At 45.5% G+C, this 72089-nt stretch overlaps 1 protein-coding gene across 2 annotated transcripts; it reads right to left on the bottom strand.

Moving 5' to 3' along the window:
• Positions 1-42131: 42131 nt before the first annotated feature.
• On the bottom strand, positions 42132-71441 carry INCENP (inner centromere protein). 2 transcript variants are annotated; one of them, XM_077287968.1, is made up of 18 exons: positions 71260-71441; positions 67114-67258; positions 66110-66220; positions 65207-65979; positions 65078-65126; positions 63931-63955; positions 48895-49009; positions 48476-48509; positions 47575-47692; positions 46847-46993; positions 45536-45645; positions 45315-45435; positions 45027-45149; positions 44795-44928; positions 44599-44710; positions 44372-44521; positions 42617-42773; positions 42132-42529 (listed from the first exon to the last, which is right to left on the bottom strand). In XM_077287968.1, exons 2-18 carry the CDS (start codon positions 67248-67250, stop codon positions 42315-42317), a joined length of 2631 nt encoding a protein of 876 aa, XP_077144083.1. In that variant the 5' UTR covers positions 67251-67258; positions 71260-71441; the 3' UTR covers positions 42132-42314. The 2 variants fall into 2 exon arrangements, with proteins under 2 accessions (XP_077144083.1, XP_077144084.1); XM_077287969.1 differs by having other exon boundaries at positions 67114-67272; positions 71260-71429.
• Between the last annotated feature and the right edge of the window lie 648 nt (positions 71442-72089).

Here is a 72089-nt window from a genome sequence, read left to right as displayed (position 1 = left end):
TTATGGTGATAGTATTGTGTTTTTTTTTTGTTTTTTTTATTTCTGATCAGTATTGTAGTATTCAGTCACTATGTGGTGGTAATATGTGGTCTGGAAATGGTGTTGTGGTATTTGTCCCTTGTATGTGCTATTTGGTCACCAAGTGGTGGTAATATGTGGTGTTGACACGGTGCGGTGGTATTTGTCCCTTGTATGTAGTATTATTCGGTCACTATGTGGTCTGGTCATGGTGTGGTGGTATTTCTTCCTGTATGTGGTATTATTGGTCTTGGTATAGTGGATTGTGTTGTGTATGGCAGTCATTTGTTCTCTCTGATATTAATTAGGAGAAGATTCTTTATTTCCATTAGAGTTTTAATGCTTTGTACACAGCGGCGGAGATGCACTTACAGGGGTTTCTTGTTGAAGAAAGTAATCACCTCTCCACAGGATAAGTGATAACATATTGATTGGTGGGGGTCTGACTGCTTGGATCCACTCAGCAAAATGTGGAACTTTTCATCCCCATTAGACTGGAGTGGCATGTCCGACTAGATCACTGATCCATTCATTCCCTCAGTGGCTGCACTTGTTTTTTTCTGGAAGCCCCAAAGAGAATGAATGGAGCTGCGGTCAGAAATCCCACCTGCCGCTGCATTTTAAAATAGTGATAAAAGTGTCCTGTCAGGGATAAAACTTCCCCAGTTTCTAATGGTCGGATCTAAGCGATCACCTATCCTGTGGAGCCCATGGATCAGTGATAACTTGTTTTACCTAGAACCACATTAATGTAAACTACCGTAATTATACATCCCAGTTATTGGGGCACACGGTAGATGTGCAGCAGCCGCCGGTGTTTTACAGCCGATGCTCCACTATAATGACAGATATTTGCATATAGCTGTAGGGTGGACCCCTAGAGTCCATTCCTCTGGTGGGCCCCAGACACCCCAGTCCGACGCTGCCTGCACTGACTGTGTCAGCGCCGGCCGTAAAGCAGAGCACAGCGGTGACTGTACCGGGTGCTGCAGGGGGACTTCGGCATCGTTGAAGACAGTTTCAACGATGCCGAAGTCGTTCCCCTGATCGTTGGTCGCTGGAGAGAGCTGTCTGTGTGACAGCTCCCCAGCGACCTAAACAGCGACGCTGCAGCGATCGGCTCGTTGTCTATATCGCTGCAGCGTCACTGAGTGTGACAGTACCTTTACATAGTCACCTTTATAAAAAAAAAAAAAAGACTCCTGTTCACAGAATCAATTAATTTATGCAATGTGATTTTTCTGGATTTTGATTTTGATATGCTATCTGTCAATGTTGGAATTGGCCTGCCCTTGAAATTGTGGACTGTTTGTGTCTTTGTCAGTGGGCAGGCTTGCAGGGTCAGCAAGGGATCAAATAATTGTTTCCTTTACTGTAGGTATGAGATATTGCTGGCAATATTCATGGGATCTGATGTTTATCTGAACTTATTTTCCTATACAATTACAATTCTCATTTGGAATATGCCCATATCCACACTCTGACATGCCAGCCTTGGGTTGTCACTCTCCACAAGGATAAACGTTACTCTTAGACCCAAGTCCCAGCCTTTTACCTAGCCAAATCAGAACTCATACTTTCCACTGATGAGGGGCAGCACTCCGAAACATTGTATCTGCAAACTTAGATTCCGATTTGTTTTTTATCCTAAGTAAGTCATATGGTAAGGCTTGTTGAAGGGTCAATATTGACTTTTAAGATTGCCGATTCCTGTAGGTGGCACTAGAATTCTAGTCCTCTTCCTCTCTGAAGAGACAATTTGCATATTTAGTTTCTCAGAGAAGCATGCATGGCTTTTAAGTCTCCTCACTTTGACATGCCAGGCTTGACATGTCACTCTCCACAAGGAGAAACCTTAAAGGGAACATGTCATCCCCAAAATTGAAGGTGAGCTAAGCCCACCAGCATCAGGGGCTTATCTACAGCATTCTGTAATGCTGTAGATAAGCCCCCGATGTATCCTGAAAGATGAGAAAAAGAGGTTAGATTATACTCACCCAGGGGCGGTCCGATCCGATGGGTGTTGCGGTCCGGGGCCTCCCATCTTCATAGGATGACGTCCTCTTCTTGTCTTCACGCTGCGGCTCCGGCACAGGCGTACTTTGTCTGCCCTGGTGAGGGCAGAGCAAAGTACTGCAGTGTGCAGGCGCCGGGAAAGGTCAGAAAGGCCCAGCGCCTGCGCACTGCAGTACTTTGCCTGCGCCGGAGCTCCAGCGTGAAGCCAAGAGGACGTCATCGTAAGATGGGAGGCCCCGGACCCGACCGCGACGCCCATCGGACAGGACCGCAGCAAGACCGCCCCTGGGTGAGTATAATCTAACCTCTTTTTCTCATCTTTCAGGTTACATCAGGGGCTTATCTACAGTATTACAGAATGCTGTAGATAAGCCCATGATGTCGGTGGGCTTAGCTCACCTTCCATTTTGGGGGTGACAGGTTCCCTTTAACAGAGAAGAAACAAATCTCAGATTATCTTGCCAGCTACATCCTAGATTTCAGTTAGTCCCTGTAGAGGGTGCTATTAAGCTCTTGCACATGCATAATATTAAACAAGACCACCTTCGAGCATGCTGCAAAAAATGATCTTGATGTGCCCAATCTTCCCCCACGTCCTCATAGAAAGAAGAGTGTGCTATATGTGAACAGGATATTATCCCCTACGTGGGCTTTATGAAAAATGGCCTTCAAAATAAAGTGGCAGTCAAAAATTAAAGTTGTTCTGTGATTTGATTATTGACATGTTATGAAAATTATTAATATTATTATTATTTATTGTTATAGCGCCATTTATTCCATGGAGCTTTACATGTGAGGAGGGGTATACATAATAAAAACAAGTACAATAATCTAAAACAATACAAGTCATAACTGGTACAGGAGGAGAGAGGACCCTGCTCGCGAGGGCTCACAATCTACAAGGGATGGGTGAGAATACAGTAGGTGAGGATAGAGCTGGTCATGCAGCTGTTTGGCTGATCGGTGATTACTGCAGGTTGTAGGCTTGTCGGCCTAAAATCAGCCTAACTTGGCACATCCTGTTTTTACCCATCACATTGCCTCATTAGTGCCAATTACATACCTAATAATTTATCTCCACATTCACTTCTACCATACCTGGCAGCTTGAATGTTGGTGTTCCTCCGAAAATACAACTGCTGGGAAATGGAATTCTTTGAGTTTTTCCTCTCCTTTAAAATAGTTTCTGAGAAATATGTGTGATGACGAATTGGCTACTGTTGCATCAGCTTTCTCCAAAAATAGTGCAGATTTGTAATATGGGTATTATTAGCAATTATTAGGAAAAAATGGATGCAAATGTAAGCAGTTTTCATGGCCTACCTTGTCCTGCATTTTGGGTGAGAATCCAAATTTCCCTGACTCCTACTCCAACCTCACAGCACTGGTCACCACTGAGCATGTACGTAAAGTGCAGCACCGATTCCTCTCAACTACGACCGCACATCACTGGTCACTACTGAGCATGTATATAAAGTGCAGCACAGATTCATCTCCACTACAACTCCACAGCACTGGTCACTACTGAGCATGTACATAAAATGCAGCAAAGATTCATCTCCTCTACGACTCCACAGTACTGGTCACTGCTGAGCATGTACATAAAGTGCAGCACAGATTCATCTCATCTACAACTCCACAGCACTGGTCACTACTGAGCATGTACATAAAGTGCAGCACAGATTCATCTCATCTACAACTCCACAGCCCTGCCTCACTACTAAGCATGTACATAAAGTGCAGCACAGATTCATCTCATCTACGACTCCACAGCACTGGTCACTACTGAGCATGTATATAAAGTGCAGCACAGATTAATAATAATAACCTTTATTTTTATATAGCGCTAACATATTCCGCAGCGCTTTACAGTTTGCACACATTATCATCGCTGTCCCCGTTGGGGCTCACAATCTAAATTCCCTATCAGCATGTCTTTGGAATGTGGGAGGAAACCGGAGTACCCGGAGGAAACCCACACAAACACGGAGAGAACATACAAACTCTTTGCAGATGTTGTCCTTAGTGGGGCTTGAACCCAGGACTCCAGCGCTGCAAGGCTGCTGTGCTGTGCTGTGCTGTGCTGCTGCTGCACCACTCATCTCATCTACAACTCCACAGCCCTGGTCACTACTGAGCATGTATGTAAAGTGCAGCACAGATTCATCTCATCTACGACTCCACAGCACTGGTCACTACTGAGCATGTGCAGAAAGTGCAGCACAGATTCATCTCATCTACGACCCCACAGCACTGGTCACTACTGAGCATGTACATAGTGCAGCACAGATTCATCTCATCTACAACCCCACAGCACTGGTCACTACTGAACATGTACATAAAGTGCAGCACAGATTCATCTCATCTACGACCCCACAGCACTGGTCACTACTGAGCATGTACATAGTGCAGCACAGATTCATCTCATCTACGACCCCACAGCACTGGTCACTACTGAGCATGTATATAAAGGATAAAGTCAAATCAAACACAATAATCGAAAGGCACGCAATTGTACAACTAGCCAAGAGCATGTCCAGTAATTTTTGCTCTCCCAAAAATCAAAAACAGTATATAAACTTAAGTAGGTGCACTACTCCAAATAAAACATTTGAAAACCAGCAAAAAGGAATATAAACACCAAGATTATAATAAAATATAAACTTTTATTAAGATATAAAAACATTAAGCAAGATCACACATGACAGAAAAATAGATAAAAATCCAACATGCAAAAAAGAGGAAACAACCAACCGATACACTAAAGGTAGGACTCTGGTCCACAGTATGACCAGGGTGAGTACATCAAGATACTTAAGTTTTAATAATCACAAGCAAATGCTATCCATCTATTAAGCACTATTATCCCATGATGTACTCTAGTCTAGTACATCCAATGACTGCATATACAGGATAAAGTGTATGCTCACCCATAGTTGGTCCGGACTACTAAGTGACCTTCCCACGGCCCCTGAAGCGCGTTTCGCATAATCGCTTTCTCAAAGGGGAAGTGATAACGATGTCTCGTCCCTGCTGCACTATTTATAGAACACAGACACGCCAATGTGGTTGGCGCATGCGTCCGTGAAACCCCACACATGAAAAATGCGCAGTCTGTTGGCGTCATCATGCCGAGCGTATGTGGGCGGTATAACACCCAATGGTACCAATATCCACACGCGCTGCATGGTTAATAGACGCCAGCCGGAGATTGCGCAGTGTCGGGTACATCACAGTGCGCACACGCACCACCAGCGGCCATGTTTACGGAGATCAACCATAACGCCAGCCAGAGATTGCGCAGTGTCGGATAGATCACAGTGCGCACGCGCACCACAAGCGGCCATGTTTCCAGAGATCAACCATGTATATCCGGCACAGAACGCAACTCCAAGAAGTTATATATTTTTGAATCAACCATCTCCTATGGTAAGATTTATATAAATCCAATACAGACACACTATTAAGAACTAGGGTTGAGCGAAACGGGTCGTTCATTTTCAAAAGTCGCCGACTTTTGGCTAAGTCGGCGTCTCATGAAACCCGATCCGACCCCTGGGCTTGTCGGCCATGCGGTACGCGACTTTCGCGCCAAAGTCGCGTTTCAATGACGCGAAAAGCGCCATTTCTCAGCCAATGAAGGTGAACGCAGAGTGTGGGCAGCGTGATGACATAGGTCCTGGTCCCCACCATCTTAGAGAAGGGCATTGCAGTGATTGGCTTGCTGTCTGCGGCGTCACAGGGGCTATAAAGGGGCGTTCCCGCCGACCGCCATCTTACTGCTGCTGATCTGAGCTTAGGGAGAGGTTGCTGCCGCTTCGTCAGAAGCAGGGATAGCGTTAGGCAGGGTCCACTAACCACCAAACCGCTTGTGCTGCAGCGATTTCCACTGTCCAACACCACCTTCGGTGTGCAGGGACTGTGGAAGCTATTTTTTTTTTTTTTTCCCTCAGCGCTGTAGCTCATTGGGCTGCCCTAGAAGGCTCCGTGATAGCTGTATTGCTCTGTGTACGCCACTGTGGAAACCAACTGCTTTTTTCAAAGCACATATCCTCTTGTTCCTTCCTTTCTGCACAGCTATCTTTTTTGTTTGTCCACACTTTTTATTTAATTTGTGCATCAGTCCACTCCTATTGCTGCCTGCCATACCTGGCTTACATTACTGCAGGGAGATAGTAATTGTAGAACAGTCCCTGTTTTTTTTTTTTTGTTTTTTTTTGTGGAAGATTAAGATTGGCATTTCTGCTACAGTGCCATCCCTGTGTGTGCCATCTCTCACTGAGTGGGCCATAGAAAGCCTATTTATTTTTTTCCTTGATTTGTGTTCTAAAATCTACCTCAACACAAAAACACTACATCAATCAGTGGGAGAAAAATATTGGCCTCAGTCAGGGCTTGTGTGCCACTCCTGTGTGTGCCATCTCTCATTCAGTGGGCCATACAAAGCCTATTTATTTTTTTGTTTTTTTTTTATATTATTGGGTTTCTAAAGTCTCCGTGAAAAAAAAAAAAATACATAAAAAAACAGTGGGAGAGTAATATTGCCCTTTCAGCTTGTGTGCCAGTCTTGACTCCTGGGTGTGCCACCTCTCTCTCTCTAATTGTGGGCCATAGAAAGCCTATTTATTTTTTTGCTTTTTTTAATATTATTTGGTTTCTAAAGTCTCCCTGAAAAAAAAAAAAAATACATAAAAAAACAGTGGGAGAGTAATATTGCCCTTTCAGCTTGTGTGCCAGTCTTGACTCCTGGGTGTGCCACCTCTCTCTCTCTAATTGTGGGCCATAGAAAGCCTATTTATTTTTTTCCTAGATTTGTGTTCTAAAATCTACCTCAACACAAAAACACTACATCAATCAGTGGGAGAAAAATATTGGCCTCAGTCAGGGCTTGTGTGCCACTCCTGTGTGTGCCATCTCTCATTCAGTGGGCCATACAAAGCCTATTTATTTTTTTGTTTTTTTTAATATTATTGGGTTTCTAAAGTCTCCCTGAAAAAAAAAAAAAAAACATAAAAAAACAGTGGGAGAGTAATATTGCCCTTTCAGCTTGTTTGCCAGTCTTGACTCCTGGGTGTGCCACCTCTCTCTAATTGTGGGCCATAGAAAGCCTATTTATTTTTTTGCTTTTTTTAATATTATTGGGTTTCTAAAGTCTCCCTGAAAAAAAAAAAAAACATAAAAAAACAGTGGGAGAGTAATATTGCCCTTTCAGCTTGTGTGCCAGTCTTGACTCCTGGGTGTGCCACCTCTCTCTCTCTAATTGTGGGCCATAGAAAGCCTATTTATTTTTTTGCTTTTTTTAATATTATTGGGTTTCTAAAGTCTCCGTGAAAAAAAAAAAAATACATAAAAAAACAGTGGGAGAGTAATATTGCCCTTTCAGCTTGTGTGCCAGTCTTGACTCCTGGGTGTGCCACCTCTCTCTCTCTCTAATTGTGGGCCATAGAAAGCCTATTTATTTTTTTGTTTTTTTTAATATTATTGGGTTTCTAAAGTCTCCGTGAAAAAAAAAAAATACATAAAAAAATAGTGGGAGAGTAATATTGCCCTTTCAGCTTGTGTGCCAGTCTTGACTCCTGGGTGTGCCACCTCTCTCTCTCTAATTGTGGGCCATAGAAAGCCTATTTATTTTTTTCCTAGATTTGTGTTCTAAAATCTACCTCAATACAAAAACACTACATCAATCAGTGGGAGAAAAATATTGGCCTCAGTCAGGGCTTGTGTGCCACTCCTGTGTGTGCCATCTCTCATTCAGTGGCCCATACAAAGCCTATTTATTTTTTTGTTTTTTTTAATATTATTGGGTTTCTAAAGTCTCCCTGAAAAAAAAAAAAAAAACATAAAAAAACAGTGGGAGAGTAATATTGCCCTTTCAGCTTGTGTGCCAGTCTTGACTCCTGGGTGTGCCACCTCTCTCTCTCTAATTGTGGGCCATAGAAAGGCTATTTTTTTTTTATTTTATTTTTTTATTAGTATTTGGTTTCTAAATTGTCCCTGAAAAAAACATTTTATCTTATTTGGTTTCTAAAGTCTCCCTGAGAAAAAAAAAAAAAAATTAGGTGGGAGAATAATATTGACATTAGTGCTTGAGTGTGTCATCTCTGTGATTTTGTGCCACAGAAAACAGAGTGTGTAACATTGTGCCTGATTTTCCTTGTGGTCTCACCAACCTGTTAAGGGATATAGAAATCATACTGAAGTTATAGCTCACCGTGTAAGTTGTTTGACAGCAACAAATAAAGTTACTTTGGTTAATTTTTTAAAACAATGAGGAAGTCTGGTGCAAGAGGTCGTGGCCGTGGGCGTTCATTGTCAGCTGGTAATGATGGTAGTGGTAGTGGAGCATCAGGTGGTCGTGGGGATAAAAATATTCCACCTAAGTCTGGAGCTGTGGAGCCAGTTTCGTCGTCTGGCTACACAAGGCCTCGAACGCTCTCTTTTCTGGGAGTAGGAAAAACGCTTTTAAAGCCGGAGCAGCAACAGCAAGTTTTGGCTTACATTGCAGACTCAGCCTCTAGCTCTTTTGCCTCCTCTTCTGAAACTGGTAAATGTAAAAGCAGCGCGTCGCTTGTGGATGTTCACGGTCAGGGACAAGTCGCTTCCTTGTCCTCCTCAGCAAAAACTACAACAAGAGAGAAGGATGCAGCAGGCGACACAACGGGTCACTCCATGGAGCTCTTTACACATACCGTCCCTGGCTTAGAAAGTGAAACACTTAACAGGCCATGTCCATTACAAGTAGATTCTGACATGGAGTGCACTGATGCACAGCCACAGCCAGAGTACTATGCTGCTCCTTTGACTCAGACCACCACATTGCCCTCTCAGGGTACAGATCCACAATCAGACCCTGATGAGACTATGTTGCCCCGCCACGAACGCTATACCACAGACCGACACAGTGACACAGACGAAGTTGCACACGAGCTCGAAGAGGAGGTAATAGATGACCCGGTTTTCGACCCCGATTGGCAGCCATTGGGGGAACAGGGTGCAGGCAGCAGTAGTTCAGAAGCGGAGGTGGAGGAGGGGCCGCAGCAGGTATCAACATCGCAACAGGTTCCATCTGCCGGGCCCCTATCTGGCCCAAAACGCGTGTCAAAGCCAAAACCTGTTGGAGCACAGCGTTGCCATCCGGTTAAAGCTCAGTCTGCAATCCCTGAAAAGGGATCCGATGCTAGAAAGAGTGCAGTCTGGCATTTTTTTTAAACAACATCCAATTGATCAGCGCAAAGTCATCTGTCAAAAATGTTCTACTAGCTTAAGCAGAGGTCAGAATCTGAAAAGTCTCAATACTAGTTGCATGCATAGACACTTAACCACCATGCATTTTCAAGCCTGGACTAACTACCAAACGTCCCTTAAGGTTGTAGCACCCTCGGCCAATGAAGCTAGTCATCAACGCAACATCCCTTCCGTCACTGTAAGGCCACCATTTTCCGCACCACCGGCAGTATCTGTGCAGGTTTCTTTGCCAGCCAAAAGCAGTCAGGGTCAGGGAATCACCAGTTTTGTAGGCGGAAATATTGCATCTAGGGCACCGGCGGAAACAATACCGTCTCCAACCGTCTCTCAGTCTGCCATGTCCACCGGCACACCCGCAAGTTCCACGATCTCCATCTCTCCAGTTCAGCTCACACTACATGAGACTCTGGTTAGAAAAAGGAAGTACTTATCCTCGCATCCGCGTACACAGGGTTTTAACGCCCACATAGCTAGACTAATCTCGTTAGAGATGATGCCCTACCGGTTAGTTGAAAGCGAAGCTTTCAAAGCCCTGATGGAGTACGCTGAACCACGATACGAGCTACCCAGTCGACACTTTTTTTCCAGAAAAGCCATCCCAGCCCTGCACCAGCATGTTAAACAGCGCATCGTCCATGCACTCAGGCAATCTGTGAGTACAAAGGTGCACCTGACTACAGATGCATGGACCAGTAGGCATGGCCAGGGACGTTATGTGTCCATCACGGCACACTGGGTGAATGTGGTGGATGCAGGGTCCACAGGGGACATCAATTTAGGGACAGTTGTGCCTAGCCCACGGTCTAGGAAACAGTTGGCTGTAGGCATTCGCACCCCCTCCTCCTCCTCCTCCTCGTCCTCCTGCAGAAGCTACAGCTCTTCCACAGACCGCAGTCGGCCAACCACTCCATCGGCAGATGACACTGTTGCACACCAGTTGTCCCATTATGGGCCAGCTACTGGCAAGCGTCAGCAGGCTGTATTGGCTATGAAGTGTTTGGGCGACAACAGACACACCGCGGAAGTTCTGTCCGAGTTCTTGCAACAAGAAACGCAGTCGTGGCTGGGCACGGTAGATCTTGAGGCAGGCAAGGTAGTTAGTGATAACGGAAGGAATTTCATGGCTGCCATCTCCCTTTCCCAACTGAAACACATTCCTTGCCTGGCTCACACCTTAAACCTGGTGGTGCAGTGCTTATTGAAAACTTATCCTGGGTTCTCCGACCTGCTCCTCAAAGTGCGTGGACTTTGCTCACATATCCGACGTTCGCCTGTACACGCCAGCCGTATGCAGACCTATCAGCGGTCTTTGAACCTTCCCCAGCATCGCCTAATCATAGACGTTGCAACAAGGTGGAACTCAACACTGCACATGTTTCAGAGACTGTGCCAACAGAGGCGGGCTGTTATGTTTTTGTGGGAGGATACACATACACGGGCAGGCAGTAGGATGGCAGACATGGAGTTGTCAGGTGTGCAGTGGTCAAAGATACAAGACATGTATCAAGTCCTTCAGTGTTTTGAGGAATGCACACGGCTGGTTAGTGCAGACAACGCCGTAATAAGCATGAGCATCCCCCTAATGCGTCTGCTGATGCAAAGTTTGACGCACATAAAGGAGCAGGCGTCTGCACCAGAGGAAGAGGAAAGCCTTGATGACAGTCAGCCATTGTCTGGTCAGGGCAGTGTACAGGACGAGGTAGTGGGCGAAGAGGAGGTGGAGGACGAGGAGGATGATGGGGATGAGTATATTTTTAATGCGGAACCTTTCCCGGGGGCACTGGAAATTGGTTGCGTGTCAAGGCCGGGTTCTGGTTTTTTGAGGGACACAAGTGACGTAGATTTGCCTGCAACTGCCCCTCACCCAATCACAACCGGAGATTTGACAACTGGAACTTTGGCCCACATGGCGGATTATGCCTTACGTATCCTAAAAAGGGACACACGCATTACGAAAATGATGAACGATGACGATTACTGGTTGGCCTGCCTCCTTGATCCACGCTATAAAGGCAAATTGCAAAATATTATGCCACATGAGAACTTGGAACTAATATTAGCAACCAAACAATCAACTCTTGTTGACCGTTTGCTTCAGGCATTCCCAGCACACAGCGCACGTGATCGTTCTCACACGAGCTCAAGGGGGCAACAGACTAGGAGTGTTAGGGGTGCACACATCAGAAGTGGCGTTGGACAGAGGGGTTTTCTGACCAGGTTGTGGAGTGATTTTGCTATGACCGCAGACAGGACAGGTACTGCTGCATCAATTGAAAGTGACAGGAGACAACATTTGTCCAGTATGGTTACTAACTATTTTTCATCCCTTATCGATGTTCTCCCTCAACCGTCATTCCCATTTGATTACTGGGCATCAAAATTAGACACCTGGCCAGAATTGGCAGAATATGCATTGCAGGAGCTTGCTTGCCCGGCAGCAAGTGTCCTATCAGAAAGAGTATTCAGTGCTGCAGGTTCAATATTAACCGAAAAAAGGACTCGTCTGGCTACCCAAAATGTTGACGATCTAACATTCATTAAAATGAACCACAACTGGATTTCGAAATCTTTTGCCCCACCTTGCCCGGCCGACACCTAGCTTTCCTATGAAAAGCTCTTGCCTGTGGACTACTGTGAATTACTTTTCTAATGTCTAATTTGCTGCAGCTGATTGTCCAGCATACGACATGTTTACACCTCCCTAAATGGCCAAACTCCCCACACGGGGCCGTGGTATCGCGACTTGGCGCAAGCACCCGTGAGACTGCTGTTTGTCTGAAGAGGTGGGTGTACTCGCTTTTGGTCGACGGCATTGCTACTGGGTTCCTCATAGTACAATAAAGTGTCTCTGGCGGTGGTGGTGCGCACCCAACGTCAGACACACTGTTGTAACATGAGGGGCCTTGGGCCTGTAACGCCGGCCACAAGAGAGTTCACCCACCCCCAGGTCAAACATTGCTCTACCACTTCCACAGTTATCTCTCACACTTCCACCAATGTTAAGTCTATGCGCTGACATCCTTCCATACCTGCCACTGACAATACCATTGTGTTGACATGTATGATGGTACTTAACATAGTCAGGGGCAGTGTCCTCTATTTACCACAGTAAATACTTTGCGCAAAATTAGTAGGTCTGAAACAACGCAGAGGATCCCACCCCTGAACCTAATGATTGCACCCTTTAGTGTTTTTGTTTTGTTTTAATGCGAGACATTCACATTTAGTTGTTGTTTTGGACTACTAACTGGCAGACACTCATTACAATCGGCCTCCGTTGACCAGACCACTGCTGCCCGTGTACCCCTGTAACTAATAATAAAGTGCCTACAGCCAGCCCAATTTAATTATGTTAGGCCTTTGAAGCCTGTCTGCGGTCCCTCCTTCCACTAGGCCTCCACTGACCAGACCACTGCTGCCCGTGTACCCCTGTAACTAATAATAAAGTGCCTACAGCCAGCCCAATTTAATTATGTTAGGCCTTCGAAGCCTTTCTGCGCTCCCTCCTTCCACTAGGCCTCCACTGACCAGACCACTGCTGCCCGTGTACCCCTGTAACTAATAATAAAGTGCCTACAGCCAGCCCAATTTAATTATATTAGGCCTTCGAAGCCTGTCTGCGGTCCCTCCTTCCACTAGGCCTCCACTGACCAGACCACTGCTGCCCGTGTACCCCTGTAACTAATAATAAAGTGCCTACAGCCAGCCCAATTTAATTATATTAGGCCTTCGAAGCCTGTCTGCGGTCCCTCCTTCCACTAGGCCTCCACTGACCAGACCACTGCTGCCCGTGTACCCCTGTAACTAATAATAAAGTGCCTACAGCCAGCCCAATTTAATTATGTTAGGCCTTCGAAGCCTGTCTGCGGTCCCTCCTTCCACTAGGCCTCCACTGACCAGACCACTGCTGCCCGTGTACCCCTGTAACTAATAATAAAGTGCCTACAGCCAGCCCAATTTAATTATATTAGGCCTTCGAAGCCTGTCTGCGGTCCCTCCTTCCACTAGGCCTCCACTGACCAGACCACTGCTGCCCGTGTACCCCTGTAACTAATAATAAAGTGCCTACAGCCAGCCCAATTTAATTATGTTAGGCCTTCGAAGCCTGTCTGCGGTCCCTCCTTCCACTAGGCCTCCACTGACCAGACCACTGCTGCCCGTGTACCCCTGTAACTAATAATAAAGTGCCTACAGCCAGCCCAATTTAATTATATTAGGCCTTCGAAGCCTGTCTGCGGTCCCTCCTTCCACTAGGCCTCCACTGACCAGACCACTGCTGCCCGTGTACCCCTGTAACTAATAATAAAGTGCCTACAGCCAGCCCAATTTAATTATGTTAGGCCTTCGAAGCCTTTCTGCGCTCCCTCCTTCCACTAGGCCTCCACTGACCAGACCACTGCTGCCCGTGTACCCCTGTAACTAATAATAAAGTGCCTACAGCCAGCCCAATTTAATTATATTAGGCCTTCGAAGCCTGTCTGCGGTCCCTCCTTCCACTAGGCCTCCACTGACCAGACCACTGCTGCCCGTGTACCCCTGTAACTAATAATAAAGTGCCTACAGCCAGCCCAATTTAATTATATTAGGCCTTCGAAGCCTGTCTGCGGTCCCTCCTTCCACTAGGCCTCCACTGACCAGACCACTGCTGCCCGTGTACCCCTGTAACTAATAATAAAGTGCCTACAGCCAGCCCAATTTAATTATGTTAGGCCTTCGAAGCCTTTCTGCGCTCCCTCCTTCCACTAGGCCTCCACTGACCAGACCACTGCTGCCCGTGTACCCCTGGAACCAATTATAAAGTGCATAGAGCCTATTTTTTAATTTAATTTAATATTAATAAAGCCAGGATGAACTACGATATACCACGCTATGAGCTACCCAGTTGACAATTCTTTTGCGAGAAAAGCCATCCCACCCCTCCACCTGCATGTTAAAGACCGCATTGTCCTTGCATTCTGTCAATTTGTCAGTCCAAAGGTATACCTGACAACAGACACATGGACCTGTAGGCCTGGCCACGGAAGGTTACGTGTCCTTTGTGGCTCAATGGGTTAATGTATTGGATGCATGGTCCACACAGGGGACAGCCTGCAAAGTCTGTCTGCAGTCCCTAATTCAAGTTGGCCTCAACTGAATAAAGCTGAGCTTCTACCTTCTGGCTCTGATTAACTGCTGTTTTTAAAAAAATTGGCTTTTCCGTCCTTCTAAAGGTGTCTGCCCCTGCCTGGTGTTGTCCTCAACTGAATAAAGCTGAGCTTCAACCTTCAGTTCCAAACATACAACAAAAAACTGGTACAATACAAAAAGTGGCCTCCAGCTACAAAAACTTTCTCCTACAAGTAGTTAACTGACAGTTTTTTTTCCAGTGAAAACACAGATATGGCATCCAACGAGTGTTGTCCTGTCTCGTCTTCTTTATATTATTGCCAAGAAGCTGCAACTGAATAAAGCTGTGCTTCAACCTTCTGTTCCAAATTACCATTTTTAAAAATGCAATTGGCTGTTCCGGCCTACTAAAGGTGTCTGTCTGCCCCTGCCTGGTGTTGTCCTCAACTGAATAAAGCTGAGCTTCAACCTTCAGTTCCAAATTACCATTTTTAAAAATGCAATTGGCTGTTCCGGCCTACTAAAGGTGTCTGTCTGCCCCTGCCTGGTGTTGTCCTCAACTGAATAAAGCTGAGCTTCAACCTTCAGTTCCAAATTACCATTTTTAAAAATGCAATTGGCTGTTCCGGCCTACTAAAGGTGTCTGTCTGCCCCTGCCTGGTGTTGTCCTCAACTGAATAAAGCTGAGCTTCAACCTTCAGTTCCAAATTACCATTTTTAAAAATGCAATTGGCTGTTCCGGCCTACTAAAGATGTCTGTCTGCCCCTGCCTGGTGTTGTCCTCAACTGAATAAAGCTGAGCTTCAACCTTCAGTTCCAAACATACAACAAAAAACTGGTACAATACAAAAAGTGGCCTCCAGCTACAAAAACTTTCTCCTACAAGTAGTTAACTGACAGTTTTTTTTCCAGTGAAAACACAGATATGGCATCCAACGAGTGTTGTCCTGTCTCGTCTTCTTTATATTATTGCCAAGAAGCTGCAACTGAATAAAGCTGTGCTTCAACCTTCTGTTCCAAATTACCATTTTTAAAAATGCAATTGGCTGTTCCGGCCTACTAAAGGTGTCTGTCTGCCCCTGCCTGGTGTTGTCCTCAACTGAATAAAGCTGAGCTTCAACCTTCAGTTCCAAATTACCATTTTTAAAAATGCAATTGGCTGTTCCGGCTGTTGTGAATTTGCTTTTTGCTCCCTCTAGTGGTTACTAGTTTTTTGACTCTGGTTTTTCTGTCATTCCTTTTATCCGCACCTGGGTCGTTAGTTAGGGGTGTTGCTATATAAGCTCCCTGGACCTTCAGTTCAATGCCTGGCAACGTAGTTATCAGAGCTAGTCTGCTGTGCTCTTGTCTACTGATCCTGGTTCCAGTTATATCAGCTAAGTCTGCCTTTTGCTTTTTGCTATTTGTTTTGTTTTTGTATTTTTGTCCAGCTTGTTCCAAATCTATATCCTGACCTTTGCTGGAAGCTCAAGGGGGCTGGTGTTCTCCCCCCGGACCGTTAGACGGTTCGGGGGTTCTTGAATTTCCAGTGTGGATTTTGATAGGGTTTTTGTTGACCATATAAGTTACCTTTCTTTATTCTGCTATCAGTAAGCGGGCCTCTCTGTGCTAAACCTGGTTCATTTCTGTGTTTGTCATTTCCTCTTACCTAACCGTCATTATTTGTGGGGGGCTTCTATCCAGCTTTGGGGTCCCCTTCTCTGGAGGCAAGAAAGGTCTTTGTTTTCCTCTACTAGGGGTAGCTAGATTCTCCGGCTGGCGCGTGTCATCTAGAATCAACGTAGGAATGATCCCCGGCTACTTCTAGTGTTGGCGTTAGGAGTAGATATATGGTCAACCCAGTTACCACTGCCCTATGAGCTGGATTTTTGTATTCTGCAGACTTCCACGTTCCTCTGAGACCCTCGCCATTGGGGTCATAACAGTTTGCCAGGCCAGTATTAAATGTTTAATGCATTGCAGAAGAGGGATTATAAGAAAGAAGATTCTGAGTTTTTTTTTTTTTTTTTTTTTTTTTCTTCTTCCCCTTTACCTCAGAGTGGCTATGCTTGCTGCAGACATGAATGTCCAGACCTTGATTACAAGTGTGGACCAGCTGGCTACTCGTGTGCAGGGCATACAAGACTATGTTATCAGAAATCCTAGGTCAGAACCTAAAATACCGATTCCTGAACTGTTTTCCGGAGACAGGTTTAAGTTTAGGAATTTCGTGAATAATTGTAAATTGTTTTTGTCCCTGAGACCCTGTTCTTCTGGAGATTCTGCTCAGCAAGTCAAGATTGTTATTTCGTTCTTACGGGGCGACCCTCAGGATTGGGCTTTTTCGCTGGCGCCAGGAGATCCGGCATTGGCTGATCTTGATGCGTTTTTTCTGGCGCTCGGTTTACTTTATGAGGAACCCAATCTTGAGATTCAGGCAGAAAAGGCCTTGCTGGCTATGTCTCAGGGGCAGGACGAGGCTGAAGTGTATTGCCAAAAATTTCGGAAATGGTCCGTGCTGACACATTGGAACGAGTGTGCACTGGCCGCTAATTTTAGAAATGGCCTTTCTGAAGCCATTAAGAATGTTATGGTGGGTTTTCCCATTCCCACAGGTCTGAATGATACTATGGCACTGGCTATTCAAATTGACCGGCGGTTGCGGGAGCGCAAAACCGCAAATTCCCTCATGGTGTTGTCTGAACAGACACCTAATTCGGTGCAATGTGATAGAAAAACCGCAAATTCCCTCATGGTGTTGTCTGAACAGACACCTGATTTAATGCAATGTGATAGAATCCTGACTAGAAATGAGCGGAAAATTCATAGACGCCGGAATGGCTTGTGCTACTACTGTGGTGATTCTACACATGTTATCTCAGCATGCTCTAAACGTATAGCTAAGGTTGTTAGTCCTGTCACCGTTGGTAATTTGCAACCTAAATTTATTCTGTCTGTAACTTTGATTTGCTCACTGTCATCTTATCCTGTCATGGCGTTTGTAGATTCAGGTGCTGCCCTGAGTCTCATGGATCTCTCATTTGCTAAGCGCTGTGGTTTTACTCTTGAACCATTAGAAAATCCTATTCCTCTTAGGGGTATTGATGCTACACCATTGGCAGCAAATAAACCGCAGTATTGGACACAGGTTACCATGTGCATGACTCCTGAACACCGCGAGGTGATACGTTTCCTGGTTTTACATAAAATGCATGATTTGGTTGTTTTAGGGCTGCCATGGTTACAGACCCATAATCCAGTCCTGGACTGGAAGGCTATGTCAGTCTCAAGTTGGGGCTGTCGTGGTATTCATGGGGATTCCCTGCCTGTGTCTATTGCTTCTTCTACGCCTTCGGAAGTTCCGGAGTATTTGTCTGATTATCAGGATGTCTTCAGTGAGTCTGAGTCCAGTGCACTGCCTCCTCATAGGGACTGTGACTGTGCTATAGATTTGATCCCAGGCAGTAAATTTCCTAAGGGAAGACTGTTTAATCTGTCGGTACCTGAACATACCGCTATGCGTTCATATATCAAGGAGTCTCTGGAGAAAGGACATATTCGTCCGTCTTCTTCCCCTCTTGGTGCGGGATTCTTTTTTGTGGCAAAAAAGGACGGATCTTTGAGACCTTGTATTGATTATCGGCTTTTAAATAAGATCACTGTCAAATTTCAGTATCCTTTACCGCTGTTGTCTGACTTGTTTGCCCGGATTAAGGGTGCCAAGTGGTTCACCAAGATAGACCTTCGTGGTGCGTACAACCTTGTGCGCATTAAGCAAGGTGATGAATGGAAAACCGCATTCAATACGCCCGAAGGTCATTTTGAGTACTTGGTGATGCCTTTTGGGCTCTCCAATGCGCCTTCAGTTTTTCAGTCCTTTATGCATGACATTTTCCCGAAGTATCTGGATAAATTTTTGATTGTTTATCTGGATGATATTTTGGTTTTTTCTGATAATTGGGATTCGCATGTGGAGCAGGTCAGGTTGGTCTTTAAAATTTTGCGTGAAAATTCTTTGTTTGTCAAGGGCTCAAAGTGTCTCTTTGGTGTACAGAAGGTTCCCTTTTTGGGGTTCATTTTTTCCCCTTCTGCTGTGGAGATGGACCCAGTCAAGGTCCGAGCTATTCTTGATTGGACTCAGCCCTCGTCAGTTAAGAGTCTTCAGAAGTTCTTGGGTTTCGCTAACTTCTACCGTCGTTTTATCGCTAATTTTTCTAGCATTGTGAAACCTTTGACGGATATGACCAAGAAGGGCTCCGATGTAGCTAACTGGGCTCCTGCTGCCGTGGAGGCTTTCCAGGAGTTGAAACGCCGGTTTACTTCGGCGCCGGTTTTGTGCCAGCCTGACGTCTCACTTCCCTTTCAGGTTGAGGTGGATGCTTCGGAGATTGGGGCAGGGGCCGTTTTGTCGCAGAGAGGCCCTGGTTGCTCTGTTATGAAACCTTGTGCCTTTTTCTCTAGGAAGTTTTCGCCTGCCGAGCGAAATTATGATGTGGGCAATCGGGAGTTGTTGGCCATGAAATGGGCATTTGAGGAGTGGCGTCATTGGCTCGAGGGTGCTAAGCATCGTGTGGTGGTCTTGACTGATCACAAAAATCTGATGTATCTCGAGTCTGCTAAACGCCTTAATCCGAGACAGGCCCGCTGGTCATTGTTTTTCTCCCGCTTTGATTTTGTTGTCTCGTATTTACCAGGTTCAAAGAATGTGAAGGCCGATGCTCTTTCTAGGAGCTTTGTGCCTGATGCTCCTGGAGTCGCTGATCCTGTTGGTATTCTTAAAGATGGAGTTATCTTGTCAGCTATTTCTCCGGATCTGCGACGTGTGTTGCAGAGATTTCAGGCTGATAGGCCTGAGTCTTGTCCACCTGACAGACTGTTTGTCCCGGATAAGTGGACCAGCAGAGTCATTTCCGAGGTTCATTCCTCGGTGTTGGCAGGTCACCCGGGAATTTTTGGCACCAGAGATCTGGTGGCCAGGTCCTTTTGGTGGCCTTCCTTGTCAAGGGATGTGCGGTCATTTGTGCAGTCCTGTGGGACTTGTGCTCGAGCTAAGCCTTGCTGTTCTCGTGCCAGCGGTTTGCTCTTGCCCTTGCCTGTCCCGAAGAGACCTTGGACACATATCTCCATGGATTTCATTTCTGATCTTCCGCTATCTCAGGGCATGTCCGTTATCTGGGTGATATGTGATCGCTTCTCCAAGATGGTCCATTTGGTTCCTTTGCCTAAGCTGCCTTCCTCTTCCGATCTGGTTCCTGTGTTTTTCCAGAACGTGGTTCGTTTGCACGGCATCCCTGAGAATATTGTGTCAGACAGAGGATCCCAGTTCGTTTCCAGGTTCTGGCGATCCTTTTGTAGTAGGATGGGCATTGATTTGTCGTTTTCGTCTGCTTTCCATCCTCAGACTAATGGACAGACGGAGCGAACCAATCAGACTTTGGAGGCTTATTTGAGGTGTTTTGTCTCTGCTGATCAGGACGATTGGGTGACATTCTTGCCGTTGGCTGAGTTTGCCCTTAATAATCGGGCTAGTTCCGCCACCTTGGTTTCGCCTTTTTTCTGCAACTCTGGTTTCCATCCTCGCTTTTCTTCGGGTCATGTGGAGCCTTCTGACTGCCCTGGGGTGGATTCTGTGGTGGATAGGTTGCAGCAGATCTGGAATCATGTGGTGGACAACTTGAAGTTGTCACAGGAGAAGGCTCAGCGCTTTGCCAACCGCCGCCGCGGTGTGGGTCCCCGACTACGCGTTGGGGATTTGGTATGGCTTTCTTCCCGCTTTGTTCCTATGAAGGTCTCCTCTCCCAAATTTAAACCTCGTTTTATTGGGCCTTACAAGATATTGGAAATCCTTAATCCTGTATCTTTTCGTCCGGATCTTCCTGTGTCGTTTGCTATTCACAATGTATTTCATAGGTCCTTGTTGCGGCGGTACATTGTGCCTGTAGTTCCTTCTGCTGAGCCTCCTGCTCCGGTGTTGGTTGAGGGCGAGTTGGAGTACGTGGTGGAGAAGATCTTGGATTCTCGCCTCTCCAGGCGGAGGCTTCAGTACCTGGTCAAGTGGAAGGGCTATGGTCAGGAGGATAATTCCTGGGTGGTCGCCTCTGATGTTCATGCGGCCGATTTAGTTCGTGCCTTTCATGCCGCTCATCCTGATCGCCCTGGTGGTCGTGGTGAGGGTTCGGTGACCCCTCACTAAGGGGGGGGTACTGTTGTGAATTTGCTTTTTGCTCCCTCTAGTGGTTACTAGTTTTTTGACTCTGGTTTTTCTGTCATTCCTTTTATCCGCACCTGGGTCGTTAGTTAGGGGTGTTGCTATATAAGCTCCCTGGACCTTCAGTTCAATGCCTGGCAACGTAGTTATCAGAGCTAGTCTGCTGTGCTCTTGTCTACTGATCCTGGTTCCAGTTATATCAGCTAAGTCTGCCTTTTGCTTTTTGCTATTTGTTTTGTTTTTGTATTTTTGTCCAGCTTGTTCCAAATCTATATCCTGACCTTTGCTGGAAGCTCAAGGGGGCTGGTGTTCTCCCCCCGGACCGTTAGACGGTTCGGGGGTTCTTGAATTTCCAGTGTGGATTTTGATAGGGTTTTTGTTGACCATATAAGTTACCTTTCTTTATTCTGCTATCAGTAAGCGGGCCTCTCTGTGCTAAACCTGGTTCATTTCTGTGTTTGTCATTTCCTCTTACCTAACCGTCATTATTTGTGGGGGGCTTCTATCCAGCTTTGGGGTCCCCTTCTCTGGAGGCAAGAAAGGTCTTTGTTTTCCTCTACTAGGGGTAGCTAGATTCTCCGGCTGGCGCGTGTCATCTAGAATCAACGTAGGAATGATCCCCGGCTACTTCTAGTGTTGGCGTTAGGAGTAGATATATGGTCAACCCAGTTACCACTGCCCTATGAGCTGGATTTTTGTATTCTGCAGACTTCCACGTTCCTCTGAGACCCTCGCCATTGGGGTCATAACATCCGGCCTACTAAAGGTGTCTGTCTGCCCCTGCCTGGTGTTGTCCTCAACTGAATAAAGCTGAGCTTCAACCTTCAGTTCCAAATTACCATTTTTAAAAATGCAATTGGCTGTTCCGGCCTACTAAAGGTGTCTGTCTGCCCCTGCCTGGTGTTGTCCTCAACTGAATAAAGCTGAGCTTCAACCTTCAGTTCCAAATTACCATTTTTAAAAATGCAATTGGCTGTTCCGGCCTACTAAAGGGGTCTGCCCCTGCCTGGTGTTGTCCTCAACTGAATAAAGCTGAGCTTCAACCTTCAGTTCCAAACATACAACAAAAAACTGGTACAATACAAAAAGTGGCCTCCAGCTACAAAAACTTTCTCCTACAAGTAGTTAACTGACAGTTTTTTTTCCAGTGAAAACACAGATATGGCATCCAACGAGTGTTGTCCTGTCTCGTCTTCTTTATATTATTGCCAAGAAGCTGCAACTGAATAAAGCTGTGCTTCAACCTTCTGTTCCAAATTACCATTTTTAAAAATGCAATTGGCTGTTCCGGCCTACTAAAGGTGTCTGTCTGCCCCTGCCTGGTGTTGTCCTCAACTGAATAAAGCTGAGCTTCAACCTTCAGTTCCAAATTACCATTTTTAAAAATGCAATTGGCTGTTCCGGCCTACTAAAGGTGTCTGTCTGCCCCTGCCTGGTGTTGTCCTCAACTGAATAAAGCTGAGCTTCAACCTTCAGTTCCAAATTACCATTTTTAAAAATGCAATTGGCTGTTCCGGCCTACTAAAGGTGTCTGTCTGCCCCTGCCTGGTGTTGTCCTCAACTGAATAAAGCTGAGCTTCAACCTTCAGTTCCAAATTACCATTTTTAAAAATGCAATTGGCTGTTCCGGCCTACTAAAGGGGTCTGCCCCTGCCTGGTGTTGTCCTCAACTGAATAAAGCTGAGCTTCAACCTTCAGTTCCAAACATACAACAAAAAACTGGTACAATACAAAAAGTGGCCTCCAGCTACAAAAACTTTCTCCTACAAGTAGTTAACTGACAGTTTTTTTTCCAGTGAAAACACAGATATGGCATCCAACGAGTGTTGTCCTGTCTCGTCTTCTTTATATTATTGCCAAGAAGCTGCAACTGAATAAAGCTGTGCTTCAACCTTCTGTTCCAAATTACCATTTTTAAAAATGCAATTGGCTGTTCCGGCCTACTAAAGGTGTCTGTCTGCCCCTGCCTGGTGTTGTCCTCAACTGAATAAAGCTGAGCTTCAACCTTCAGTTCCAAATTACCATTTTTAAAAATGCAATTGGCTGTTCCGGCCTACTAAAGGTGTCTGTCTGCCCCTGCCTGGTGTTGTCCTCAACTGAATAAAGCTGAGCTTCAACCTTCAGTTCCAAATTACCATTTTTAAAAATGCAATTGGCTGTTCCGGCCTACTAAAGGTGTCTGTCTGCCCCTGCCTGGTGTTGTCCTCAACTGAATAAAGTTGAGCTTCAACCTTCAGTTCCAAATTACCATTTTTAAAAATGCAATTGGCTGTTCCGGCCTACTAAAGATGTCTGTCTGCCCCTGCCTGGTGTTGTCCTCAACTGAATAAAGCTGAGCTTCAACCTTCAGTTCCAAACATACAACAAAAAACTGGTACAATACAAAAAGTGGCCTCCAGCTACAAAAACTTTCTCCTACAAGTAGTTAACTGACAGTTTTTTTTCCAGTGAAAACACAGATATGGCATCCAACGAGTGTTGTCCTGTCTCGTCTTCTTTATATTATTGCCAAGAAGCTGCAACTGAATAAAGCTGTGCTTCAACCTTCTGTTCCAAATTACCATTTTTAAAAATGCAATTGGCTGTTCCGGCCTACTAAAGGTGTCTGTCTGCCCCTGCCTGGTGTTGTCCTCAACTGAATAAAGCTGAGCTTCAACCTTCAGTTCCAAATTACCATTTTTAAAAATGCAATTGGCTGTTCCGGCCTACTAAAGGGGTCTGCCCCTGCCTGGTGTTGTCCTCAACTGAATAAAGCTGAGCTTCTACCTTCTGCCTCTTATTAACTGCTGTTTTTTTAAAAAATTGGCTGTTCCGGCCTACTAAAGGTGTCTGTCTGCCCCTGCCTGGTGTTGTCCTCAACTGAACAAAGCTGAGCTTCCACATTCTGGCTTTCGCCCTATACTATCAGATATTAAACTGCATTTGGCCTACTAGTGTGGTTAGGCCCTTGAAACAGTGTCTGCTGCTCTTGGGTTTGCTACTCCACTGAACAAAGCAATGCCGCCTGTTTAGTCCTGTTACCAATTTTGAACTGCATTTAGCCTACTTTATTCTTTGGCCCTATATCTGTTTCCTCCTCATCCTGCCCATTGCCCAGCCACTGCTAGATGAGTCTGCTGGTACATTGACCTAGACCACTACATTCCCCTTATACTCTACACAGCCAGAATCTGACCCTGCTGAAAGTAAGGTTCCCCTTCCCGCATGTTATACCACCTTACACAGGGACAGAGAGGAAGGTGCAGATGAAAGTGCAGGTTCCTTCATCAGGTGGGGGGGCATACTCGTTGGCGACGTCACTGGCACAGGGCCCCTCAGAGTACGCAAAAGTGTCGCTGCTGGTGGGAGGCGCCCCCGCCATGCAAACACACCGCCGTACTTTGAGGGGCCCTGTGCCAGTGCCAATGCGAACGAGTGGGCCCCCCCTGCTTGCTCAGGATCACAGCACTTGCAACGTTGAAATACTTACCTTTCCCTGCAACACCGCCGTGACGTAGTCCGCATTTCCTGGGCCCACGAAAAACTTGAGCCAGCCCCACTCCCCCCACAACTTTTGCCAAATGACCCCCAATTCCCTATGCCCAACTATTATTATAAAGTTAATTAAGATTGACAAGCTTCAGAAACAAGAATGGATGTTTTTGGCATTAAAATGGGCACTGTAGGTGTTTTCCTGGCCTCCACTCACTGCCGACTATGCTTCCCCATTGACTTGCATTGGGTTTCGTGTTTCGGTCGATCCCCGACTTTTAGCGATAATCGGCCGACTGCACTCGACTCGACTCTGGACAAAATCGGGTTTCACAAAACCCGACTCGATCTTAAAAAAATGAAAGTCGCTCAACTCTATTAAGAACCAATCAATCCTGTATGTAGAGCAAAGAAGAAAGAAAAGGGGGAACAAGAGGAAAGGAAAAAGAAAATACAATACAAACACATATGACAAAGAAAAAAGTGAGTAGATAAAAACCGATAAAAAGAAGAAGAGTGACAAATAAATACAGGTATATAAAACCATACGTGATAAACAATACAAAATAAAGCAATTGAGAATATTATAATCCTCAAAAATGTGTTCCTTTATAGTGAGAAAACACAAACAGTATTCAGTGAATACAGTGCAATAATATAATAAATATGATAAAGTGTGTTCCTTAAAGAACATATGATATTCAATAAAGTGAACAGACCATTAATCATTCCTCCCTCCCTTCCCCATATTCAGTTCCGATATACAAGAGTCTGTGTCTTGATAGAAGAGTATCATGGTCCTCCAACATCATACACGGCCTTGGCGGCTGGGGTCCAAAATAGGCAGAATGGATTAATCAGCAAGTCGCATATAGCACATTATAGTACACTAATACTAAATATAAAAGACAAACATAATTAAAATTCAAGAAAAGCAAGGAATCCAGAGTATAACCAGTATTTACTATACAAAGTCAAAATGCACAGAAGAAGCTGTGGGGACATAGCACCCCCACCCAAGAGGGGCAAAAAATCTATATCATTAAATTGTAGGTGAAAAGGTCACAGGAAGAGTACGAAAGTTAATTTTTCATTCAAACCCTTGGGGGACGTGGTGTCAAGGGTGACAATCCACCTGCATTCCCATTGAGCAAGAATCTGTTTCAGGTTGCCACCCCTGACACCCCCATGGACACAATCAATGCCTCTCACCCTCAAGCTGCCAGGATCAGATCCGTGGTACTCTCTAAAGTGTCTTGGTAGGGTCTTCAGCATTGAGATATCCAATGCCTCTTTTGCAGCCCTAATATCACGGACATGTTCCCGAGTTCTAATTTTTAGTTCTCTTGATGTGAGACCAACATATATCAGGGAGCAGGGACAAGTGGCATAATATACTACATATGATGTATTACATGAGATGTACTCCCTAATTTTAAATTCCCTGCTCCCGTCAGATGATTTAAAAGTCTCACATCTCACTATATTGGGACATGCCACGACGCATGATCCACATGGAAAGCAGCCATGTTTGGGGCCACCCAGATTAAATATCCTCGACTATTTTGCCACATAGTGGCTGTTCACTAGGTGGTCCCTCAAATTTCTGCTTCTCCTCTGTGTCATATGTGGAAATTCTGGTAAATCGTCACAGCACTGGTCACTACTGAGCATGTACATAAAGCGCAGAGTACTGAAGACTAAAACACAGGACTTGTTCGAAACGCGTTCAGTCATCCATGGCTGCTCCTTAAATATTTTGCTGGTCATTTGTAAGCCCTTGTTCCAATTTTTAAATGTTTGAATAAAGTATTTTTTGATATTTTACATCCTGGAGCTGGATTCCTACATTTTTCTTCTCAAATTTTCCACGTCCTGGCAGAGATGTAATTTCTGTGCTCGGATGATACCACCACAGCGTTTTAACTTCTAATGGGTGAGCTGAATTAACCTTTTTTGTATTTATAAAGTGCAGCACAGATGCCTCTCAACTACGACCCTACAGCACTGGTCACTACTGAGCATGTGCATAAAGTGCAGCACAGATTCATCTCCACTACGATTCCACAGTGCTGGTCACTACTGAGCATGTACATACAGTGCAGCACAGATTCATCTCATCTACGACCCCACAGCACTGGTCACTACTGAGCATGTACATAAAGTCAAATCAATAGGCAACCATGGCACAACAATCTCACCAAAAAAGTTCGACAAGCATCCAGGGTCGCAGAGCGGCGCTGGAAGAAAACACACCTGCCAGATGACTTCACCGCTTTCAAACAAGCTACACTTGCCTTCAAATTAGCCCTCACATCTGCTAAACATACCCATTTCACAAACCTTGTATCTTCATTATCTTACAACCCAAAACAACTGTTCAGCACATTCAACTCTCTCCTCCGCCCACCACTGCTTCCAAATAAGGCAAACCTTTACTGCTCCACCACCCCATATACCAGACCTCTGCCCTTCCCTAATAACCTCCCTCTCCAACATCACTGAAGGAGAGCTTACCTCCTTTCCAAATCACACCTCACCACCTGTGCACTTGACCCCATCCCTTCCCACCTGTTCCCCAACCTCACTAATATGCTCATTCCAGCCCTAGCCCATCTCTTCAACCTATCGCTATCTTCTGGTATCTTCCCCCTGCCTTTAAACACGCCACCATCACACCCATCCTCAAAAAACTAACCTTGACCCTACTGCTATGCCCAGCTATCGCCCCATATCACTGCTCCCGTTTGCTTTTAAACTCCTTGAGCAGCATGTCCATTCTCAACTTTCCTTCGACCTCTCCTCTAACTCTCTCCTTGACAACCTCCAACCTGGCTTCTGCCCCCACCACTCCACAGAAACTGCCCTGACCAAAATTACTAATGACTTACTCACAGCCAAAGCCAACAGACAGTTCTCCATCCTCCTTCTTGACCTGTCTTCTGCCTTCGACACAGTCAACCACTACCTGCTGCTACAGATTCTTTCTTCCCTTGGCATCAAAGACCTTGCCCTATCCTGGATTGCCTCATACCTTTCCAACTGCACATTTAATGTTTCCCACTCCCACACTACCTCCTCATCCTGCCCTCCCTCTGTTGGAGTCCCTCAAGGCTCTGTCCTGGGGCCCTTACTCTTTTCCATCTATATCCTTGGCCTAGGACAACTCATAAAGTCCCATGGCTTCCAGTACCACCTGTATGCGGACGACACTCAGATCTACCTCTCTGGCCCAGATGTCACCTCTATGCTGTCCAGAATCCCGGAGTGTCTATCCGCATATCCTCCTTCTTCACCTCTCACTTCCTAAAACCCAATGTAGACAAAACCGAACTCATCATCTTTCCTCCATCTCGCGTATCTCCCCTACCCGACTTATTATGGTAAACGGCATCACACGCTCTCCAGCACCTGAAATCCACTGCCTCGGAGTAACTCTGTACTCTGCACTGTCCTACAAACCACATGTCCAAACTCTTGCCACCTCTTGTTGCCTCCAACTCAAAAATATTTCCAGAATCTGTCCCTTCCTCAGCTCTCAATCTTTTATGCATGTCCTAATCATCTCCTGCCTTGATTACTGCATCACCCCCTCCACTGTGGCCTCCCCGCTAACTCTCTTGCACCACTCCAGTCTGTCCTCAACTCTGCTGCCTGACTAATCCACCTCTCTCCTCCCATTTCTCCCTTCTGCAAATCCCTCCACTGGCTCCCAATTCCCCAACGAATCCAGTTCAAACTACTAACAGACCTACAAAGCCATCCACAACCTGTCCCCTCCCTATATCTTTGATCTAATCTCTCAATATCTTCCCTCACATAATCTTCGATCCTCCCAAGACTCTCCTCCACACTTATTCATTCCTCACACAACCAACTCCAAGATTTCTCTTGAATATGCCCCAGCCTCTGGAATTCCACGCCTCAATACATCCAATTACCAACCATCCTCGGATCCTTCAGACGGAACCTGAAAACCCATCTCTTCAGGAAAGCTTAAAGCCTGCAATAACCATTCTGCCGCCTCACCACCTGAGCTGCTGCACCCCCCGACCTTCTGTCTCTTCCCCATTACACCGTAGCATGCAAGTCCGCAAGGACAGGGTCCTCTCCCCTCAGTACCAGTCTGTCATTGTAAATTTGTTTACTGTAAATGATATCTATAACCCCTTCTCATGTACAGCACCATAGAATTAATGGTGCTATATAAATAAATAATAAGTCAGACTGACCTCTACAACATGGGCAAGACCAAAGAGCTTTCTAAGGATGGCAGGGACAAGATCATAGACCTGCACAAGGCTGGAATCCGCTACAAAACCATAAGTAAGAAGCTGGGTGAGAAGGAGACAACTGTTGGTGCAATAGTAAAAAAATGGAAGAAATACAAAATGACTGTCAATCGATCGCGATCTGGGGCACAATGCAAAATCTCACCTTGTGGGGTACTCTTGATCATGAGGAAGGTGAGAGATCAGCCTAAAACTACACGGGGGGGGGGACTTGTTAATGATCTCAAGACTGCTGGGACCACAGTCACCAAGAAAACCATTGGCAACACATTACGGTGTAAAGGTTTAAAATCCTGCAGTGCCAGCAAGGTCCCCCTGCTCAAGAAGACACATGTGCAGTCCCATCTGAAGTTTGCCAATAAATGCCTGGATGATTCTGTGAGTGATTAAGAGGTGCTCAGATGAGACAAAAATTGAGGTCCATGGCATTAAAGGGAATCTGTCACCCCAAAAATGGTATATAAGGCCTCCGGCATCAGGGGCTTATCTACAGCATTCTGTAACGCTGTAGATAAGCCCCCGATGTAACCTGAAAGGTAAGAAAAACAGGTTATATTATACTCACCCAGGGGCGACCACGGTTCTGTTTGGGTCTGATGGGCGTCGCGGTCCGGGTCCAGCGCCTCCCATCTTTATACGCTGACGTCCTCTTGTCTTCCTGCTGCGGCTCTGGCGCAGGCGTACTTTGTCGGCCCTGTTGAGGGCACAGCAAATTACTGCAGTGCGCAGGCGCCAAGAAAGGTCAGATAGGCCCGGCGCTTGCGCACTGCAGTACTTTGGGGTTACAGATTCCCTTTAACTCAACTGACAGTGTTTGGAGGAAGTGAAATGCTGCCTATGACCCAAAAAACACGGTCCTCACTGTCAAGCATGGAGGTGGAAACATTATGTTTTAGGGGTGTTTCTCTGCTAAGGGCACAGGACTACTTCACCACATCAATGTGAGAATGGATGGAGTCATGTACTGTAAAATCCAGAGTGACAACCTCCTTCCCTCTGCCAGGACATTAAAAATGAGTTGTGGCTGGGTCTTCCAGCAATGACCCAAAACATACAGCCAAGGCAACAAAGGAGTAGCTCAAAAAGAAGCACATTAAGGTCATGGAGTGGCTTAGGCTACTTTCACACTAGCGTTTTTTTTGCATACGTCGCAATGCGTCGTTTTGGCGAAAATAGGGATTTTTGTGTACTCACCGTAAAATCCTTTTCTCCGAGCCATTCATTGGGGGACACAGACCGTGGGTGTATGCTTCTGCCACTAGGAGGCTGACACTAAGTGATACAAAGAAAGTTAGCTCCTCCCCTGCAGTATACACCCTCCTGCTGGCTCTCAGCTAACCAGTTCGGTGCAAAAGCAGTAGGAGATCAATAACAACATATGAGCGTATAGCATGTCACATTACATGTGAGAGTATAGCATGTCAAATTATAAAACAAGCACAAACTAATAATAGGGAGGGAGCTGTGTCCCCCAATGAATGGCTCGGAGAAAAGGATTTTACGGTGAGTACACAAAAATCCCTATTTCTCCTTCGCCTCATTGGGGGACACAGACCGGGGGACGTCCCAAAGCAGTCCCTGGGTGGGGACAACATCAGATCAGGCCGGTGTAACCACTACTTACAAGTGCGTCACCGCGGCCTGCAGAGTCTGCCTGCCCAGACTCACATCTGTGGAAGTGTGGGAAATATAGTGCTTCAAGAATGCATGCAGACTGGAGGAATTCGCAAGCTTGCGGCCGTGCTTGCCGACGTCTGGTGTCTAGAGCCCTCAGACAGGGAGATAGGCTCACATCTAGCACGGGAGGACTCCTGGATGGTGAAAAGAATCCACCAGGCTAACATGGCTGATGAAATGGCTAAACCCTTCCTGTGACCGTCAGGAAGCCGTCTTACCATCGAGAAGCCCAAGTAAAGTGTCCAACCTTTGGAAGGACGCCGTCCTCGATACGTACCCACTCGGAGCACTCACTTCTTCCAGATTATGGAGAACCCATTCCGTTTTGTGGACTGGAGCCAAAAGAGATGAGAGAAGGACGATGCCCCTGCGACAGAGGGAATACAATACCACCTTGGTAACGAGGGAAGGAGATGGCCTGAGGGTGACCTTGCCTTGGTGGTAATAAGGAAAAAAGTCTGAAAGAACAGAGCGGCGAGCTCTGAAGACTTATCAGGATGACAGGAACGCAGAGAAAAAAGGGGAGCGACCTTCCCTGATAGTAAAGTCTGTCCGGGTCAAAAAAGGAGTCTACTGTAAGATCCACAGGACCATTAATTTCCCACAGATCTAACGGTACGCGGTAGGGAAGAACTACAGGTGAAGACTCCCTGCTAGAAATTCCATATTCGCAGTTTTGTCGCAATAAGACGGAAAAAATACTAGTACGGCAAGCGAGAGAACCTGACATTGTCAGTGCGGGTCTCCCGGGATCACTGGGGCCCTTCCTGCTTCCAAAAAGATCTCAGAAGTAGTGGAAGAGGGGTTATGGAAATTGGTACCATGGAAGAACAGAGCATGCACTGCGATGGTCTTGGATCTCGAGGTCGATCCATGAACTGGAGTGCATTGGTGTTCAATTTGGACGCCATCCGACCTACATCTGGAGTACTCCAGGGAAGGCAGATCTGATGGAAGACTTCCGAGTGAAGTTCCCACTCACTTGAGGAGAAACCCTGACGGCTGAATATGTCTGCCGCCCAGTGTTCTACTCCAGGGATATGTACTGCTGAGATCACCGAGTGATAGATCTCGGCCCATCAGAGAGTGCGAGGTACCTCAGCCATGGCGCTTGACTGTGGCTACCTGCTAGATGGTTGACGTATGGCGCAGTCATGGCATTATCCAATTGAAGACGGATGGTTGACCCGCCTGAAGGCAGTGGACCTGCTGTAGGATTAGCCGTACCATTCGGATCCCCAGAGCAATGATCGGGAGAAGAAGACTGGCATTGGTATTCACTAATAACCATTGGACCAGGAGAAGGCTCTGGATGAGGAAGGAGTTCAGAGACTGTCCTTTGAAAGCCTGATTGACTTGCTGAAAACGAGTGGAGCGAAAGAAACTGCTTCCATTGTCGTCTTTTTCCCCCAGAACCCTCCTAGTGAATTGAATGAACCGAGGGAATGAGTGACCAAGTGTACGAGCTCCCTGTTGAAGAGCCACGACCTTGACTCGAGAGAGGATTACCATCCTTCTTGTGCAGGATCATCCTCAAAAAGGATCTGCTGGGCTGGGAATGAGGAAAAAACTTGTCTAAGTTTAGCTGCTAGCCCAAGTGAGAGGGTATTGCAAGTGATATAGACGACTCAGCGTAGTCCTGGAAGAGCGGCTAGAAAGTCGACCAAATAGGGCAGGACGACCATGCTTGTGGGGTGCAAGAGGCACATGACAACCGCCATGACCCTTGCGACCACTCTGGTGCGGTAGCCAGGCCGAAGGGCAAGGTCGTGACTTGAAAATGCTGTTCGCGAATGGAAGGCGAAGGGATTATTGTAGAGGGGAAAAACAGGAATGTGAGGGTAAAAATCCCGAATATCGATGGATGACAGAAACTCCACATTTTTCAGTTGAAGTAATGGCTGAGCGGAGGAACTCCATTTGAAAAAGGAGGACCTTGTCAAAGGTTGTTAGAAGTTTGAGATCCAGGATCGGTCTTACTTTTCATTCCCTTTTTGGAACCAAGATCCCTTAGATCTAGACTGTCCTGGACAACGCTTCCACTGCTGGTTGGGTCTGTAGAAAAGATACGATCCCTTGTTAGTCTCCCGCTCAGAAGATTTGATTGGCCAGCTGTAGTGTCTTCGGGGAAAGGTTACTTGTGTGAATCGAAGTAGTTAAGGTCTCTGACCAGGAGACTATTGGTCCAGCAAGCCATGTGACGGCTAAGGAAGGGTAGAGCGCTGAACCCGAAGCCACAAGGCGGAACGAACCAGATTTGCTATCCGACCGTCTGTGGTATTTTAATTGATGATACATCTGGCAGGGACACAGGTAGGTATACCACAAGAAATTCTACCCGGTTAGTCTGCCAAGTGGCAGAATGCGGGGCTGCATCCAGCAGGTCAGGAAAATACAGTCTCTTGCCATCGTCGTACAGAGTAGAAAATTAGGAACCCTCGATCCACCATCCTCTTAACAGGGAGGAATCGTCCGCTTTCTTGCATCAGCCGCTAAATAGTGGTGATACAAAGGGGGGTGCTCGGACGCCAGGGCAGGTTGTCTGGCGATAGGCCTGGATGCAGAAGAGGATACATGGAGGCGACACTGCATGTGCTCGTCTGTTGATGGTGTGTGGGGGGGGGGGGGGAAATCGGTGCCCTTTAAAGGACCCGTCGCCCTTAAAAATCAGACCAGGTATGGCATCCCACGTAGAGGCTTCTGTCCAGGGAACCGCTCGTCAATTTGTTGATGATATAAATAGGCGAGTTCCTCTTTTTCTGAAGCTCTGGCAATCCAGGGCAATATCTGATCCATATTCAGAGCGTTGTTCTCAACAAATCATAGGGGAGAGATCAGGAAATGAAAACTTCCGTTTTCTAGACGCCTGTACATTTTAGAATACTTGCGGCCCCTGCTAGCCGACGGCTCCCATTGTAGGAGAGGGACCATGTATATCGGTCCTGCGAGCACTCTGAGCCACAGAGGGTTCACAGAGGGATTCAATCTCTTGGTCAGAGAAACCATTGACAAAGTCCACTGAGGGGACTAGGTACTCTGAGATAAACTGGGATCAGCGGCGGAGGGCTCCAGAGCTCAGTTAGGGTGACCAGCTTCGGATTGAACATGTGCCCTTAAGACCAGTGAATACTGGTCATGCGCCTTTAAGACTAGAGAATACTGGTCGTGCGCCTTTAAGACCAGGGAATACTGGTCTTGTGACTTTAGGGGGGCATACTGTTTATGTGCCTTTAAATGGTCATGTGCCTTTAAGAACCAGGGCCTACTGGTCATGTGCCTCTAAGACCAGGGCATACTGGTCATGTGCCTTTAAGACCAGGGCATACTGGTCATGTGCCTTTAAGACCAGGGCATACTGGTCATGTGCCTTTAAGACCAGCGCATACTGGTCATGTGCCTTTAAGACCAGGGCATACTGGTCATGTGCCTTTAAGACCAGGGCATACTGGTCAGGTGCCTTTAAGACCAGGGCATACCGGTCATTTGCTTTTAAGACCAGGGTATACTGGTCATGTGCCTTTAAGACCAGGACATGCTGGTCATGTGCCTTTAAGACCAGGACATGCTGGTCATGTGCCTTTAAGACCAGGGCATACTGGCCATGTGCGTAAGACTAGGGCATACTGGTCACGTGCCTTTAAGACCAGGGCATACTGGTCACGTGCCTTTAAGACCAGGGCATACTGGTCACGTGCCTTTAAGACCAGGGCATACTGGTCACGTGCCTTTAAGACCAGGACATGCTGGTCATGTGCCTTTAAGACCAGGGCATACTGGCCATGTGCGTAAGACTAGGGCATACTGGTCACGTGCCTTTAAGACCAGGGCATACTGGTCACGTGCCTTTAAGACCAGGGCATACTGGTCACGTGCCTTTAAGACCAGGGCATACTGGTCACGTGCCTTTAAGCCCAGGGCATACTGGTCACGTGCCTTTAAGCCCAGGGCATACTGGTCACGTGCCTTTAAGACCAGGGCATACTGGTCACGTGCCTTTAAGACCAGGGCATACTGGTCACGTGCCTTTAAGACCAGGGCATACTGGTCATGTGCCTTTAAGACCAGGGCATACTGGCCATGTGCGTAAGACCAGGGCATACTGGTCACGTGCCTTTAAGACCAGGGCATGCTGGTCATATGTCTTTAAGACCGGGGCATTTTTCAAGGATTACGCCAGAGGTGAAGCCCTTTGGGGTACGTGTCCACGGTCAGGATGGCCGGCGGTATCGCCGGAGCCGCTCGGCGCTAAGCCCCGCCCCCTTTCTGGGACGCGATGATGCCGGATGTGTTAACTCTTCACATCCGGGATGATCGCTCTCTCCCATAGCGCCCTGTGATATGCCTTGTCCCACAGAAGAAAAAAAAAAAAAGTTATGACTAAGGCTGCCGTCACACTAGCAGTATTTGGTCTGTATTTTACATCAGAGGAAAAGTATAATAGAAACATATGCACCACTTCTGCATTTATCACCCACTCCTGGTTTTGGCTTACAAATACTGATGTAAAATACTGACCAAATACTACTAGTGTGACGGCAGCCTTAGGAGAGGAAAATGCAAAAACAGAAAGTGGCTAGATTGGGAAGGAGTTAAACTAAAATGCTAACAAAACAAAAAAAAACACACAAAAAAACCACACTTGGGCATTTCCAGATGTGTCTTTCCCATTGACATCTGTTGTAAAGTATTGAGCATCTTCCAAGCGGAAAACACCTGATGTAACAGCTTGGCATCATTAAAAGCCTGATGTTTTTAAAAGGTGCTCAAAATCCAGAGTCATTTTTACATAGAAATGAAAATGTTAATTTTTTGAGTGTTCTCAGTTTTCAGAGACGACCAGCTCCAAATCTGCCTGAATAATATACCCTAAGACTTGAACAAAACAGATTTCCAAGACCATGCTCCAGCAGTGGTCCACAGGCACTGGACCAGACACTGACATATCCAGAGCTTCTGCTCATTAGTAGGTAGCTGGTACTTCATACTTGCATCATGACGCAACATAATGACTTTGCAGCGGTCTACTAATCAGAAGAGAGATTGGGGATGTGACAGGTAGATTTGCAGTGCACTGAGTCAGCAATCACAGACCACCAATGTAGCTGATGATCACTTCTAGACACCATGCTTTTCTAATCTTATGCAACTTCTTATGATGACTGGAGCAAACCAGTGGCAGAGTTAAAGAGGTATTCTCAATACTGGAAGAAATCCCATACCCACCATCTCTTAAATGGCAGGTCTTGTGAGACCTTCCCAGGATGTAGTCGTAGTTCTTAAATGTGGCCCAATGAAGGAAATCTGAAAATTAAGTCATGAATTTTAGGTGCGTATCAAGCACAAGCTGGCCTGTCTGTTCCAATCTCAAAAAAGGTTCCTGGCCACGAGAGAAAGGTGTCAGAAATAGGGCAAACTGACCTCAGCGCTTATGCTCTTCTGTTGGGATACCTACAATGGGTAGTTAAGCATCATTAATGGAACAAAGAAACAGAAGAGTGTCATGGTCAGATGAATCAGGTTTTCTTTCGTGCTATACTCATAGGACAACAAAGGATAAACTGACAGGTGAACAGAGTCTTACATGTGCACCGTTGGGTGCGTCCCTTACCTGGTAAAGACATGGCACAAGGAGGCACCGTGGGAAGAGGACAAGCTCACAAAAGCAACTTGATGCATGTGGCAATGTCCTGCTTGCAAACCTTGAGTGGATGTTACTCTAACATAGACCTGGCTGTGTGATAAGAGGTCCTTGTCATGCTGGAAGACCCAGCCACGACCCATCTTCAATGCTCTTACTGGAGGTAAGAGATTGTAGGCCAAAATCTCACGATACATTACTCCATCCATCCTCCCTTCAATACGGCGCAGGTATCCTGTCCCCTTTGCAGAAAATAACCAGAGTATGATGTATTATATATCATCCTTCCTCCAAACATGGCGAATGGTATGGATACTAAACAGTTTTATTTTGGTCTCATGCGACCACCTGACCTTCTGTCATGCCTCCTCTGGATCATGGAAGGGGGACCTTGTGTGCACTGCAGGATTTTAATTCATGATGGCGTCGTACATTAATAGCAGTAATGTTTGAGACTGACAGACACAGCTACACTTCTTGCCACAACTCACATTGGTATGCCACTTCTGTGGGTTGCAGACACCGCCTCATGCTACTGTACCTCTAGGGGTGAAAGCATTTACGCTACTGAGCATCATTTCCTTGTCTTGAGGCATTTCTACTGAAGTTGGATAATCCTGTTATTTGATTTTGAGTATCATTCCAGACCTCCATGGGATATTAGTTGTGATTTATATTGATAATTTTTAATGTTTGGTGCTTGCATTCATTGAGAACAATATAACGAAGATTTTTTTGAGCAGTGTATATTTAATGTATGTAGTATGTATTGAGATCTAGTCACTGCCCCTTAATGACAGCCAATACGCCTTTTAACTGACCTGAGATATAAGAGACTAGCATCCCCATATAGGTGACAATCCAGCAGCTGTCGACTGTACACGATAGCTGACAACTTGCTGCATTAGCCACAATCAGTGTTTGCCCCGTCCAAATCTGTTTAACCCCTTAGATGCTGCTGTCAATAGTGACTACATCATTATAAATGGTTAACAGAGTGTGGGGGCTTCCTCTTTATCCCAATTGGTGCCCTCCGATCATGATTTTGTGATCCTGATGTTTGAGATGGCAATTCATGACCAAATAGCGGCCTTAGAGTCTGACGGCTGTTGTAACCTGTTCAGAAGTTAGAGGCATTTAGGTGGTAAAAATACACTTTTTCATTTCTGTCATACCACTTTGCATTAATTCCTGTAAAGCACCTGAAGGATTAATAAACTACCTGAAAGCTGTTTTCAATATGTCAGGGGGTGCTGTTTTTAACCCCTTCATGACCTTGCCGTTTTTTGCAATTCTGACCAGTGTCCCTTTATGAGGTAATAACTCAGGAACGCTTCAACGGATCCTAGCGATTCTGAGATTGTTTTTTCGTGACATATTGGGCTTCATGTTAGTGGTAAATTTAGGTCGATAATTTCTGAGTTTATTTGTGAAAAAAGTGGAAATTTGGCAAAAATTTTGAAAATTTCGCAATTTTCACATTTTGAATTTTTATTCTGTTAAACCAGAGAGTTATGTGACACAAAATAGTTAATAAATAACATTTCCCACATGTCTACTTTACATCAGCACAATTTTGGAAACAAATTTTTTTTTTGCTAGGAAGTTATAAGGGTTAAAATTTGACCAGTGATTTCTCATTTTTACAACAAAATTTACAAAACCATTTTTTTTAGGGACCACCTCACATTTGAAGTCAGTTTGAGGGTTCTATATGGCTGAAAATACCCAAAAGTGACACCATTCTAAAAACTGCACCCCTCAAGGTGCTCAAAACCACATTCAAGAAGTTTATTAACCCTTCAGGTGTTTCACAGCAGCAGAAGAAACATGGAAGTAAAAAATGAACATTTAACTTTTTAGTCACAAAAATGATCTTTTAGCAACAAATTTTTTATTTTCCCAAGGGTAAAAGGAGAAACTGGACCACGGACGTTGTTGTCCAATTTGTCCTGAGTACGCTGATACCTCATATGTGGGGGTAAACCACTGTTTGGGCGCACGGCAGGGCTCGGAAGGGAAGGAGCGCCATTTGACTTTTTCAATGAAAAATTGGCTCCAATCTTTAGCGGACACCATGTCGCGTTTGGAGAGCCCCCGTGTGCCTAAACATTGGAGCTCCCCCACAAGTGACCCCATTTTGGAAACTAGACCCCCCAAGGAACTTATCTAGAAGCATAGTGAGCACTTTAAACCCCCAGGTGCTTCACAAATTGATCCGTAAAAATGAAAAAGTACTTTTTTTTCACAAAAAAATTATTTTAGCCTCAATTTTTTCATTTTCACATGGGCAACAGGATAAAATGGATCCTAAATTTTGTTGGGCAATTTCTCCTGAGTACGCCAATACCTCACATGTGGGGGTAAACCACTGTTTGGGCACATGGTAAGGCCCGGAAGGGAAGGAGCGCCATTTGACTTTTTGAATGAAAAATTATCTCCATCGTTAGCGGACACCATGTCGCGTTTGGAAAACCCCTGTGTGCCTAAACATTGGAGCTCCTCCACAAGTGACCCCATTTTGGAAACTAGACCCCCCAAGGAACTCATCTAGAGGCATAGTGAGCACTTTAAACCCCCAGGTGCTTCACAAATTGATCCGCAAAAATGAAAAAGTACTTTTTTTTCACACAAAATTTCTTTTAGCCTCAATTCTTTCATTTTCACATGGGCAACAGGATAAAATGGATCCTAAAATTAGTTGGGCAATTTCTCCTGAGTACGCCGATACCTCATATGTGGGGGTAAACCACTGTTTGGGTGCACGGCAAGGCTCGGAAGGGGAGGCGTGCCATTTGACTTTTTGAATGGAAAATTAGCTCCAATCGTTAGCGGACACCATGTCGCGTTTGGAGAGCCCCTGTGTGCCTAAACATTGGAGCTCCCCTACAAGTGACCCCATTTTGGAAACTAGACCCCCCAAGGAACTTATCTAGATGCATAGTGAGCACTTATAACCCCCAGGTGCTTCACAGAAGTTTATAACGCAGAGCCGTGAAAATAAAAAAATAATTTTTCTTTCCTCAAAAATGATTTTTAGCCCAGAATTTTTTATTTTCCCAAGGGTAATAGGAGAAATTGGACCCCAAAAGTTGTTGTCCAGTTTGTCCTGAGTACGCTGATACCCCATATGTGGGGGTAAACCACTGTTTTGGCACACGTCGGGGTTCGGAAGGAAAGTAGTGACGTTTTGAAATGCAGACTTTGATGGAATGCTCTGCGGGCATCAGGTTGCGTTTGCAGAGTCCCTGATGTGCCTAAACAGTAGGAACTCCCCACAAGTGACTCCATTTTGGAAACTAGACCCCCAAGGGAACTTATCTAGATGTGTGGTGAGCACTTTGCACCCCCAAGTGCTTCACAGAAGTTTATAACGCAGAGCCGTGAAAATAATAAATGTGTTTCCTTTCCTCAAAAATATTTTTTTAGCCCAGAATTTTTTATTTTTGCAAGAGTAACAGGAGAAATTGGACCCCAAAAGTCGTTGTCCAGTTTCTCCTGAGTACGCTGATACCCCATATGTGGGGGTAAACCACTGTTTGGGCACATGCCGGGGCTCGGAAGGGAAGTAGTGACGTTTTGGAATGCAGACTTTGATGGAATGGTCTGCGGGCATCATGTTACGTTTGCAGAGCCCCTGATATGCCTAAACAGTAGAAACCCCCCCACAAGTGACCCCATTTTGGAAACTAGACCCCCGAAGGAACTTATCTAGATGTGTGGTGAGCACTTTCAACCCCCAAGTGCTTCACAGAAGTTTATAACGCAGAGCCGTGAAAATAAAAAATAATTGTTCTTTCCTCAAAAATTATGTTTTAGCAAGTAATTTTTTATTTTTGCAAGGGTAACAGGAGAAATTGGACCCCAACAGTTGTTGCCCAGTTTGTCCTGAGTACGCTGGTACCCCAAATGTGGGGGTAAACCACTGTTTGGGCGCACGTCGGTGCTTGGAAGGGCGGGAGAACCATTTGACTTTTTGAACGCAAGATTGGCTGGAATCAATGGTGGCGCCATGTTGCGTTTGGAGACCCCTGATGTGCCTAAACAGTGGAAACCCCTCAATTCTAACTTCAACACTAACCCCAACACACCCCTAATCCTAATCCCAACTGTAGCCATAACCCTAATCACAACCCTAACCCCAACACACCCCTAACCACAACCCTAACCGCAACACAACCGTAACCCTAATCCTAACCCTAATCCCAACCGTAACCCTAATCCCAACCCTAACCACAACTGTAACCCCAACACACCCCTAACCCTATCCGTAACCCTAACCACAAGCCTAATCTTAACCCTATTTCAAACCCTAGCCCTAATTCCAACCCTAACTCTAATTCCAACCCTAACCCTAAGGCTATGTGCTCACGTTGCGGATTCGTGTGAGATCTTTCCGCACGATTTTTGAAAAATCTGCAGGTAAAAGGCACTGCGTTTTACCTGCGGATTTACAGCAGATTTCCAGTGTTTTTTTGTGCGGATTCACTTTAGTATTTCCAGCCATGGCCAATGATATTGCAGCATCGGCCATGGCTGGATTGTAATATTTCACCAGTTTTTTAGGTGAAATATTACAAATCGCTCTGATTGGCAGTTTCACTTTCAACAGCCAATCAGAGCGATCGTAGCCACGGGGGGGGGTGAAGCCACCCCCCCTGGGCTGAAGTACCACTCCCCCTCTCCCTGCAGATCGGGTAAAATAGGAGTTAACCCCTTCACCCGATCTGCAGGGACGCGATCATTCCATGACGCCGCATAGGCGTCATGGGTCGGGAAGGGGTTAAAATGGTATCACTTTTGGGGGTTTCCCAATATATGGGACCCCTAAAGTCACTTCAAACATGGATAGGTCCCTAAAAGCATAAATTTTGTAAATTTCCTTGAAAAAATGAAAAATTACTGCTACATTTTTAAACCTCCTAAAATGCTAACAAAATAAAATAACATTTTACAAATGGTGCTGATGTAAAGCAGACACGAGGGAAATGTTATTTATTAATGTTTTGCTGTGGTATGACTATCTGGATTAAAGGGATAATCATTCAAAGTTTGAAAATTGCAAATTTTTTTACATTTTTCTCAAATTTCTGATATTTTTCATAAATAAACACAAAACATATCTACCTAAATTTACCATTATCATAAAGTATAATGTGTCATGAAAAAACAATCTCAAAATCACTGGGATTTGTTGACGTAATCCAGAGTTATTACCACATAAATTGACACTGGTCAGATTTCAAAAATTTGGCTCCATCACTAAGGGGTTAAAGCAAGGCTATAGTGTATCCCACTTCATGAACAGGAGGTTATTCTGCCATGAGCTTATTTTCAGCAGAGGAAAGACAACCCCTACACAGTCCGAACATCTGCCAGCATCACACCCAGTATTCAGGAAAATGTCCCTTCCAAAGTAGTACAGACTTGTATAAGGCACAGCTTACATTATGTTCTTGTGCCCATGAGAAAAGACCATCAGGGACAGCAGAATGGGAGAAAAAAAAAAAAAAAAACAATTCAGTTTGAGGTTTGCTTGCGTCATTGAAGTCTCTGGCTCCATCTGAATCCAGCTTTTCAGGGATTCCGACAGGAACTGCATAAATCTACATGGCAATATGCAATGTAACCTTCAGGGGCTCGCACAGACCTGGCACAAAGAAGTCATGCAGGCAACCTATACAGATTGACCTTTATCTATTTATTTATTTAAATGAAAGGAATACATACCACTAATTTAACTACTAAACCAAACACGAAGGTTTAGGCTATGTGCACACGTAGGAAATGTGGTGCAGAATTTTCTGCACTAAATCTGCATCTGCAGATTTGATGCAGTTTCTGTGCAGTTTCTATGCAGTTTCTGCGCAGATTCTGTGCAGTTTCTGTGCAGTTTCTATGCAGATTCTATGCAGATTCTATGCAGATTCTGCGCAGTTTCTGTGCAGATTCTATGCAGTTTCTGTGCAGTACAATGTAAATCAATGGGGAAAAAAAAAAGCTGTGCACATGGCGCAGAAAAATCTGCAGCAGAAACGCTGCAGAACTGCACAAAAGAAGCGACGTGCACTTCTTTGAAATCTGCAGCGTTTCTGCGCAGATTTTTCTGCACCATGTGCACAGCTTTTTTTTTTTCCCATTGATTTACATTGTACTGTAAATCACAGTGCAGTTCTGCAGCGTTTCTGCAGCAGAAAAATCTGCTGCAGTTCTGCACCAATTCTGTACTAAATCTGCATCGTGTGCACATACCCTTAAAACATAATGAAAATTGAAATTCCTAACAGAGCCACGTGACCAGCACCCGATACATGCAATATGTACAATATTTAAACAAAGCTTCTTCTTACAGATCTGCACAAGTGTCATTTTTTCTTAATGCATAGTGAAGAGTAGGTCTGCCATACACTAGCTATCTGAACATTGCCCAAGATAAAAAAAAAAAATACATCAACCTACCATTCATTAAATGCAGAAGTTGTACTAATCCTTAAAGAATCTTTATTTTTAAAATGAGACTTGTCTACCATACACATATATAAGATAGCCAGTAACAAAAAATATAATATACATAAAACAGATAAAATGAACATTCAGCCAGACAAGTTTAAGAGCAGCGTGGAGTAGTTTGGGTTGTGGGTTTGTAAGGCTGCTGTTTCCTAGCTCAGTATTTCTTTAGTCCATAGCCCACAGCTAGATGCTGCCTGTTGCCACTTAATGGAGGAGAGTGCCATACTGCCGAACTAGTGCGCTTGTTATATCGCGGCTTGCTCTTATAAAACAGGTCTTCTAATTTTGGGCTGTCAATGATGCCATAGAATTTGTCCACATCTACAGGATTGTAGTACTGCTGACACATTGATTGGGCAAGCTGATTTCCTGTGGAGGGGAAAAAATAAAAAATATTTAAGATGCAATAGGTACACTACACCCGCTCTAGAAGTACTGTGACCAAATCCCACTCACCAGAAGCCCACACTGGAATAGGCTTGCGAGGTTTACTTTCATCATCTGTGGAATCATCGCTATTTAAGTCCATGCCATAGTCGTCTGCATTGATTTTAACAGACGGAGGCTTGTAGCTCTTTGGAGTCATCTCATAGGATTCACAGGCTGGGGAGTTCTGTGAGGATACAAAGGTGTTACAGGAACTATTTCTATGGAGTCACATACTATGGCTGAGTGCTATTTAACGGGTGATGTAATGTTTTATCCACAACAATTTTAAAAGGTATCCTGACATCTGCATTTGTCACCCCCTCTCCCCTAACCACCACCATTACTGTATAGTCGATTCTTCCTGCATTCTAATAAGGTACTGTTTGTTTCTTAGCAGTTGCTAAATAAACAAAGTTAACTTAACCCCTGAACACGCACTATGCAAATCAGTGAGTGACTAGTTTGTTGAGGGGGGGTGGGTAGAGGTTTGCTCAGACTAATCATCACTTTCAATAAAGTACACCCCTGAAGGCGTGAGTGACAATTTGCAAGTACAATGTTACCACCTTGCTCCTAGAAAATCTCACAGGTACAGGACATTCTGCCTCCTTGGGAATGTGCAATGAAGTGGGAGGTGCTCCACATGAGTGTCCCAACACAACTGACATGCTGGGGATTTTATAATCTGCACCACATGGTAAACCAAGGGGTAAATCACGAGGCCCGAATCACATATATACAACACACAACTAAGTTACACAGGGGAGTGTGTTTCCACAGATGTATAGTAATGAGCACAAACATAAGACGTGGATTACTGTGAAGCTGGAATGTAGTGGGGAACTATTTGATCACTACAGTGGGGAAGGTGAGTAGAAAGGCAGTGATGTGGCAGCTGAACCAATGAGTGAGGCAGCTGCTGTCACATGGGTCTTCCAGTAATCCCTCCCACAGTTTCTACTTCTCCCTGAAGGGGACACAAGCGAATCAGAGGACTTAAACATAGAAGTGATGTTCACTTGAAGCATTTTTTAGGAACATTTATAGCTGTTTAGAAGCTTTTAACAGCAAAGTGTGAGTCATGGCACAACCCCTTTAAGTGCTGCAGTCAGTGATTGACAATGTTGTTCAAATGGTTAATCCACAGGAATTGGAGCCAACTCCAGTCACTGCTGTTAGAGTATGTGTCCACGCTCAGGATTGCATCAGGATTTGGTCAGGATTTTACGCAGGTAAAATCTGCACCAAATCTGCACTTGAGGTCACCTGCGTTGTTTCTGCTATGTAAGGACATGCTGCATTCTGAAAAGACGCGCCGCATGTCTGTTTCCGCGGGTCTGCCGCATGCGTCTTTTACTGCATAGTGGAGACGGGATTTCATGAAATCCCCTCCACTATGCTGTAACATCTGGACGCTGCTTGTTTGACGCTGCGGCTCTACGCAGCGTCAAACACACAGCGTTTCCTGAACGTGGAAACATACCCTTAGAGGCAGAAACCTTCTGTCCTCTAATAAAGGTCATGCGGCGGATCTTAATTATGTTACTTTTTATTATATTGCATTTTATTAAAACGGAATGGTGCAAATGGCATTCTTGCTCAAATGGTTGTTTGCACAGCTGGTAAAATGCACATTGGATCTAAACTGAATCGTAAAGGGGGACACAAGTGAAACCCCACTTTTGACATCCGTTCTCTGAAGTAGACTATATGGACCTGGGTTGTCTCAAGTAATCCAATATCTGTTTTATTTGTTTCTACACTCTTATAGTCAGCTCATACCTGTATATCCACAGTGACATTCAGCAGAGGGGCCACTGCCTGTTTCTCCTTTGCAATTCTCTCCTGCTCTTCCAGCTCTTTAACTTTTTTGGCCTCTATTTCTTTACGTAATTTTTCTTGTCGCTCTTTCTCCAACCGTTCTTGGTGCTCCTTGAATCAAAACAATGACTTCAGGTTTGGAGACAATAGAGGAAAGAGTGTAATGGCTGTCTCAACAGTATGCCCACCTTCTTCTTGCGTTCGTCCGCTTCTCTGCGCTGTTGCTCCTTCTCCTGAGCGGCTCGCTCTAGTTCCCTCTGTAACTGAAGTGCTCGCTCTCTTTCTAAGCGTTCCCTTTCTCTGTACAAATAAAAACAAAACGTTATGCTACTGAGTAAAGATAGTCTGTGCCAGGGACTGTAAGGTGGCAGAGCCGCTGCTCACTTTTCAGCTCTGAGGCGCTCCTGCTCCTTTTCACGTTCCAGTTCCGCTTGTCGCATATCAGCAAGTTTTTTGGCCTCTGCAAGCTTTCTTTGCCTTTCCTGTTCCTCCTCTTCCCTCTTTTTCTGTTCTTCCTCCTACAAAACAAGTAATTTACAGATTAATTGCAGCTACAAATATTATAATCAGAAAAATCTATGTTCAAAATTATAGCCTATCATTTTTACAAACACACCAGCTGTTTAGCTTTGTTTTTCCGAACTTCCTCCTCCTGTCGCCTCCTGCTCTCTACATCCTCTTGTTTTTTAGCTGTTAATTTCTTTTTGGCCTTCTCCTCAGCCAATCTGTCCTCTCTCACCTGTAAGTTAGAACAAAGTAAGGCACTAAACACTTAATGTACAGATAAATAGATTTCAGATTGGGGAGAAAAATGTATACATTTATGAATAGGTAAAAACATTTTTCTGTTGGCTATTCTATAAGATTTGCAGATTAGGTTGGACGACCTTTTAAAAGATTTTACCTTTTCACTCTTCTCATCTATTTGAGCAAACTTCTGCTCTATTTTCTTCTTTTTCTCTTCCTCCAATTGTTCCACCCTCTCCCGAGCCTGCAGGACCTTACGCAGACGCTCTTCTCTCCTCCTATATAGTATATATTGAAAAATAAGTTTTTAACCAGAGTGGCTCCATTATTCCGGAAACACAAGTGTACTAAAACAATCAGCTGCTTAGAATTACTCACAGCTTGAGTTCCTCCTGTTTGCGTTTCTTGCCCTCCTCGATTTTCTGCTTGCGCTGAAGTTCAGCCTCCTCTTTCTTGCGGAGAGCTTCCAGGCGTTGGCGCTCCTTTTCCTATGATTATGCAAGAGGGATGTCATTACTTACACCGTAAGCTTGCCTCAAAATAAAGTCAGAACACCTACACCAGGCCTTGTGAGTAATCAGCACACCCCTTCACCCTGAAATCTTAAACAATCTTAACCAACAGTGATACCTATAAGAAGTTAAGCACTTACTTCTGTCTGGATATTGGAAATGGGAAAAAAAAAAAAAAGAAGATCTATGATAATTTGCTGTCATAAAGAGCAGGACAACTACCTAAAAGCAACTAACTAAACTCCCCCCCCCCCCCCCCCATAAAACACTATTGGGTGCGGTACTGTATAAAGACCCAAATTAATAGTCTTGGGGGGAACCTGTCACTACTTGCCTTACAGCCACTTGTATTAAGTCATCAGGGTGGTGCAGGGGGCAGTAACAGCTAGCACTTGCTATATAGATGAAAATTGCGTTTCAAGCACATCCATCCAGTTAGAATAAGTATGCCGAGGTGTGCCAAAAATGTGTCACATTGAGAGTTTCTCACTTTTACTATTGGTTTTATATTGTTCTAATAAAAAAAAATCTTTTATTCACACTGGATGGACATGCTGGAACCACCCTTTACATCTTCACTTCGGCAGAAATCACAAGCAAGTACGGCACCCACAAGCTATGTTCGTTTTGCTATATGTTTCAGCGTGTCAAGCTCCAACCCTCTCCCCAGACGCTTACTATATAGAGAGCACGCCCTGGCAGATTGACAGCGTGCTCTGTACGCTTATAATGCAGAGATGACTGTCAGTTAGGGTGGCAGGGAGTGATCACAGCCACGCTCCTAATACAGTGGCCAACAGCTCACTGTACCCTCCCCAGTGAAAGAAAGTGAGCGGCTGCAGGCAGAATAGCACTTCATTCTCTCCCTGTAGCTGCTACAGTGATTTTGCCACAGACACTGAAACATCACTGCTTGAGAAACTATGTCATGAAGCCTTGACTAGCACGAGTCTGCTAATAGATTATAACACTGAAGTGTTAATGTGCCTTCCATCTTTTTCTAATATTACAGTACCGACAGCACAATTTTCCTACAGAAAAGCTCAACTGCAGGGGCCACAAAGACTCCTGAACACACTGTGGGAGCATGACAGGACCTGGTTCTGGCTCCTCTTACTGTATTCTACCAGAACATTGTTAGTGGTCCAATGTGAACTCAATGTGAACTCCCACATACCTTGGCGTCCACTTTGAGAGGAGTGTTGCGCTTTATAAAAGTTTTTGCGATGAGACTTTTCCCAATAGAACCTGGAGTCATCATTAGTATTTGATTTTTTTGCACTGTGTGCAGGAAACTCCTCATATGAGGAGGTGGTTTTACAACCTAAAAAATAAGATACTGAGTAAAATGACGGTTAAAAAAAAAAAAAAAATTACTTACTTAAACTGGGCTCAAAAGATTAAAATGCCCCTTAAAAAAAACAAAAACAAAGCACCAAATTGGAGAACCCTTTATTAAAAAAGTTTCTATATATTTTGCCCCCAAAATGTGTGATTCCATATTAATATGCAGAATGGTGGGAGGGCTGTGCAATCGATGCAAACCACAATTCCCCAATAACCCGATGGGACTCAGCGATATCACATCAATACCCATAGTTTGATGATTTTCAGTGACTATACAGGCAATTCAATAATTGGTTTGCACAAGTGTGGAAGCACCAACATTTAGCAAGCCTGGTTTTGAAACTGAACTGTCCTTACACTGCTGCGGATGGACATTAACCATAGCATTTATAAGTGGGCAATATTGACTAGAAGTATATGGATAACAAAAAGTGGACTATATTGCAATCATTCTTTGCTTGAAGGATCAATTTAGCCATTATATTGAACGGGTAAAATCTCCTACAACTACAAAGTCTACATTACAACCCAGCAACTTTTATTGGCCGGGAAACTCACTTTGCTAGGAGGACATGGGGGAGAAGGAGTTTTCTTCCTCGGAGGTGAATTCACTGGCTCATCACTAGATTGGTCACCATCAGACAGCTCATCCACAGCACGTTTATAGCTCTTTCGTCTGCAACAAGAATATACAATTTTTACCCTTAATCAAGTTACAGTATACCAGGTATTTGTTTTCTTGGCCAACTTGCAAACTTCCAGAAGAATTCAAGACTGCAGTCTTGTCAATCCTCACATAATGCGCTGTGAGGATTCTCTGGTGTGAGCGGTCATGTGACCCCCTTTCACCCCATTCAAAATTAAATAATAAAAATCAAACAAACATACACACACATATTTGGTATCGCCTGATCAATAAAAAATAAAAATAAAAATTAACCTGATCGCTAAACAGCGTAGCGAGAAGAAAATCAAAATGCCAGAATTACGTTTTTTGGACACCACAACATTGCATTAAAATGCAATAACAGGCGATCAAAAGAATGTATCTGCACCAAAATGGTATCATTAAAAACGTCAGCTCGGCACGCAAACCTAGACATGTTTGGCGTCTATGAACTCGTAATGACCTGGAGAATCATAATGGCAGGTCAGTTTTAGCATTTAGTGAACATAGCAAAAAAGCCAGACAAAAATCAAGTGTGGGATTGCACATTTTTTGGGCAATTTCACCGCACTTGGAAATTTTTTCCCGTGTTCTGTTTCTCAACACAGTAAAACCAATGGTGTCGTTCAAAAGTACAACTCGTCTCACATGGCCATATTGTCGGGGAAAAAAAAAAAAAAAAAAGTTATGGCTCTGGGAAGGAGGGGAGCGAAAAGCAAACGCAAAACCGAAAAAAGCTCCGGGGGTTAGGAAGTCAACATCTCATTTTACTAGAATGCCACGGATTTTTACCTTATAGTTTGATCGTCCACATCAGCATCAGTCTCTGTAGATAACAGAATGAAATATGTTACTTAGGTTTCTGATAAAAGGGTTCTCTGGGCTGGGATAACTACTTCTAAAAATCAGTAATAAGTTCATGGGATAAACAAAAAAAATAAAAAATTAAACTAATTTCTGATAATACTCTAATAGGCCACAAACCTAACTAAAGGAATGCTCAGCCAGTTGTGCTTACATCTGTTCTGCAGTAGCACATGTTACATTGTTTTCTTTTACTCTTGTTGAATCGCACAAGACATTTTCTGCATGCAACAAAACAGTTTATAGCGATACAGTCCTAACAGGATGACCGAGTGCTTAGATACATAATCTGCTCTGGAAGTTATTTAGAACCATTATTGTCCATTGTAGTTATATACATAACTAACCAGTACTCAACGACTGTCCAGTCACCATCGGTTCCGGCTCAGTGTCTGGCTGGTTGCTAATGGTAATCTTGTTAAAAGCCCTTGTTCGCACAGAATGCCTAAGGTTTTCTGGAGCCTGGAAAGCAAGAAACATGCAATATTGCACTTGGTAAGGTACAGATTCTGAAAAATAATTGAAACAATGCTCAGGTTTACAGCAAATGTGACCAGGCCAAATTTTTTTTTCAAACCTGGCACTTTGTGGGAATAAATCTGGAACAATTCAACAGTCTCAATTACTGCGCTTTTTTCGTGATACATTTTATGTTAATGGGAAATTTAGGTTGATGCGTTTTGTGTTTACTTAGAAAAACATCAGAAATTTGACCAAAAGTTAAAAAAAAAAAAAAATAAATGCAAGTTTCAAACTTTTAACCCCTTCCCGACCTGTGAAGCCACGTAGGCGTCATGAAAGTCGGTGCCAATCCGACCTGTGACGCTTATGTGGCGTCATGGAGGGATCGCGTCCATGCAGATCGGGTGAAAGGGTTAACTCCAATTTCACCCCATCTGCAGGGACAGGGGGAGTGGCACGTCAGCCCAGGGGGGGTGCTTCACCTTCAACCCCCCCAATCCCCCCCCCCCCACGTGGCTACGATCGCTCTGATTGGCTGTTGAAAGTGAAACAGCCAATCAGAGCGATTTATAATATTTCACCTATGAAAATGGCGAAATATTACAATCCAGCCATGGCCGATGCTGCAATATCATCGGCCATGGCTGGAAACCCTGATCTGCCCCCCGCCACCGATCGCCTCCCCAGTCCTCCGTCCTCCGTCCTGTGCTCCGCTCCCCTCCGTCCGCCTGTCCCCTCCTTCATACTTACCGAGCCTCCCGATGTCCGTTCGTCTGCTCCATGGGCACCGCCATCTTCCAAAATGGTGGGCGCATGCGCAGTGTTCCAGGTATATTTTGATCACTGATAATACCTATCAGAGTGATCAAAATAAAAAAAATAGTAAATGAACCCCCCCCTTTATCACCCCCATAGGTAGGGACAATAATAAAAATAAAGAAAATGGGTTGGAACTAGGCTTAGAACTAGCCTAGTTCTAAGCCTATGTGCACATGGTGCGGATTTGGCTGCGGATCCTCAGCGGATTGGCCGCTGCGGATTCGTACCAGTTTTCCATCAGGTTTACAGTACCATGTAAACCTATGAAAAACCAAATCCGCTGTGCCCATGGTGCGGAAAATACCGCGCGGCAACGCTGCATTGTATTTTCCGCAGCATGTCAATTCTTTGTGCGGATTCCGCAGCGTTTTACACCTGTTCCTCAATAGGAATCCGCACAAAAAAACACTGGAAATCCGCAGGTAAAACGCAGTGCATTTTACCTGCGGATTTTTCAAAAATGGTGCGGAAAAATCTCACGAATCCGCAACGTGGACACATAGCCTTAGAGTTGCAATTAGAGTTAGGGTTGGCATTAGGGCTAGGGTTGGAAATAGGGTTAAGATTAGGCTTGTGGTTAGGGTTATGGTTAGGGGTGTGTTGGGGTTAGTGTTGGAGTTAGAATTGAGGGGTTTCCACTGTTTAGGCACATCAGGGGTCTCCAAACGCAACATGGCGCCACCATTGATTCCAGCCAATCTTGCGTTCAAAAAGTCAAATGGTGCTCCCTCCATTCCGAGCCCTGACGTGCACCCAAACAGTGGTTTACCCCCACATATGGGGTACCAGCATACTCAGGAGAAATTGGACCCAAATAGTTGCTGCCCAGTTTGTCCTGTTACCCTTGCGAAAATAAAAAATTGCTTGCTAAAACATCATTTTTGAGGAAAGAAAAATGATTTTTTATTTTCACGGCTCTACGTTATAAACTTCTGTGAAGCACTTGGGGGTTCAAAGTGCTCACCATACATCTGGATAAGTTCCTTGGGGGGTCTAGTTTCCAAAATGGGGTCACTTGTGGGGGGTTTCTACTGTTTAGGCAGATCAGGGGCTCTGCAAACGCAACGTGATGCCCGCAGACCATTCCATCAAACTCTGCATTTCTAAACGTCACTCCTTCCCTTCCGAGCCCCGACGTGTGCCCAAACAGTGGTTTACCCCCACATATGGGGTATCAGCGTACTCAGGACAAACTGGGCAGCAACTATTGGGGTCCAATTTCTCCTGTTACCCTTGTGAAAATAAAAAAAATTGCTTGCTAAAACAATTTTTGAGGAAAGAAAAATGATTTTTTATTTTCACGGCTCAAAAAGATCATTTTTGTGACTAAAAAGTTAAATGTTCATTTTTTCCTTCCATGTTGTTTCTGCTGCTGTGAAGCACCTGAAGGGTTAATAAAAACTTTTTGAATGTGGTTTTGAGCACCTTGAAGGGTGCAGTTTTTAGAATGGTGTCTTTTTTGGGTATTTTCAGCCATATATAGACCCCTCAAACTGACTTCAAATGTGAGGTGGTCCCTAAAAAAAATGGTTTTTTAAATTTTGTTGTAAAAATGAGAAATCGCTGGTCAAATTTTAACCCTTATAACTTCCTAGCAAAAAAAAAAAAATTGTTTCCAAAATTGTGCTGATGTAAAGTAGACATGTGGGTAATGTTATTTATTAACTATTTTGTGTCACATAACTCTCTCGTTTAACAGAATAAAAATTAAAAATTTGAAAATTGTGAAATTTTCAAAATTTGCCAAATTTCCATTTTTTTTCACAAATAAACGCAAAAATTATCTACCTAAATTTACCACTAACATGAAGCCTAATATGTCACGAAAAAACATCTCAGAACCGCTAGGATCCGTTGAAGCGTTCCTGAGTTATTACCTCATAAAGGGACACTGGTTAGAATTGCAAAAAACGGCCAGGTCATTAAGGCCAAAATAGGCTGGGTCATGAAGGGGTTAATGACTATCCCTTTTCTTATTTAAATACATTTTTATTAACAAAATGTAACTATTTACAAAAAGGAGACATTAGGGCAAGTCAGGGATTAGTATTGATGTGTAGATCTTGATATGTCCCTTAAAGGGAACCTGTCACCCCGTTTTTTAAAGATGAGATAAAAATAGCGTTAAATAGGGGCAGAGCTGTGCTTTACATTAGTGTCTTTTGTGCCTTTATTCCCCAGCTATGCTGCCGAAATACCTTTGTAAAGTTGCCGTTTTGGGCTGTCACTCACGCTGGTCTGGTCAAATGGGCGTGGTGACATCGCTGTTTCTTCCCCCAGATCTTGCTTATCTGTCCGTTGGTGGCGTAGTGGTTTGCGCATGTCCAGCTGCCGAATCCACTGCGCAGGTGAAGGAAAAAGAGCGCGATCTGCGCTATTCCCCTGGTGATCGGTGGGGGCGGCCATCTTCCTGAGGCCGTGCGTGCACAGATGGAGTGCTCTGCTGCACGGGGCTTCAGGAAAATGGCCGCAGGATGCCGCGCGTGCGCAGATGGAGATCGCGGCGGCCATTTTCCTGAAGCCGAGATGCAAACTCCATCTCCATCTGCGCACGCGCGGCATCCCACGGCCATTTTCCTGAAGGCCCGTGCAGCAGAGCACTCCATCTGCGCACGCGCGGCCTCAGGAAGATGGCCGCCCCCACCGATCACCAGGGGAATAGCGCAGATAGCGCTCTTTTTCCTTCACCTGCGCAGTGGATTCGGCAGCTGGACATGCGCAAACCACTACACCACCAACGGACAGATAAGCAAGATCTGGGGGAAGAAACAGCGATGTCACCACGCCCATTTGACCAGACCAGCGTGAGTGACAGCCCAAAACGGCGACTTTACAAAGGTATTTCGGCAGCATAGCTGGGGAATAAAGGCACAAAAAAAGACACTAATGTAAAGCACAGCTCTGCCCCTATTTAACACTATTTTTATCTCATCTTTAAAAAATGGGGTGACAGGTTCCCTTTAAGGACAGAGGGGAGGGAGAAGTAAGGAAAGGAGAGGGGAAGGGAGAAAAGAATTTTAATCCAAGATATTTCCAGGATAAGAGAATATTTTGGTTAGTTATGATATTTATTATCTACAAAAGTACATTTTTTAGTTGGTCATATCTAAAAGTTTTATATGGAATATTTGCAAACTTTTTCCAAGCTGCGAAGAGAGCAGAAATAGTTTGAGAGTCCAGTACAGATGTCTTAAAGGGCCACTGTCACCCCCCCCCCCCCAGCCGTTATAAACTAAAAGCCACCTTGTGCAGCAGTAATGCTGCAGTCTAACAAGGTGGCTCTTTTAGTTTTTTATTCATTTATTACCTCAATAAAGCGTTTTAAAAATTGGCCACAAATACCAGATATTGTACCTGGAGGCGGTCCGAATCGTCCTCTATCAATCTCCCAACTGCCGTCACTCTTCTCTTCAGGGGCGATGGTCGCCGCCCCCTTCGCGCTGTTGCTTCTTAAATCCGGCGCCTGCGCTGTGCGTGCCTGCCTGGGGCCTGCGCAGTCTTCATCGTCAGTCAGCTCAGATGCAGGGTGCCTGACTGCGCCTGTGCGGCCACCCTGTTCCTGAATCCCCGCCCCGCACTGTGTTATTCATTATGCACAGTGCGGGGCTGGGGTTCCTGGGCATGCGCACTGCGCTTGTCAGACGCTCCCCCGGTCCCCCGCCTTCCAGCGTTGTTCTTTGTGGCTGTTCAAAACGTCAGCAATGAAACCTGTATATTCCGGCAATGCTGGAAGGCGGGGGACCGTCTGACAAGCGCAGTGCGCATGCCCAGGAACCCCAGCCCCGCACTGTGCATAATGAATAACACAGTGCGGGCCCCAGGCAGGCACGCACAGCGCAGGCGCCGGATTTAAGAAGCAACAGCGCGAAGGGCGCGGCGACCATCGCCCCTGAAGAGAAGAGTGACGGCAGTTGGGAGATTGATAGAGGACGATTCGGACCGCCTCCAGATACAATATCTGGTATTTGTGGCCAATTTTTAAAACGCTTTATTGAGGTAATAAATGAATCAAAAACTAAAAAAGCCACCTTGTGCAGCAGTAATGCTGCATTCTAACAAGGTGGCTCTTATAGTTTTTGGTGTATGTATTCCCAAAATAATGCGTTTTATAAATTCTCCAAAATACCTTTCTTTCGCCTGGGAGGCAGGTCCTCACCCCCCTGCTTGAAACGCCACACTGCAGTCACTCAAATCTTCAGGGGCGCTGGCACCGCCCCCTCCGCGCTGTGTTCGCATGAAATCCGGTGCCTGCGCTGTGTAGTACTGTCTGGTGCAGGCGCAGTGAGCTCTGGCAGTCTGACGTCACAGCCAGGCTTGCAGACTGCTCCTGTGCGGACAGTGCGGCCACCCACCTTGGTAATCCCAGCCCCGCAGTGTGTTATGCATTATGCAGAGTGCGGGGCTGGGACTCACAAGCAGGGCGGCCGCACAGGTGCCAGACAGTACTACACAGTGCAGGCGCCGGATTTCATGCGAACACAGCGCGGAGGGGGCGGCGCCCAGCGCCCCTGAAGATTTGAGTGACTGCAGTGTGGCGTTTCAAGCAGGGGGGTGAGGACCTGCCTCCCTGGCAAAAGAATTTATAAAACGCATTATTTTGGGAATACATGCACCAAAAACTAAAAGAGCCACCTTGTTAGAATGCAGCATTACTGCTGCACAAGGTGGCTCTTTTAGTTTATAACGGCTGGAGGGGGTGACAGTGGCCCTTTAAGAGTTTAATAAAAAGGTTATTAGTAGAGAATGAAGTGGAGACTTTTCCCTTAAGGAAGATTCGTGATCTACCCAGGCGGAAGGGCAGTCCGTTTTGAACCAGGCCTGACTTTGTTTCACAAGATTGGTATAATACGCAGTAAAATTAGGGAGTCCAAAACCCCCTGAAGATTTGCTTTTCATTAAAGGGAACCTGTCACCCCCAAAATCGAAGATGAGGTAAGCCCACCAGCATCAGGGGCTTATCTACAGCATTCTGTAATGCTGTAGATAAACCCCCGATGTATCCTGAAAGATGAGAAAGTAGGAATTAGTCCTACCGGTGATAGTGTTTCCAGGAGTCCATCATGACAGCACCACCAGGAGGTTGTCCTTCATATCCTTGATAGGGATAGGAACACAGAAGAGGTTAAATAACCCCTCCGCATCTCCACCCTTCAGTGATTTTACAACGTACCACACCAGGATGCATTGAACGCAATTTTATTGAACCTCTATATACATGTTCATATCACACATCAGACATGAATTAAAGGGAGGGTAAATAAGGGGTGCTGTCATGATTGACTCCTGGAAACACTATTACCGGTAGGACTAATTCCTACTTTCCAGGACGTCCCTCCTGACAGCACCACCAGGAGAAATATCAAATAACTACTATTTAGGGTGGGATTACAGCTTGGAGGACTTTCCTCCCAAAGACCGTCTGTTGATTTGACAGAATGTCTAGCTTGTAGTGTTTGCAAAAGGTATTTAAGTTAGACCAAGTTGCAGCCCAGAAGATTTGGTCCATGGATGCACCTGCACTCTCTGCCCACGAGGCAGATATTGCTCTCAGTGAGTGGGGCCTTTACATTTTCTGGAGGAGATTCACCGGCTGAAACATACGCAGCACAAATGGTGGATTTAAACCATCTGGCTAGAGTAACCTTTGAGGCTTTTTTCCCCCTTCTGTTCTTCCAGACATCTGGATAAAGAGGTTTGAGTAAATTCTCCAGCCGTCTGTAAGCTTAAAGTATTGTAATACTGTCCTTTTAACATCCAAAGAGTGGAGAGAACGTTCTTTGTCATTGTAGTTCTGGCAGAACATAGGTAATATAATTTCCTGCTTTCTGTGAAAGTCAGTCACTACTTTAGGGAGAAACGTAGGATCCAATTTTAAGATAATACAATCTTCCTGTATTTTTAAGTATGGGTCAGTTTTGGACAGGGCATGGATCTTGCCTATTCGTCTTGCTGACGTTATTGCGACCAGGAAAACGGTTTTGAATGTTACAGATTTTAGGTCTGCCTGATGTAGAGGTTCGTATGGAGCTTTACGTAATTCGTTTAGTACCAAGCCGAGATTCCAGGGGGGTGCTATACTACGTATTGTTGGCCTAATACGTTGCGTAGCTTTAATGAACCTTACTACCCATGGGTGATCGGCTAGTGGATAGTCATAAAAGGCGCTTAAATCTGAAAATTTGTACTTTTAAAGTACTAGGTCTCAAACCCATATCGAAGCCTGCTTGAAGGAAATTTAAGACCTGAGGAATATTTGGTCCTTGAAAGATGGATATTGGAGTTTTGCTCTGTGCGCAAAATTTCTTACAGATTTTTAGATACATAGCTGAGTTCACTGGCTTCCTGCTTTTTTGCATGGTTAAGATAACCGAATCTGATAGACCTTTTGATCTTAGGATCTCCTTTTCAAGATCCACGCTGAAAGATGTAGCATGTCTAGATTTTGATGGGCCAGCAGCCCCAGCGTCAGAGGGTTGCACCTTAGTGGTAGCAGAACTGGATCCTCCAACGGCATCCACTTCAGAAGAGGAAAACAGCTTCTCTTGGGCCAATATGGCACTATTAGGATTACTGTTGCAAGACTTTCCTGAATTTTCCTCAGAACTCTCGGAATTCGAGCAAGTGGAGTGAATGCGTAAGCAAGTTCCATGTTCCAGCTTTGTCCCAAGGCGTCCACCCAGGTTGGATTGTCTCAGACTTATTCGCCTCAAGGCGAAATACAAAGACAAAAGAGTTCTTTTCATTAAATCTATCTGTGGTGTGACCCATTGCTGGGTTAGCTGAACTAAGACTTTCGTTTAGAGACCACTCCAAGGGTTGCACCTTTTTTCTGCTGAGAAAGTCTGCTATCTGATTCTCTGAACCTTATAGATGTACTGCCGTGATGGACTTCACATTGCATTCCCCCAAGAGAATATTGATTCTGCTAGACCTTGGAGGTGACTGTCTCGGACCTCCCTGATGAAGAAGGAAAGATACCATGGTCGAGTTGTCTGAGAAGATCCTGACGTGACACCCCTGCACCTCTTGGCATCTTTTCAGTGCTTCCCAATCTGCTCTGAGTTCCCTGAAACTGGAGGAACTGTTGCATACCGATGTGGGCCATGTTCCCTGAAGGTAATGTCCTATGTTAGCTCCCCTGCCGCTTAAGCTTGCATCTGTGGTTACATTTACGCATGAAGACACTCTCCAGGGTCTTCCTCTTTTGAGGTTTTTTGTTAACCCACCATGCCAGAGACTGTTTCCAATTGTTGTCCAATGAATCTTTCTTGCCATCCTATACTGAAAGGACCTCCCGTTGAAGAATTCTTGAATGAAACTGGCTCCATTGTACACTGGGAATACATGAGGTCATTAGACCTAGACCCCTCATGGCTTTCCTGATGGAAATGTGTTTGCGTTTCCTTAGTGCCTGAAATTCTTGTTCGATTTTCCGTTGTTTTTGGTCTGGTAGGAAGGAGTATTCCCGTTCGGAGTCTAGTAGTACTCCCAGGAATATTTTCTGTCTTTCTGGTCTGAGACTTGATTTCTTTGAATTTATTATCCACCCTAGACACTTCAGGAGTGATATGGTCATTGTTAAAGACTCTTCCATCTGATGAGGCGAATCTGCTATCAACAACAGATCGTCCAGGTATGGGGCGATGAGAACGTTCTTTTCTCTTAAGTGGGCCATGACCTCTGTTATGAGTTTTGTGACTATTCGTGGGGTCGAAGTGAGACCGAATGGTAGGCACTGGAATTGGAAATTATGTATTTTCTCGTAGCTTTTTATTGCAAATCTGAGGAATTTTTGGTGTGAGGGATGGATGGGTACATGGTAGTACACATGTTTGAGATCTAGCGTGCACATTACTGAGTCCTTTTTTTTTAATTAAAGGTATAATTGATCGGAGAGACTCCATCTTGAAGCGTTTGTAAGCTACCCACTGATTTAATGGTCTTAAGTTTATTATTGTACGGTATTCTCCGCTTGTTTTTTTTAAAATGGAGAACAGGCTGGAGTAATGCCCATGAAATCGCTGGTGATGGGGTACCGGAACTATGACCTGCAGTTCTGAGAGCTCTTTTATGTCTGTTAACAGTCTTTGATGGACTGCTGACGACTCTGTACGTGTTAGGCAGTACCTTTTGGGGGGCAGCTGAGTGAATGCTATCCTGTACCCCTAGGTGATCGTCTGTAGGATCCACTGATTGAGTGATATTCTGCCAGCCCTCTAGGAAGTACTGTAGACTCCATCCTATATTGTTGGCGTCATTGTCTGCTGGGTCCTGACGATTGGTCTCGAAAGGAACCTCTTCCCCTGCCGCCTTTAGGGTAGCTCCATCTGCCGGAGTCCCCTTTCCCTTAGTAGTCCTGCCTAGGGTGGGAGCGAGTTTTCCGAAAGAATGGCACCTTCTTAGGCTTCTCTTCGAGAAAGCCCTTCTTGTCAGATGCTTTCTCGAACAGCTCATCTAGGACAAGACCAAATACATGAGAACGAATTCGAACAAAGTTTGTTTTTTGAGTATCTCCCGTCCAAGATCTTAGCCACAGGGCCCACCTTGCCGCATTTGACAGCGCGTTATTTCTAGCTGCAAAACGCACTGACTCTGCTGAAGCATCCGCCATGAAATCAGTTGCCATTCTTAGTATTGACAGAGACTTCAGAATTTCTTCCCTGGGAGTCCTGTCTTTAAAGGGAACCTGTCACCCCGTTTTTTAAAGAGGAGATAAAAATAGCGTTATATAGGGGCAGAGCTGTGCTTTACATTAGTGTATTTTTTGTGACTTTATTCCCCAGCTATGCTGCCGAAATACCTTTGTAAAGTCGCCGTTTTGGGCTGTCACTCACGCTGGTCTGGTCAAATGGGCGTGGTGACATCGCTGTTTCTTCCCCCAGATCTTGCTTATCTGTCCGTTGGTGGCGTAGTGGTTTGCGCATGTCCAGCTGCCGAATCCACTGCGCAGGTGAAGGAAAAAGAGCGCGATCTGCGCTATTCCCCTGGTGATCGGTGGGGGCGGCCATCTTCCTGAGGCCGCGCGTGCGCACATGGAGTGCTCTGCTGCACGGGGCTTCAGGAAAATGGCCATGGGATGCCGCGCGTGCGCAGATGGAGATGGAGTTCGCATCTCGGCTTCAGGAAAATGGCCGCCGCGATCTCCATCTGCGCACGCGCGGCATCCTGCGGCCATTTTCCTGAAGCCCCGTGCAGCAGAGCACTCCATCTGTGCACGCACGGCCTCAGGAAGATGGCCGCCCCCACCGATCACCAGGGGAATAGCGCAGATCGCGCTCTTTTTCCTTCACCTGCGCAGTGGATTCGGCAGCTGGACATGCGCAAACCACTACGCCACCAACAGACAGATAAGCAAGATCTGGGGGAAGAAACAGCGATGTCACCACGCCCATTTGACCAGACCAGCGTGAGTGACAGCCCAAAACGGCGACTTTACAAAGGTATTTCGGCAGCATAGTTGGGGAATAAAGGCACAAAAAAAGACACTAATGTAAAGCACAGCTCTGCCCCTATTTAACGCTATTTTTATCTCCTCTTTAAAAAACGGGGTGACAGGTTCCCTTTAATGTGGCCTTCCAGCTCGTCTACCCAGAGGCTCATGGATCTTGCTACAGAGGTGGCCACTATGTTTGTTTTCATAATCGCAGCTGACGACTCCCAGGCTTTTTGAAGGAGATCTTCCGACCTTTTATCCATCGGGTCTTTTAACCCAGATGAGTCTTCGAAAGGAATAGATGTTTTCCTTGAGACTTTAGCTACCGGAATGTCGATCTTTGGGACAGATTCCCAGACTTTAGCTTCTTCCGGATCAAAGGGAAGACGGTACTTGAAGTCCCTCGGGACTACTAGCTTTTTCCCCACATCTTCCCATTCTTCCAGTATCATCGCCGTTATATGGTTGTTAACTGGAAATACCCTATTTCTGCGGGTTCTCAGGCCCCAGAACATTTCGTCCTGAACCGATAATGGTTCAGTGGAGTCCTCTATTTTCATAGTACTCCTAACTGCCTTTAGGAGCACGTCCGTGTTTTCGGACGAGAACAGGTATCTTTTGCGTTCCTCCGGAAATACTACCGAGGAATTGTCAACTTCACCCGACTCCGGGTCGGAATATCCCGATACCTCTCCTTCTTCCGAACTCAAGTCCATATCCCATCTGGGCCTCTTAGGGTGAGGGGATTGGGGTGGCACCAATGCTGATACGGTAGCCTGGACTTCGCTTGGGGATGTCCTTGTCCTAAAATGTTAAAGGCCCTGTAACTAACGGATCTAAATGCCCGCTAGGTACTTCCCCACGTTTACCCACATGGTCCGTGGGCAGCTCTAAGGACTGGACGTCTGGACAACTATCACCCTCCATCTTACCAAGTCAGGTGTGCTGTCAGCTGTCCGTCATTAAATAGTCAGTCTTACCTGACTTCAAGACATCTAATTCGTCCTCCTTCCGAGCACAGCTGCTGGCATCTATGGTGATCGCAGGTCCCTAGCTGTACTGCACATGCGTCATCTGGAACGCACGCTGACCAGCTTGGGACCATCTGATCTCGGCGCCATCATGCCCCGGACTCTCCTCGTCGACGTGCCTTGGCCCGGAAACCACCGGCGCCACAGACCCCGGGAATTTGGCCACGTCCCCAGAAGTAGTCACCGGCGCGCTCCCCCTCTGACGCAAAGCGCCAGAACCGGAAGTTCGGGGAGACGCCGCCGGCTGCAAGTGGAGCTCAGGGGAACAGCGCCGGACACCACTGCAGCAGCCGCTGCCTCAGAGCCCCTTTGTGAAGGGATGAGGCAGCTGACGGGAGCACACTGCTGTACCTTATCGCGTGAGGGACCTCCGTCGGTATCATGCGATCTGAGGAGTCCCTCCAATGAGACTCCGGCGGCCCAGAGCCCCCGCCCCCTCCATCCAGGAGGAGAAGACCGCCCTCGGGAGCACCTGCTCTACCGAACCTGACATCCGGCATCAGGTAAATGCATTTTCTTCTGGAGAACACTCTCCCGCTTCTGTCCCTGATGGGGACAGGAAAAACACTGAAGGGTGGAGGTGGGGAGGGGCTATTTAACCTCTTCTGTGTTCCTGTCCCTATCAAGGATATGAAGGACTACCTCCTGGTGGTGCTGTCAGGAGGGACGTCCTGGAAAAAGAGGTTAGATTATACTCACCCAGGGGCGGTCCGATCCGATGGGTGTCGCGGTCCGGTCCGGGGCCTCCCATCTTCTTACGATGACGTCCTCTTCTTGGGAGTCACGCTGCTGCTCCAGCGCAGGCGTACTTTGCCTGCCCTGTTGAGGGAGAGCAAAGTACTGCAGTGCGCAGGCGCCGGGAAAGGTCAGAGAGCACCAGCGCCTGCAGTACTTTGCTCTGCCCTCAACAGGGCAGACAAAGTACGCCTGCGCCGGAGCGTGGAGACAAGAAGAGAACGTCATCCTATGAAGATGGGAGGATCTGGACCGGACCGCGACGCCCACCGCAGCGGGACCGCCCCTGGGTGAGTATAATCTAACCTTTTTCTCATCTTTCAGGATACATCGGGGCTTATCTACAGCATTCCAGAATAAGCCCCTGATGCTGGTGGGCTTAGCTCACCTTTGATTTTGGGGGCGACAGGTTCCCTTTAAGATTGGTAAAGCAAGAGTTTCAAAAACAAAATGTTCCAGATGAATTTGTTCAATAAATCCTGGAGGTTTTGAATATGTATTAATAAAAAGGGGAGAGGAATTGCCCGAAAATGCAAAGGCGTTGTCCTAGCAGTGGACAACCCCTTTAACCCCTGGTGCTTTTTTCGGTTTTGCGTTTTCATTTTTCACTCCCCTTCTTTCCAGAGCCATAACTTTTTTATTTTTCCGTCAATATGGTCATATGAGGGTTTATTTATTTTTTGCGGGACGTGTTGTACTTTTGAACGACACCATTGGTTTTAGAATGTCGTGTAACAGAAAAAGGGGAAATAAATTCCAAGTGCGGTGAAATTGCAAAAAAAAAAAAAAAATAAAAAAAGTGTAATCCCACACTTGTTTTTTTGTTTGGCATTTTTGCTAGGCTCACTAAATGCTAAAAACTGACCTGCCATTATGATTCTCCAGGTCATTATAAGTTCATAGACACCAAACATGTCTAAGTTCTTTTTTTATCTAAGTGGTGAAAACATTTTCCAAACTTAAAAAAAAAAAAAAAAAAAAAAAGCGCCATTTTCTGATACCCGTTCTCCATTTTTCGTGATCTGGGGTTGGGTGAGGGTTTTGATCGCCCGTTATTGCAATTTAATGCAGTGTTGCGGCAACACTTTTAGATTTTTGTTTTCTTGCTTCGTCATTTACTGATCAGGTTAATTTTTTTTTTTTTATTGATAGATCGGGCGATTCTGAACGCGGCGATACCAAATATGTGTATGTTTGATTTTGTTTTAATTGTTTTATTTTAAATGGGGCAAAAGGGGGGGGTGATTGGAGCTTTTATATTTGTTTTTTCTCCATATTTTTTAAAAACTTTTTTTTACTTTTGCCATGCTTCAATAGCCTCCATGGGAGGCTAGAAGCTGCCACAACTTGATCGACACTGCCACATAGGAACGATGCTCAGAGCACCTCTATGTAGCAGAATTACTGCATTGCTATAAGCGCTGATCACTGGGTGGCGCTCGCAGAAATCCGGCATAACGACCATAGGAGGTCTCAAGGAGACCTCTGGTTGTCATGCCGACACACCGATGACCCCCAATCACGTGACGCAGGTCACCGATGTGCGCATTTCCGGCCAGATGGCTGAAAGCGCTTGTTAAATGCTGCTGTCAAGAGTTTGGCAGCAGCATTTAACTAGTTAATAGCCGAGGGCGGCTCGCGGTTCCACCCGCCGCTATTGCGGGCACATGTTAGCTGTTCAAAACAGCTGACATGTCCTGGCTTTGAGGTGGGCTCACCGCCGGAGCCCGCATCAAAGCGGGGGATACTGCCATCAGCGTAATAGTATGTCCGATGGCAGTAAGGGGTTAAAGCAAGCCTGTCAGCAGGATTTTGCCAAGTAAATACAGACACTGTCACGTTGCTGCTGTTATACTGATTAAAATGATACCTGGGGTGAAGAAATCCATCTATCAGTGCTAGAAGTTTTTAGTTAATGATATGCTCGTGCTCCACGTTGGGACTGTGGGCAGAGTCTTATCTTCCTGAACTAAACCAGAGAAACAAAGAAAAGGCCTCCCCCACAGGCCGCCCCAAAACACAAACATGTTCCTCATCATAGAGACAGACTGTTTGTGCTTCGAGGTGGCCTGTTGACAGGTCACTTCATGGTTTCTCTGGCTTAGAGAAGGAAGATAACACTCTGCCTACAGTCCCGCCCCAGAGCATGGGCATCTCCTTAACTGAAAACTTCTAACACTGACTACACAAGAACCACAAGACAGATTTCATTACCCCAGGTATCATTTTAATCAGTAACAATGTCAACATGACAATGCATGTAGTTTCCTTAGCAAAATCCTGCAGACCGGTTCACTTTGTTCTGAACAGGTCACTATAGTTGGCAGATTAAGGCCATTATTTGGCCTTAAATGGCCATGGCAACCATAGGGATCACACAATCATGATCTCACGGTGCTGATGGGGTTAAAGACACTTAACCATCAAGATGCCGTAGTCACTATTGACAGCAGCATCTAAAAGTTAATGGGCATGGTTGGTTCCGACACCAATAGTGACTGATACAGCAGGATGTCATCCATAGTGTACAGCTGCTGCATTTTCACCTGTCGAGAGATGCTACTCACATCTCAGCTCGGTAAAGGGACATACTGGTGTTCAGTAAAGTCTCGCCATTTTTGCACAAATCCAAGCGATGCAAACATTTTACTTCTTTTCAAAAGCATTTACACCAGAATTGTTTAATGAGTCAGGCCTTAATGATCAACTACGACTATACAAGTCAACTCAGTTCACATATGCATAAAAATCTACAATACTGTGCCGACTCCGTCATATCCTTTGTGCAACCAATTTGGCAAAGTGTTGTGGCTTTCAGTGTAAACCGCATATCATGTAGGCCCATTGACCCAATCACCCAAGCATATGCTACATAGCTGCTACACATATAGCTTCTTCCTTACCTCAACAAGTTCAGTAGTCTTTGGTCTGTAAAAGAGAATTCATTAAAAAAATTTAAGAAAATTTGGTGAAAAGAAAAGAAAACCATTTTGCAATATATGCAAAGTGTAAATTCAACTACAAAGTCCATAATATCCCTAATACAATATGTTTGTAACATAGTTGGACCACAGAGATTGTTTGTAGTGTTTATTACTTGTTTTCAAATGGTTTTCTTTTTTAAAATCACTGCTAACTTAAGCAGTATCCAAACTTGTAATCTTAATTACTGTGGTAGTTACACAAGTGCCACTCCATACACAGCAATTTTTCTCCATGTCGCGGTGTTAATAGAACTCAGCATCTGGTTATCATTACACTTGGCATTTACAGACAAGTAAACTTTCAATGGAAGGCTACACGCAACAAGGACTCACTTGAACCGCAGGCAGTGTTTCTCCTGAAATGACTTGCCATCTGTCACCTTTGCAGCGGCATTTTTGTAATTTAAACTATAAAATAGAGAGCAGCTACCAAGTGGAAGGATCCCAAACTACTTCTTTTAACCACATCTTGGCATTCAAAGTCTGAACCAGTTAAAGAAGTGACAAAAGATGGAATATATCCACAGCAACTCGTTTATATGCTGTGCATATGTCCATTCTTTATCGCATTTTTTTAGCGCTTTTTCAGACAGGTTCCAAGTGAAATTCACCTGTAAAAGGCCTCATGTGCACATACCCCAATTGTTCAGATGTAAAGAATATAAGAGGCAAACAGCAGTGCTTGGAAAAATAGCATGACAGCAGAATATAGAAGTGCAGTACACCGCAAAGAACATTTTTTTTGATGTGGTATTAAAAGTTTTTCATATCAAGATCTTCAAAATGGTTCAAGAATTGTGTCCATTGTTTGTAACATGTTCTGCAACTTTTAGCACAAAAAGTTGCACCTTTCGTTACATAGTGCAAAAATTGCAACGAAAAAAAACATGCGAATAAAGTCACTTCAAAAAAAGATAAGGGAAAAAAAAGGCACATATGCAGTATTGAAACAGACCTATTGTGGTCACCTTGCATTACAGTACATGTGTCCTCACCGGAGAACCAGTATGCTTGATAATCTAGAAATTTAATTAAATGGAAGGAGTTAAGATAACAATGCTCCTACCTAAGTTTCAGAGTGACTTCTTCATCCATTACTTCAATAGAACTCTGGTCTGGAAGAGCAAAACAAATTATGTAACCAACAGTCTACAGGGTAATTAACTGTAAATGTATCAGGACATGGGGCACTTACAGCTCTTGTAGCTAGAAGATGATGACATCTCTGAAGCTTTTTTCTGTGAAACAGATCGGCGGATGGATTTGTGCACAGCTGCTCTGGTCATACTTTCGCGCTTGCTAGCGAGAGAGTACTGATTAGCCAGAGATGCGCGGCAGCTGGTTGATTTCCGTCCAACAATACTGCGGCGGACAGACCGGCGGTCAGATTTTGACCCTGTGGGTGTCACGCTGTAGTTTGACAGTTCCAGTGATAACTCCTTGGCAGCTTGTGAAACAGGCTGAGCACATTCAAGTTTGAGGTCCACTGACTCAATAACAGCCATCTGTGTTTTAGGTGTAGAGCTGTCGGCGATCTTTAATTTGGCTGCAGTGCGACCATTCTTCTCGGGCGTGGAAAGCACTGAAGGCTCGTCAGCAACGGCTGGGGGAGCCATTGGATTAGGTGGTGCAGATGAAGTTGGGACCACAGTTTCTAAGGCAGGATTTTTCTCTGCAGAGACTGACTTTGTTACCTCACAGAGCTGCACCTCTGCACTAAGACGTTCCTCTGCACTAATCCGCACTTGCAAAATTCGGTCGTTAGGTACATTTGATGAGAGTTGTTTTAGTGGTTTCTCAGCTACTGGCACACACATCACGCTGGCTTGCGCCTTGGCTCTTGTCATTTTCTTAGGCTGCTGTTCAGTCTCTTCCTGAATGGATGTATCAAGTGGTTTAATAATATGTCGAGAAGACATTCTGCGCACCGATGTGCTCCAGCTGACATTGCTTCTTCTCCTGGATATCCTGAAGGAAAGTATTAAACAATAAATAAAGAATTGTTCATGAAATGCAAATTGATCTCTATACTATAATGATTATGTAAGTCTGCTTCCTGTGTTCAGTCACAAGACTTCGTTGCAGACATTCCCCTTACCTGCGACTACTAGGATCTCTAATTTCATCTGGCACAATTGACGCTCTCTTCTTCCTACGTCTCTTCTGAGAGGGAGTCTTTGGCATTAGCTCTGGCTCAGCAGTGAAATCACTGATGGCAGAAATGACATACATTTAGAAAACATCTAGCCACTTGTTTTCCATTTTCAATTACAGCAGTGAGAAAATGTATACTATGCAGTCAATTACTGTGATATAACAAAAAATCACTATGCAAGATTTCATTAATTCTAGAAGTTCACAGTTTTGCTACAGTAAACTTGGCAAATCATATCGCTACACTGTATTAGCAATTATTAATTGGCACAGTGTCACTGCCACCTATAAGGCTACTTTCACACTAGCGTTGCTTGCTGTACGTCGCAATGCGTCGTTTTGGAGAAAAAACGCATCCTGCAAAGTTGCCCGCAGGATGCGTTTTTTTCTCCATAGGCTTGCCTTAGCGACGCATTGCGACGTATGGCCACATGTCGCATCCGTCGTGCGACGGATGCGTCGTGTTTTGGCAGACTTCCGGCACAAAAAAGTTACATTTAACGTTTTTTGGTGCGTCGTGTCCGCCATCTCCAACCGCGCATGCGCGGCCGGAACTCCGCCCCCTCCTGCCCAGACATTACAATGGGGCAACAGATGCTTTGAAAAACTGCATCCACTGCCCACGTTGTGCTACATTAACACACTGTCCGTCGGTACGTCGGGCTGACGGTTTGTGACGGCCCGTACCGATAGACTAGTGTGAATGTAGCCTAAGCCTGCAACAGGTTAATGGGATTGTAAAGAAGCAAGTTTACAATGTCTGTGCAAAGTGGTGATCTACTATATGCTCAAATCATTCACGTGGTGAAATGTGCATAGAAAAACCACAATTGACAAAAGAAACTATGTGGTATGGTACCACTAGGTGTATGGGCCCCCTAATAGTTGCTCGAAACGAGGTTCACAAACCATTTGGAGTTACTTGTGATTCCACACAGTTGAACTCACCTGCTGAACATCTTTTTAGCTGCCTCTTCTATTTCCAAGAGCCATACCATGTGCTTGAGGTCTATAAGACTAACAAAATCTTCTGTTTTGCGGGCACAAACCTGCAGAAGCTGTGACAAGCTCTCCGGATCGTTCATGGTGGCACCTGTACAAAGAAGACTATAGCTGTATTAAACATGCTTATAGCATCCTATAGGCCAATGTTATGCCTCCAGTTATGTAAAATGGGAAAAGAAAACCATCATTAAAAGGGACTGCCTGCACAGAACGACTGTTCACACTAAGTACATACACCTTCCCAGCTGCTTGATTTTCTTCCATCTCCACCCTTTTTTTTGGCTTCATGACGCCAGAGCTGTCAAAGAAGAGGCAGGGAGGTGGAGATTTAGGGTATGTGCACACGTAGAATGGTCCTCTGCGGATTTTTCCGCAGCGGATTTGATAAATCCGCAGGGCAAAAACAGTGTTTTTCCTGCGGATTTACCACGGTTTTTGTGCAGATTCAACCTGCGGTTTTCTATTATAGAGCAGGTGTAAAACCGCTGCGGATTCCGCACAAAGAATTGACATGCTGCGGAATGTAAACCGCTGCGTTTCCGCAAGGTTTTTTCCGCAGCATGGGCACAGCATTTTCGGTTTCCCATAGGTTTACATTGTACTGTAAACTCATGGGAAACTGCTGCGGTTCCGCAGCAAAATACGCAACGTGTGCACATAGCCTGAAAAAACAAGGTGTTATTCAAATGATTGGTCATGATGTGAAGCACTGAGACTTTAAACATTCGGTGCTGACAGTTACTTAAAGATGGGCTGACAATATTAGATCGGTGGAGGTTTGCCTCTGCTTCCAATCTACGATTTTTGAAGAGGCCATGGTACCCCAGGATTGCAAGTCACCCTTATTATCAGACACACATCCATACTTTAGTAATGTCAGTGCTTGGCATCACAAATTACTATAGCCTAGTCCTATTTGAGTTAATAGACCTGAGCCCTAATAACAGGCAGCCGATATCAATAAGTGCAGAGCTGTACAAGGAAGAGGACTGGGATCTTACTGTAGTGCTATGGCCACCTCTGACAATTTTTCAATGAGAGAGAGGAAATAGAAAAAAAAAACAAAAACAAGAACCTGTCAAATCAGAAAATGCTTGTCAACTGCAGTATGCAGTTCCCTTCTGTTCGCGCAAAGTGGCGCAAGTATAGTGTAACAGACTGGGACACATGAAACGTACATAAGTAAAAACTATGGGCTAATTTCAGAATGCTGTAGATAAGCCCCTGATGCCAATGCGCTTAGCTCATCTTAGATTTTGGGGGTGACAGGTTCCCTTTAAAGAAAATCTACAAAATAGATTTCTTCAACTGAGAGGGTATCATAATCAGTATGAGAGAGCCAATATCGCCTTGTCTGTACTTTACTTGGTAAAATGCTGCCGACGGGTCCTTCTGAGACCAAAGGTAGACATTATGTCCATTCAGTTGCATGATCCTGCAGCCAGTGGACCACTGATTGGAGTGGGAAGTTTAAAAAAAAAATAGCGGTCATATCTATGACACCAGAGTGACAGGTTGTGACTTGACAACCTGCTTCACTGGGGAGATCACAGTTCATGCCTTAAAGCACCACTCCAGGAGGTGGGTTTTTTTCAGTGCTGGAGTGGTGGAAATAATCTAAGTTACCTGCCCCTAGTATTACAATTACCAGCCAATGTCTTTAGTAGTGATGAGCGTGTATACTCATTGCTCGGGTGGTCACCAAGTATTTGTGAGTGGTCGGAGATTTAGTTTTTGTTGGCAGCTGCATGATTTACAGCTGCTAGCCAGCCTGAGTACAGGTGGGGGTTGCCTGGTTGCTAGGGAATCCCCACATGTATTCAAGCTGATGCGTTGAAAAACTGCATCCCCTGCCCACGTTGTGCCGAATTTTCACAACGTCCGTCGGTACGTCTCGCCGACGCTTCGTGACGGCCCCGTACCGACCGAACTGTGAAAGAAGCCTTAGTCACAGCTCTGTACAAGTCCAAGAATCAGAACGAGGGTCTCGTATACTTACATTGACAGCCTGTGACCATTATCTGACTTGCAGTCACAAGGTTTTGGCCTGGTTCTAGAAAGAGCTAAAGACTAGTGATGAGCAAGTATACTCGTTGCTCGGGTTTCTCCGAGCATGCTCGGGTGGTCTCCAAGTATTTGTGAGTGCGCAGAGACTTAGTTTGTGTTGCCTCAGCTGCATGATTTACAGCTGCTAGACATGCTGCCCAGTCAAAAGTCCCAAGGAGGAGGGGGCGGAGTTCCGGCCGCGCATGCGCGGTAGGAAATGCAGGACCAGACGTACAAAAAACGTTCCCTTGAACGTTTTTTCGTGACGACGGTCTGCCAAAACACGACGCATCCAGTGCACGACAGATGGCCATACGTCGCGATCCGTCGGCAATACAAGTCTATGGGAAAAAAAACGCATCCTGCGGGCACATTTGCAGGATGCGTTTTTTCCCCAAAACGGAAGTGTGAAAGAAGCCTAACGAATCACCCAAGCAGGCGCGACCCAGCAGGTCAAACTGCTGGGGACCCACCTAAGTGGGGCTGGGAACAGAGCAAGATGGCAGCTGGTAAATATAGGACTAGGGGCAGGGAACTTACATGAGTAGAAACCACTGCAATAGAAAGAAAGAAAAAATAAAGCAAAAACCTATTTTTTTTTTTTTTTTTTAACAGTCACGGCAAGTTGAAGCAAGACCAGATATGAGGAAAATAGATCTAATACCAGAACACATCAGCAGGATGTATGGCAGCCCTAGATCACTGGAGCTAATTCACCATTGTCACCAAGGCAGACAAGACAACCGCTGCTCGCACGGACATGACAGGACTAGTGATGAGCGTGTGTACTCGGTGCTTGGGTTTTCCCGAGTATTTATGACTGCTCGGAGATTAAGTTTTCATCCCGACAGCTAAATGATTTACAGCTACTACCCAGCCTGAGTACATGTGGGGGTTGCCTGGTTGCTCCCCACATGTAATCAAGCTGGCTAGTAGCTGTAAATCATTCAACTGCTGTGATGAAAACTAAATCTCCGAACACTAACAAATACTCGGAGGACACCGGAGCCTGCTGGGGAAGTCTTTAGTAACGAGTACGCTCGCTCATCACTAAACAGGACATCACATTAGGGTGTATATGTAAGGAGCCAGATATGGCAGCTACACAACCGGGACCTGCTCCGAACTGCAGTGCCGGAACTAGCAGGATCGCTGCTGTTTAACAGCGTCACCACTACTCACTGACCGCAACATTTAAAGGGAACCTGTCACCGGGTTTTCACCACCTCATGCAAGAAGCCGCATAATGTAGACACAGGAACCCCGATTCCAACCATGCGTCACTTACTGGGCTGCTTGCTGTAGTTTTGATTATCTGATGTTAAAAGTGATTTTAAGAAGACTAAAACATGCTGCTGGGTAGTCCTCTATATTCCTGAGCTCTGTATAACCCCACCACTGATTGGCAGCTTTCTGCCTATGCACAGTGTACACAAAAGGTTATAGAGAGCTCAACATTCACAGATGTAATCGATCAGCTGCAGATAAAACAGGGATTGTATCAAAAGTGCACCAACTAGTCCAGTAAGCGACATCACTGGAATCGTGGCCTCTGCCCCTACATTTTGGGGCTGTCAAATGAGGTAGCAAAAACATGGCGAGATTCCCTTTAAATGGTTTGGTTGTCTTTGTGCTGGATCCCAGCAGTTATAGCTGCTGCCCTCCATCCTGAGACAGCCGGGGACGGCTGAACGATAGAAGCCCCTCAATAAAGCAGAGCACAGTGCTAGCAAACAGCGGCAGGTTCGGCGCCCCCCACACCAACACATAGGCTCAGTCTCCATAGTATAAATCATCCAAAGTAACCAAAACCGGGGCCATGGCGGAGGCAGGAGGACGTGCGACACGGTGTCCCACACAGGCGACAAATCGTGCGGAGACGCGCGGCCCCTGGTACCTCACACACCAGGACGTGGAGCGTTATACTGGCTGCGCCACCGGGCACACCTGCCCGAGCACAGCGGCTCTGACCATAATGGAAACTACAGAAGGAAACGCTTATCTTCCGCCACATGCGGGGATAACACAGCTGCCGCTCCTCACCTCTCCCGGGTCCGGTGTCCCGAGTCACACGCGTCTTTCCTGCCCGTGTCCCTGCCGCCCCGGCGCTGCAGACGCTCTCTACTCTCCCGCTCAAACCGTTCAAATGGTTCAAATCCTAACGGCTGTAGCCGGAGGTGCCGTGACGTCAGTAGGAGGAGCTATAGGGAGCCATAGAGTCGCGCAGTGTGGAGCTAGAAGGTCGTAAGAAGAATGCGCGCCAGTCACGTGATAAACAGCTGTCACTCAGCATTCTGCTCGTGTTGTGCGCAGGCGTCTGGACTTGTAGTCAGCGCCTGTCCCAAGGGGGCGCACCGCGCAACGAGTCAGCACGATAAACTTCGGTGGAAGTCATGGAAGGCTACTTTCACACTAGCGTTTTTTTGCAATGCGTTGTTTTGGCGAAAAAACGCATCCTGCAAAGTCGTCTGCATGATGCGTTTTTTCCCCATAGACTATCATTAGCGACGCATTGCGACGTATTGACACACGTCGCAACTGTCGTGCGACGGTTGAGTCGTGTTGTGGCGGACCGCCGGCAGCAAAAACGTTACAAATGTAACTTTTTTTGTGCTGACGGTCCGCCATTTCCGAACTCCGCCCCCACCTCCCCGCACCTCACAATGGGGCAGCGGATGCGTGGAAAAACAGCATCCGCTGCCCCCGTTGTGCGGCGCTTCCACACTATGCGTCGGGCCGACGCAGCGCGACGGCCCCGTACCGACGCTAGTGTGAAAGTAGCCGAAGTCACCGTCTTTTAGATCCGTCACAATGCGTCGTTTTGGGAAAAAAACGCATCCTGCAAATGTGCCCGCAGGATGCATTTTTTTCCC

Source organism: Ranitomeya variabilis, chromosome 2 (genome assembly GCF_051348905.1).
Source record: "Ranitomeya variabilis isolate aRanVar5 chromosome 2, aRanVar5.hap1, whole genome shotgun sequence".
Lineage (NCBI taxonomy): Eukaryota > Metazoa > Chordata > Amphibia > Anura > Dendrobatidae > Ranitomeya > Ranitomeya variabilis.
Note: the sequence above shows the minus strand (reverse complement) of the source record. Positions and strands in the feature narration are given on the sequence as shown.

What these genes read in the sequence shown, in the direction of transcription:
- INCENP (XM_077287968.1), bottom strand. Translation starts at nt 67,250, where the DNA reads ATGAACGATCCGGAGAGCTTGTCACAGCTTCTGCAGGTTTGTGCCCGC. An exon ending in CCCCATGTCCTCCTAGCAAA is followed by an intron (nt 46,994 to 47,574) that starts GTGAGTTTCCCG and finishes CTTATTTTTTAG; the next exon opens with GTTGTAAAACCACCTCCTCA. An exon ending in AAACAGGAGGAACTCAAGCT is followed by an intron (nt 45,436 to 45,535) that starts GTGAGTAATTCT and finishes TATACTATATAG; the next exon opens with GAGGAGAGAAGAGCGTCTGC.